We start from the raw sequence: 52,454 nt of genomic DNA, 5'->3' as shown, positions 1-52,454 counted from the left end.
TATATATATATATATATATATATATATATATATCAAACGATGATATATTAGTAATATTTTAGTTTATGTTTCTTCTTGTCACATCTTGTTCTACCTATTTTTGTGGAACAAAAAAAAGCTTTTTTTGTCTCACGTTGTCTCACTTCTTGTATCTGTCTTATATCGCATCAAGCATGAAATAGTGAGCTTTTGTCATGTCTCATATCACGTCAAACATAGGACATTGAATTTTGTCTTGTCCTGTCGTATTCAGTTAAGACAAAAGTATCAAATACAATGGTTATGTCGCAGTTGGTTTTAAATGTTATCTATACTATATTATAAAACATTTGACAAAAACACTTAAAAACCATTTTTATGCATGAAGTACTGTTTATTGATGCATATTATTTAAAATTCATTATTACAAATAAATTGTGTGTAAATACAACTTATTAAAGCTTCATGTTTGAATTCGTGTAACTAACTGCAGATAAATATAGTCAAATACAAGATAAACTTTTCATTTTAAATATAAAAAATCCGAAATATAGTAAAAATAATCATTAAGTTCTAACATAATACTTAATTATTATCCTTATAAAAAATTATATTATTAAATCAAAAATAAATTACTTCGTTATTAAATCGAAATTAAATTATAATAAGAATTTGAATTAAAAAAATTACACAAAAAAACAAAAACTTTTAAATAGTCAATTTGATACTAATATTTTTAAACTATAAATTTTCAACTAAATATTTTTAAACTATAAACTAGTAAATGTATTTTTTATATTCATTAAAATAAAATAAAATGTTTATATTGTATATAAATCAGTTATTTTAATTTAGAGGTCGTTTTTAAAAAACTTTGTATTTTGTGAGATTTGTGAGATCCAATTTAGATCACAAAAATTAATTTATAATAATAAAATCACCCCCACAGAGGCGATTTGCATGGTTATTTTCTTAAAATAAACTCTGAAAACTTATCATTTTATTAATGTAAAATGTATAAAATGATTATTTTTTGGTTAATATCCCTTTCTGAAAATATATGCATTGCTTTTTATTAAATAAATAATAATTATTATCTCATTAATTAATAATATGAATTATTTTATAAATCTCATAAATCTAGTAAGAGTTCAGAAATGATTAAGCCAAATATCGTATTAAGAGGCTGTTTGGCAGTTGCTGAATAGTTTGGTGTAAAATGATTAAGTGGTCAAAATGATTAAGAGGTTTTCATAATATAGTGCAAAATGAAATATAATTATTTGGTAATTATTTACAACAAAATTAGGGCGTTGAATGATTAAGAGAGACTCATGATACAAAACCATTAAGAGGGTTTTAAAATCATTAAGAAACACTTTTTCTTCGCCAAACAAGATTCATCTCTTAACGATTCAGACGTTGTCTCTTAATAGAATTATTAAAACATAATTATGAAAAACTTCCTTCTTTTTTAATATTGTTTTAATATAAAAAATTGAATAAACAATTTCTACCACATTCCCCATAAATACTATTTTATATAAGTTTTTTTTTTATTTAAGATTTATTGCCCACAAGCTAGGAATCTTCCAAATGAATGGCACAAATTTTAATGTCCCATAGATTTAAGAAGTCGGTTTGATCATTGTATTTAATTTTTCAATAAATTCCACTTTTGGTCCATGTGGTTTCAACGAAAATTCAAAAGTCATCCTTCTACTTTAACAAATATAAAAACAGTTCACATATTATCTACTGGTTTTAAAAGACTGAAACGAGCCTTTTATTTTAACTGAGAGTTTGTTAAGTGTATCGGGTCCCCCTTGCATGAGGGGCATTTCTGTCATTTTAAAGATTTTTGATAAATAAAAAAACCCTTTCTACCTGCATCCTCCCTTTCTTACTGGATTAAAGATCTAGCGGCAATACCATCCGTGACCAGCTATGTTGCCCTCTATCTCGACGTCCCTTCACTGTTGATTACTACCTCCACTTTCCTCCTTCACTCAAACTACTGTTAAATTGAGAATAACCACTAGATATGATCTGATCTGATCTGACGTACTCCTTTGTCTCTGGTGTTTCTCTTGTCTACCTCTCTTCTCTTTCAAACAACCACGACACATTGATGGCACGTATTTTTTTGCCGCCACTGTCCTTCTCAACTCCTATAAGTTCATTAAGGTAAAAACTTATAATGGCAAAGAAGATATGGTAAATTCCGAGTAATATCAAAACCAACAAAATCATAAACAAATTACGATTTAACAGTAAAAATTAAAGAGTGAAGATGGCGTGGTAAAACCAAATAAAAAGGCAAGAAAATTAGCAACCTGTATTTGATATTCAACAAAATTATAAACAAATCTTAAACCCCTTCACGATTTAGCAGTAGTTTGAAAACTCTCTCTCGTCGCCTCTGAAACCAGTTGGTTTAATGTTGCTATTATAACTTATCTACTGGTAACTCAAACCTTTCGAGAGGTCAATGATTTAAACATCACAAAAGACAGAATATTTTTGAGCGTTATTTACTATATATAAATATTATATACTTCAAAAACTTTTTTTGCAGTTAAAAATTTTCGATAACTTTGAAACAACAAATTAGAGGAGGGTACTTTACAAAAATTCCAGATAAATGAATATAAATCATTTATGTTTATAAAAAAAAGTTAATTATAAATGCTAATTGTTACAAAAAGCCATTAAATTTTTTTTGGATTGAATAATATTTATAATAATAGATATGTATTTAAAAAATTAATTGAAAAACTAACATAGTTGAAACAAATAAATCATTTCACATATCAACATGTATGAATGGGTGGATCCACGTGAGACCAGTCTGTTCTTGTGAGACTATTTTTTTACATTTGAAATTTCACAGCAAAACGTTGTAAAGGTAAAAAAAAGCCGAACATTCACAACGTTTTGTTGTGAAGTTTCAAGTGTAAAAAATGGTCCCACAAAAACATGTTGGTCTCATGTGATCACAAGTCTGTTCATATCTTCATTTGTTTTCAAATCCTTTATTCTTTTTGTCAATTTAACTTTGCGGGTGATATTATATACACCTTCTTTAATGTCAGAATTAGGTCAAATCATGCATCAAAAATGTAAAAAGTAAGTCTTGAATTTGATGTGTATGAAAAAAAAATTAGTAGATATTAATACATTTAACAATGTATAGGGTGCATTTAGCTAGATGACATTCTTTTGAGAATTCTCTAAATTGTAAGATTTTTTATAATTAGTGCATCATATGCTATTTTATATATATAAAAAAATCATCAATGACTAGAATTTAATGTAGTGATTAACATACATTTGTTTTAAAATATGTTTGTTTCACATAAACTCAGTTCATAATATGAACCTTTTTGCATGTTCGTGAAACAAAAAATACATGTAAATTTTTTAAATTGTAAACCAAATACATATGAAATAAACATGTTACAAAACAAATATATGTTAATCACTACATTAAATACTATACTTAAATAATAAAAAAATCACATCATACAAAATCTTAAAATATAATTTCTCAAATGATTAAACTCTATATTTAACCCACCCCTTAACTTTTTCGTCAACTTAAATAAGTTAAGGGGGTGTTTGGGATTGCTTATTTAAAACAACTTATGTTTTTTTTTTTTTTTGTAAAAGTGCTTATTAACTTATGTGGTATTAAACCGGAGTTAAATAAAACAAAGTTAAAATTGTAAACTACTAATAAGCAATTTTTCATAAGTCAGGAAGGATTAACTTATCAAAAACAACTTATTACCGGTTTGGCACCGGTATAAGCAGTTTTTTACTTCTTATCCAAACACTAGAAAACAACTTATCACCAGTATCAGACTGAAATAAGTTAAAAAGCAGCTTTTATAAGCAATCTCAAACACCCCCTAAATACACTAATTATGGAATATATTATTTTCGAAAATCATTATGAATAATCCACTAATTTACATCTGGCAAGCAAGAAACCGTGGAGTAGATAAGCCAGCATGAAGCCGCCTCATCATTTTTTTTCTTCTAGAAGCAGCCATTTTTTTTAAGAAAAACTTTTATTATTGCTATTTAAAATTAGTAAATTACAATTTTAGTCCCTGTGATTTAGAAAATGCTATTTCGGTTCGTATTGTTTGCAATTTTTTTTATTTTCATTCTTGGAGTAATTTCCACCTTTAAATACAAGGGATTAAAAAAGTAAAGTATCGTAAACTATAAGGATGGAATTGTAATTTTTAACAAACCGTAGGAACCAAAAAGGTAATTTACTCTTAAAACAAGTTTGAGATTGATTATTGATTAATGCGACATAAAAAAAATTAAGGAAAAAAATCGTATCTGATTATTTATAATGATTAATGATAAATTAAAGTGTAAATTGTATTTAAATAAAATATTTTTTTATATTTATAGTTTAGAAAAATATATGTTGTAAGTAAAATTGAAGCATTTTAAATATTTTTAAATTTAGATCTTTAAATTAATATTTTTAAACAATAAAACTCTAAATATATGTTTTAAATGCCGTAAACTCGTCCATGTGATATTGGTAAACTCTGGATATCGTTGCTACAGTTTTGAAGTTACACTCATGTTATTGTGGTTTGTGTTTCATTACAGATTGGGTCCCTTGCCCCGACGTTCGTTAGGAGGTGTCATTTAATGCTTTCCAAACATGCAATGCAAGTCAAGTCAAGGTATTTTAGTCATTTTACATGTTTTTAATTTAAAAAAAAAAAGATTAAGTGTACAAGTGTCTAAAACATAAATTCAAATATGTTTTAGACATTTGTACATGTAATCTTTTTTTAATCTTAAGTGTACAAGTGCACCACCCTTGTGGTTATTTTTTTTTCAAATGGATGTAGGTTTCATTTTCAAATCCAATAAGGAATAAAAATCTCTTTGTGGCCAGGAGGTTCAAATGCGGTGACTCCAGGCTACCGGCAAAATATGTGGTCGTTTTGAATTTAGTCGGCTCACATAGCAGGTCGGATATTCACGTTAATCCAAAAATAAAAATAATTAATCTATCAAAATTTAAAAGAAAATGAAAAAAAATACAATAATACCCCCATCAAAGCAATTTCTTAAGGACAACCGAAACAAATTGCAAACCACAATGGCCATCATTGTTAATAAATGAAAACCAAAAACTAAAACTAAAAAATGAAACAAACTATAGGGACTAAAATCGTAAATTACTCCAAAATCCAATCATTTTGTTAACCGTTGAAGCCGATGTTTTCAGGCCTCGTCTCCACGAGCCACGACCCTATATATATTCTCACATCTCACCCGCCTCCACTTGAAACATTTACAATTCATATCTCAACCACTCTCCCACTTTTTCTCTCTTTAAAATATCACCCATAAACTGAACATAGACTTCATCTCCGGTCGCCGGCACCGGCAGCAGCAAACATGAGCTCAATAGTATCTGTATCACCGAGTTTCGGCAGCAATTCATTCAACAACCTTGTGGATATTGCCGATAGGGTTGTTCAAGAACTTCGCACCGAAAATGGCTTCGACGACGACGATTTCTTCGACTTCAGTAGTGACGATAATCGGCCTGATATTGGCGGTGACGACGACGATGTAAACAGTAATACTCGTACGGAAAAGGTGGAGGAAAATGATCCTTATGAAGATGAACAAGAGTTTGAGTTTCCTGTTGTCTGTGGAGAATCTGATTCGTCTCCGATTTCAATGGATCATGAGGTAATATCCGAGAGTCAGATCTTGCCGCGGTATCCACTATTCGATAGAAGTTTGTTGTTAGACGTTGATCCTGATTTCAGTAACGCTGTTGGTTGTTCGGAGATTGAGTCGACGCCGTCTCCGGTGGCACGGCTTTCTCTGAAGAAGCTTTTCAGCGAAGAGCGCGATTCTGCGTCGTCTTCGTCGTCGGAGGCGGATGATCTAGACAGAATCACGCCTGGATCGTACTGTGTCTGGAAGCCAAACACCGAATCGCGTGGAAATCATAAAAAGAGCTATTCCATCGGTAATAATATATCGAAGCGATGGAAGGTTCGAGATCTACTCAAGCGAAGCTACAGTGACGACAACTATTCCACCGGCAAGGATACGCCGGTTGTCCTTTTCACTCCTCCTATTACGACGAAGCAGAACACTAACAACGAAAAGGTAAAGAAGATCGAGAAAACTGCTAAAGTTGTCTCTGCAGTCGGTATGATTTCATCATCTACTAAGACGGAAAATAACATTCCGGTTCATAAATCAAAGGCCGGAGGTACTCGTCGGCCGCCGTATTATCCGTACCGGCAAGATCAGGTTGGTGTATTTGCTCATTTCAACGGATCGAGCAGAAATCTCTACCGCTATTAAAACGTATGTTTATTAATTTACATATTAATTTCTTCTCGTGAGAAACTTTATCTCTTTGTTAATTAGGTTTTGCGGTCATGAAATTTTGAGTGTAAATCTTCGGTTGATCAGGTGGTGTGTTTCATTTTGGTTAATTACACTTGTCTTTTTCAACTCTTTGCTTCTTCAAATCTCTAAACCTCTACAAACTTCTTTGAGAAAACCATCTGAGAAATGGATTTTTTATTTACTCCACTACTAAAACTTGATTTAATATTATTTTATGTAATTTTTAAAAAGTATATCAATATCATAAAATTATATAATATTTAAATATTATAATTGATGATGAAATTTGTAAAATAAAAAACCTATTAAATTGATTGTAATTTAATTTTTAAAAAGAGAAAGAAAAAAAAAGACAAAATGGTTAAAATGATCATTGATTTAACGGAGTTAAAGAAGCGTTTCAAAAAAATTGAATACCGCAAGAAGCAAAACCATGATAAACATATCATAGAGATCCTAGTAAAAAATATTAAAATACAGGGACTAAATCCATAATTTACTCTCAGGAAAGTTATAAAAAATCTGTTAAAGATGCTCAATAATTAGCAAATCAAAATTTTAATCAAAATTGAAAAAATTGACTTTAAAAGTCGTGGATTAGGTATACTTATTCCACTGCAACGATTACGTACACAAAAAATTAGTATTTTTTAAGGAAAAATTGAGTTCTTTAAAACGGAAAAAATAAAGAATTTAGAGATTTTGGATGACGTTTTTGTTCTAATAAATCTAATAAAATCTTCAATTATAATTGATTTAAGAGAGAAGATTTGTCCAATTCTTACCATTTTCATTACGACTCTCATTCTGATCAGAACTCAACCCTTATCAAACAACTGTCAAATAGTTATCGATGTATATTCTATAATAACTTGAGATTATAATTTTTCACTTGTAACTCAAATTAAGATGAGTTTTTTTCATTTATATAAAAAGATTTGAAGATGATCAAAGCAGCAATCATTAAATTGTTGTATGAGTATTTGTGGATACATCTAAAATCAAATAGAAAAAAAAATAAAAAATAAAAAATAAAATATGTATTGGATAAGATTATTAATTAGTTCTTGAGTTTGGATTCTCATGTTTAGTTTGAAAATATATTGAAAATGGATGGATATTCTAGAAAGGGAAAAGTGAAAGAAAAATTGAACAATTTTTTTATTTTGAATGGTTTTGGTTTTAAATTACTTTTTTTAATAAAAAAACCATTAAAGTTTTCCATTTTAAATGACCAGGGGCTGTTTAACAAACACTTACTTGGGTAAGTGAACAACAAGTCTCATTACCTTATCGGAAGAATATGGTAAGGATAAAAAATCTTACCCGGTAAGAGCGAGACAAAGACCAAGGGTCTTACCACGGTAAGCGCTTACCGGGTAAATTGTTGCGTACGATATCGTTTTGATGGACTAAAATCTTACATAGTAAGTAAATAATAGTGTTAAATTTACCCGTAAACGCTTACTGGATAAGTGTTTGGTAACGACCCCTAAGATCTTGAATTATTTTTTTAAATGAAAAAAAACATTAAACTTTATCTTTTTAAACGAAAAACCCATTTTTTTTTAATTTTGATTGATTAAGTTCTTGAATATTTTTTAATAGATAAACCATCATACTTTTAAAAATTGGTTACCTACATTTTTCTAACCCGAAAAAAGTTACATTAACCAACTAGTCTAGATTCGGTGGTTTGTTTTTGTATTTAAAAAAATTTAGGATCTTAATCAATCAAAATGTAAAATTTTAATTATTTTTTTATAAAAAAAAATAATCCAGAAATTTAATCATTTAAAATAAAAAAGTTTAATATTTTTTTTTATTTAAAAAATAGAAAATTTATTGGTTTTTAAAAAAAAATTTGCCATTAGAAAAGAGAAACACCATTTTTCTAGAACATATCAATATCAAACATATTTTTAATATAAAAGGTTTCTTGAGCATTAGAACTCTAATTACCCTTTTTCAAATCACCATGTAATCCAATGTTCATGAGACACGTCACATTTTTTTAAAACTAAATTCCACCCAAAAAAATGCTTTATAAACAGCGTTCTAAAAAACTCGTCATATATTTGTCGTAGCGTTCTATAGTTTAAAGTTTGTGTTCGATACAACGTTAAGCATGCGACAACAATTTTGAAAGCACGGGTTTATAAGCATAAAATTGGTTTTTCTTATTTTCCGATGTCTTATTTTGTTAATATATAGTATATAACCTAATTTAAAAATCAAAAGGTCTTTGACTTAGCAGTATATGAGTCATTGGTCTTCTAGGAGGTCAAAAGTTCAAAATCATCAAAGGTAAGGAGGGTGTGCGAGTTTATTTGTTCTATTTATCGTATTAAATATTATATACTTAAAAAAACCTGATTTAAAAGTATTTAATATCATTAACTCATTAAGCTATACTCGAAAACATGTGTATGCATATAATTATACATCTGATATACAGATTTCACATTGTATATCATGCTTTGAAAATCGACGTGGTCTTTTCGTGACTTTTAAAGCTTGAGGCTTGAACTTGTCGCCATGCTACGACTCATATCATCAGGGCCTTGTCGAAGGATGTTCCAATGTGTTATATGTAATAGGCCCCCTGTATTTTAAATCTATCCAATTATACCATCTAGAAGATTGATTTCATTTAATGGGCATGAAGTAGAAGGCACTCTGGTGGGATCCTCACGCACATGTAGTCAGTTTGAACATTTGTCAAATGTGTCGATATCAATGGTGACTCAGTATTTTGATCTCGGACAAAAGATTATGGAATCACTTACTCGAAAATCTCACTTATTGGATTCCAGTGTGGAAGATGTTTAGATATTACTTTGTCATTTTAAAACATTTTTGTTGTTTTCATTTGTAAAACAGTTGATATAATGTAGGGCAAATTGCATGAAAAAATAATATACTTTAACTTGATTCCTATTTTGGGAAACGTACTTTCAAAACTTTTATTTTGGTACCTAAGATGTATAAAGTTTTAAACATTTAAATACCCGGGTAACTAGTTGAAGACTAATTTTATATTAAAGAAAAAAGACTAATTTTAGATTAAAAAACTAACCACGTCAGCAAATGATACTGAGTTGGATACCACATTCACTCATCAGCATGATAACCGATTAATGCTTCGACCGGTTATCCGAGTACTTACACGTTTAAAACTTTACATCTTAGGTACCAAAACGAAAGTTATGAAAATACGTTACCCAAAATAGGAATCAAGTTAAATACGTTATTTTTTCATGCAATTTGCGCTATAATGTATGGTATGAACTTTTTATATTAATACTTCGACCGGTTATCCGAGTACTTACATGCTTAAAACTTTACTTCTTAGGTATCAAAATGAAAGTTTTGAAAATACGTTACTCAAAATAGGAATCAAGTTAAAGTACGTTACTTTTTCATACAATTTGTCATATAATATATGATATAAACTTTTTATTACGTTTAATTTATCGTCAGTCTTTTCGACCTATATTCTGTAATCTTGATACATGTGTAACAGAGTTTCTAAAAAGACTAAGTGTTGGTACACGTTATTTACATCATTGATTATAAAAACAATAAACCTATAAGACTTGTCAGATAAAATTAAAATTATATTATCAGACACTTGCAGTATATTTTTATTTATTAATAATAATAATTATAATTTAAATTAAATAATACAATTTTAGAAAAAACTGAAAAGCGGCAGATTATAAAAATAAAAGGGACAGCGGAATATTTGTTTTTATTTTAAATAATTAATTATTTAATTATCCACGCTGGTAATAAAATATTACTGACGTGGCTATCTTTGCGAGCTAAAAGTACTAGAAGTGATTTGGAGTTTTGTGGCTTAAATATATAAATAAAAAATATATTAAAAAAATAAAATTAGTTAAAATAGTCATTTCTCTTACATAAACTGATTTGTTAATTATTCATTTCTCTGATTTTCTTAAATATTACTATCTTCGTAAGTCACACGTTCGTCACTTGTAGACCTAACCAGAAAATATAAAATTGTAGATCTGACCATCATAATTGCATATTTGACCGTCGTAATTGTGGATCTGGTTGTCGTGATTGTGAACCTGGGTCAAATCTGATATATTTTTTTTGTTTTTTAGTTGAGTCTGCAAGTGGCGTAGAGACTTGCGAACGTAGTGATATTTGGGTAAATGATCGACGGAAATGACTAGAAGACCAATTTATATGAGAGAAATGACTATTTTGACCAATCTCCCTTAAAAAAATATTCGGTGGCTCAGTGGGTAAAAAGGGAGGACGAATTTATCCAAATACAAGACGGATCTTGGGTCACCTTCTTCTATTATCAATGATGGACCTAGGATTTTTGTCTAATCAGTGCATCTTTAAGGTGAATCAAAGGCATGTAAAGTCGTCCGATGTGTTTTCAGTTGGATTCCATCATTTCGAGGGATTTTTAAAGCTGTTTGGTTGAATTCGAGGGTTCTTAAAGTTTTCTTTTTGTTGATTTCGATGAACTTTTTTTGGTTTTTTGGTTGATTTCGAGAGACTTTTTCGGTTTTTCAATTGATGTTTCTTGTATTTTCTAATATCCAAGACCACTCCTCAAAGTTTAGCGAGTGCACCTTTTTATACCAAAAGAAATTCTACTTGCAGAAATCAGTTGAGTGGGTGCATGGAACTCCGCTCAACTCTTCATAGGGCCGCCACTTCCCCTTCTGCTAGTCTCAGGCGTTGAGTGAGCCAAAAAAATGTTCCCTCACATTGGGATACTTGAAGACAGGGTCGTGTGTGACTGCTGGTTGGGGTTGTCAACGACCAAATTTATGCTCAAATAAATAGCAATTACAGAAATGGGACAATATAAAAACCTTTTGGGAAGACAAATAATCGGATTAATACTGATTGTTATAATTTAAAGTCGTAAAATTTAATTAAATCTGATAATAATAAAGAGATAAAAAGTTGTTATAACAAGAATGCTTTATTAATAATTTTAAATCTAAAAGTTTCTTAATTTCTTATTATTAGAAGTTGCAACAGTTATTTTAACTACGTTCTTATCATACCTGATTTAAGACAAAAATTTAATGAAGTTAGTTTTAGAGGTTGTTTGCCAGTTGCTGAATGGTTTGATGTAGAATTATTAAATGGTTAGAATGATTAAGAATCTCTCATGATACAGTGAAAAATGAAATATAATTATTTACAATGAAATTAGGGCGTTGAATGGTTTAGGGAGACCCAAGATACAAAATCATTCAGAGGGTTTTATAACCATTAAGAAACAGACTTTTTTTGTCAAACAAGATTAACATCTTAATGATTCAGAGACTGTCTTTTGATGAAACTATTAAGAGGTAAACAAACAACCCCTTATAGACGAAAACAACACCAAATCATAAACCATAAAAACAAAAATAACAATTCTTAACAGACTGTAGAGACAAGACAAAAAGACTCTTATTTACTCATAATAATATAATAAATATATGCCTCGATTTATTTGTAAAAAGTATAAATTTTCATCAAAAATTTCAAATTTCAAGTTGTCCGGTTTAAATCACGTGAGAGCAGCATATTTTCGTAAGACCATCTTTTTACACTTGAAACTTCACAATAAATAAAACAATGTGAAAGTTCGAATTCCTTTACCTTCACAATATTTTACTGTAAAGTTTCAAATATAAAAAAATAGGTCTTAATGATCTCACGAAAACAAATTAGTCTCACATGAACCAAATCCATGAATCATATATATTTATATATCGAAGATAAGGATCACCTTTGACAAAATATTAGTCAAAGTTTTAATTTAATATATATCAATTTATAAAAAATAAAAATAAAAATGCTTAAATCGTTTTTAATCAGTAAATTATTTTAAATATAATATATTTCCTACATAAATTTTTTCAATGCATGTATGCACATATTTGTGGACCAAAATGCACAAAATAGAATTAAAAATATATATACATGATTGATTTATAGTTAACTTTTAATACCTGTAAATAAAAGAATTTTATCTGATAAATGTTTATCAGGTAAAATACATTTACCAACAAGCCATTTTAATGGACGAGTGCTACATGATAAGGTAGATAAGGGTAGTATATAATATTTATATACGACAAATAAAACAAATAAACTCATATATTTACCTCATCTTTGATGAAGTTTGAATTATTGACCTCCTACGAGGCCAAACACTCACATACCGTTAGGCCAAAGACCTTTTGATAAACAACCCTTAGAGGTAGCAGAATATGACCACTTCACTTATGATCTCCTAATATAAAGTGGTGGAAGAGGTGGAGGAGAAAAAATATTTTCCGGGGCCAACAAGTTTTTCTGACGAAACCCAAATGTATAACAATAACCACAAGGGTGGTGTTCGATTGGTTCGATTTTGGCTCCAAATGTCAAAAGTACCAGGAGGTCCTAAGTTCAAATCCAAGTAAGAATAAAAATCTTCTTGTGGTCACGGAGGTTCAAATGCGATGACTCCGGACCATCTGCAAAGCAGATAATCGCCCTGGGATTAGTTGGCTAGCGGGTTGGATATCCAAGTTAATAAAAAAAAATTATAACAAAAAGTAAAAGAAAATGATTTCCGGCGGAGCCGAAATGTATACAATTAAATAAAGAAATATTTTCCGGCGTAGGCGAGTTTTCCGATGGAGCCGAAATGTGTACAATTAAATAAAGAAATATTTTCCGGCACCGGCAAGTTTTGCGGTGGAGCCGAAATGTATACAAATGAATAGGAAAAAAATGATATGACAGCTGTGGGATTTGAACCCACGCCCTTTCGGACCAGAGCCTAAATCTGGCGCCTTAGACCACTCGGCCAAACTGTCGCTTGTTGATTAAACCTTTCATACATTGTATATAACCACGATTCATATAATTAATGAATAATTTTGAAGACAAATTTAGCGAAAATTACATACACACACAAATATTATATAAAATATATTAATAAAATTATATACCGAATACTGGGGGGTCGAGGGATACACTACCCCAGCCCAAACCTCGGTTTGAGTCTATTGGGATCCCCGTCCCGGGGCCTGTTTTAGCTGGGAATCCCTGTCTCCGTTTTCGGGTCGGGTGAGCCGGGTTCTCCACCGTGTCAAGGCAAATCACCATCCCTAGCCACATCATTTGAACCCGTGAGTGCTACTTTGCACAGGTGTTGTAATATTGGTAGCATAAGTGAGTTTTTCTAGTGGTTAACATAGTTATGAGATATGATCTGTCTTTAATATTAGTTTAAACCCACTTTAGATATGGGTTGATTTAAAAAACACTGAAGTTAAAAGATTATTATTAGTATAAACCAATAGACCCCTGTGTTGGCGTCGTCACCTTCATCGATCTCATCAACATAACGTCATGTAGCTTCCCTTGCATTGCTTCGATTATCAGGGTGGAATGAATGAGCGATATTTAGTATGATAATGAGATAGCTAAGAACAAATCATCTGTGAGATGTGTATTCGGGATGTGGTGAAGAATCTTATCCCAAAATGGATGTAATGTCTATTCGTTGTAGAAAAAATGTCCTTGTACTGATTCGAAATCGAAATTCATGAAATATAAAGATATTATTTATATGATTGATTTAGGGCATGTTCGTTTTTTTTTTTTTTTCAAAATTATCTCTTAATACCTTTGAAGTCTGATTCGTTCAGACATTTGGGTATTAAGAGTGTTTGCTTTTAAAATAAGAGTTTAAAAGCTCTAAATGTCGTTTGAAATTTTAAGTGGTAAACGTGTCTCTTAATACATCTTAATCTTAATCCTTCCTCTACCAAATGGTTCATATTTTGAGGTCTGGAAGAGATTTGTTAGTAAAAACTATTTATCTTTTATACTTTTGCACTAGTTTGACCACTTTAAATTTCAGACTTCAGACGTAAAAACAAACAATTTTACTGATCCAGATTTCAGATTTCAAAACCATCTCTTATAAATTAGAAGTGAAATCATACTTCAGACTTTCGCACATCTTAAAAAACAAACGTCACCTTAATGATTTTATTTTGATATGAATTCACAATACATGTTTGAATTATATATATTTTTGATTTTATGCATGTATTATATTTTGTTTATCAAACTGTAGAAATTACCTGTTTTTTTGCAGGTCAAACCATATATATTAACAAACAAGAAACTACAAGAGTTCGAACAACAACTTTCTACAAGACGTATAAAAAGCGGAACAAAAAACTAAAAAGGACAACAACCATAAATATATTGTCAAATGGATTTTATGGTGGGCAAAATACAACGAAATAAAATACTTTTTCTCTTTAATTTTATTTTGAAGCAGGGACGTTCTAATCTTTTTGGAGGCCTCGTTACATCCAAGTTTTTTTTATTACATTGCATAAATGAGATAACAGAAAATATATGTTAAAAACAAAAATGGGTTAAATCTAAAATGATTAACAATCTGAAACTAAACCTAAACCATTAATAATCTGTACCTAAAACCAAACAGTTAATGGTTTGAACTTAAATAATTTCGGGTATAGTTTGATATAGGTTGATAAAAAAACCCTAAAAACATGTAAATTTGGGCCCCAAAATTTCGGAGGCTCTGTTCAAAATCTCACATCTAACATGTTAAGGGATGTCCTTGTTTTGAAGAACCAACTTTCAAAATTTTCATTTTAAGGAAACTCGAATGGAACCAGAGTTACTTTTCTTCATGTTTTGAGAACATGAATTTGGTTACCCAATTCATGAAATGAGAAAATCTGAAAGTTGATTCTCCAAAAAAAAAAAAAGTAAAATTAGAATCGTATTTTTCATGTTGATGCAATTTCTCTGATATATAATCGTTCCTCTACCGTATCAATTGATGAGATTTCTTCTCGATAGGCGTATTACGCACTCAGACCAATCTACTACACGCTAATAATGGTTTTTTTGGATTTATTTGACAAACATAATCATAAGACTGTTATGTTAACGGTTCTAATGGTACAACTTTATCAATGCCATCAAAACGTCACTTTGAGTGATATTTGTGCATTTACAATAGAACCGTTCATGGACAAAATGATGTACTAGACCCATTCCTTCTGGTCCTCTAGAAAGCAGACTTTGACAACTATTCTTGAAAAACTAGGCGTGCCTAGACCGATCAGTTAAGATCAATAGACGGGTATAAACGATGCAAAAAATATTTTGTGCAAGTCCGCTTGGAACGTTTTTCACGTTCCAAAATACCAAAAACTTGGAAATGAAATTTTCGCTTTGTATTTTGTGAAGCTATTTTTTGTTCTTAAACGTATGTATCCACTAAATTTTCTTGTTTAAGGTAAAAGAGTTTTTACGTTTGTGATTCCGTGTGTAAATCCAAACCGTTTAGAATTAACGGGACAATATGGTCAAGTTATGAAGCTCATAGAAATGATTTGTATTTGTTATATTAAGTCAGTTGGACAAAAAATAAGTTATATATTCAGCCCAATAAATGGTCATCCCTGGTTTATAGTTTCCTATAAGATAAATATTGGTATTTTTAACCACAAGGGTCGTGCCTGATTGGTTTGAGCTTGCCTCCAAATGTCAAAAGTACCAGGAGGTCCCAGGTTCAAATCCAAGGAGAAATAAAAATCCCCTTGTGGTCACGTAGGTTCAAATGCGGTGACTCCGGACTATCTGCAAAGCAGGTGGTCGTCCTGGTATTAGTCTGCTCGCATAACGGGTTGGATATCCAAGTTAATAAAAAAATGGTATTTTTTAAATTACTATAAAATTTATTTTATTTTATTTCTCTACAATTCAAATTGAACTTGTTTTTTCAGAATGCGTTTGATACCCAGATAGAATAGGACAGATTACAGCAAAACATGATAGAACAATTGTTCAGTCTTTAGTAAGACAAAATCGGATATGATAGAACAGTTGTTCAGCTTTTGATATCCACTAATGAATTGTTCATATATTTTATATGTTCCGAATAATTTATGTGATTTATTAAATTATATTAAGATAAATATTTTTTTAACATTAGAAAGTTTTTTTCAAAACAATAAAAATGACACCAAAATAAAAAGTGTATGTAGTTTCCAAATTTATTTTATTTCTTTTCTATATTATTTTTTATTAATATTATTTAATAAATCAAGCAAAATATAAAAACCATATAAAAGTAATATACTGAGGAGAGTCAAATAAAAGTTTAAAGAGTATAAAATACAATAAGTAAAATTTAAAAAATGAATAAGATATAAAGTGGGAGATATATTTGATGTTTTAAAAGCGAATTAAGTTTTATTTTAAGGTTATATTAGTAAAATAAAGGTTTGTTTCACCTTGTTCTAGCATGTTCCATGGGGTGGAGTGGAACAGGTCTGTTCTACTTTGTTCCACATAAAAGTTCTACCGAACGTAAAACAGTGATCCTTGTTCTATCCTGTACAGTGTAGGAAACACAACCTTACCAATCTCCCATCCAAAAGAATAGAACTGTTAGGGGCCGTTTACCTAATCACTTACCTAGTAAGTGCTTAATCGTGAAATTCAACACTATCGCTTACTTACCGGGTAGGATTTTAGTTCACGAAAACAGTATCGTATGCAACAATTTACCCGGTAAGCACTAACTGTGTCTGTGGTAAGAGTTGTCACTCTCACTTACCGGGTAAGACTTTCGGTCCTTGTTTCTCTCTTATCGAGTAAGATTCTTGGTCCTTACCATATTCATCTGATAAAATAACATAACTTGGTAAGTGCTTACTCGAATAAGCGTTCGGTAAACGGTGCCTTAGTGTTACTACTCTCAATAACATGATCTTGAATTTGAATATAATGGAGGGAAGGCATTGTATATCTCCTTGCACATAACAATACTAAGAGAACTTGCAATCATATATATATGATATATAATTATATAATTGGACCAACTGAGTTTATATCAAGCAACAAGATGTTGATGATACCTTGGTAAATAATCCAGCATCATGCATCCATGATCATAACAATTCTTATGATCTTGCCGAAGCCGATTTGCGGCACCCGGGATAGCATCTCAACAAAGTACGATCGTCGCCAGGTTCATATGTTGCAAGAAAGTCGGGATCTTGCTCAACGGAAGCCGCGTATCGTTCCAACACTTTGACGATTTCATTGAAACCAGGCCGCTTACATGGTTTACTAGACCAGCAGCGGTTGATGAGTTCACGGAACGCCTTTGGACATGATGCCGCCAGTGGTGGTCTAGCGTTCTACAAAATGAACCAAGTACGTAAAGAACAGGACATAAATCGATGATTTTACTTTCCGTAAAAGGTAACTTTTAATTCGTTTGATAACCATTTTCTTTCATTCTCTTCCTTCGTTCCGTGGGTTCTGATCAAAATTCTCCTCATATCAAATAAAATTGGACCCGCAGTTAAAGTTTTCATTCTCCTTAAACATATAAACGAGACCGATAAACTAAAAATGTAAAATGGTCTAAACAGGTTCATTTGGTTTGGTTCGGTTCGGTTTGGTGAGAGCACAGCCATCAAGAGTAACGGAACTTGAGTTTTGTAAGTGTGAGAATATGTAAAATCTCATTAGATTATTCTTCAAAAGAACCAATAGGAGAAATGGTCCAAGTCTAGCCGATATGGGACTCCAACATAGGCGTGTAGATGGTACGAGATCAACTCGGTCAAAAGCTCGGTCAATACTTGACTCGAACTCGAGCTCGGCTCGACATATTAACGAGTCGAGTCGAGCTACCCAATACTCGACTCGCAAAGCTCGTGAGATATTCGATCTTTTTATATATAATTAGTTTTAAATTAAATCAGTTTTGTAATATAATTTGTAAAATATAATATAATAAAAAAATGTCTTATATTTTTAGATATTTACACAAAATTATGCATTCTTTAACTATAAAAATTAATCAATTATTTTTTTATTAAAATCATAATTAAAAAGGAGAAAAAAAAACTATAGAAGTGTTGGTGAAGTTGTCCACGTTGGAAGAGAGAAAGTGAAGGAAGGTGAGGAGGAGGAGGTGAATGAAGTTTGTAACTTTGTTTTTTTGATGAAGAAGTTTGAGGTGTATCCCTTATAGTTTTATAAAAATTAAGTGAACACCTTTTAAGTTTTAAAATTTATAAGAGAAGACTCGAAAATTTCAAGCTTGATTCGAGTTTGAGTTTGATTTGAGTTCAAGTTTGAGCTTGGTTCGAGCTTCAAACGAGTTCGAGCTTGGTTCGAGCTTCAAACGAGTTCGAGCTTTATTTGAGCAATAAACAAGTTCGAGCTTGAGTTTGAGGTCAAAAAATTGCGATCGAATTCAAGTCGAGTTTGGTGTTTTACTACTCGTGGTATCAGAGCCAAGATCACAAGGAAATCCTTACATGGTATTAGAGCCAAGATCTACCACTCCAAAGATTCAACACTCTGGGCAATCTTTACTAGTTTAGCCCCTCACATGTCTAGCCCCCTCTCGACACTCTTGGACAATATGTGTCCGTCTAGCCTCCATTCGAGGGGGCATGTTAAAATCCCACATTGGTTAGACTTGGACCATTCTCCTTTGTCTATATTGGAACCTCCCTTCTCTCCTCAAAGGCTCTGTTCGAGAGTATATCAGGGGTTCCACATATTCTCAAACGTATATATGTAGAATTTTAAAATTAACATCGTAGAGTAATATGATTAAAGAAGATACCTTTTGGCATACTGCAAATGCAGCCTGTTCTGGAGTCATATCGTCAAATGGTGTCAACGCAGTTAAAAGCTCCCACAAGACAACCGCGAAACTGTAGACATCAATTTTCTTTGTGTGTTTCTGTTCTTTGATCATTTCTGGTGCCATCCAACGATAAGTACCYGTAAATCCCTTTGCACTRCCACATTGAGATTCYAAACAYGAGATACCAAAATCYGCTACTTTTACACACATATCTTCACCAAGAAGTAGATTTTCGGATTTGAGATCCCTATGAATTATACCTTGAGAGTGGAGATATTGCATTCCTCTTGCAATGTCAATGGCCAACTTTAAAACTAGATTGGGATGCAGTGAATATGGCTCCTGCTGATGAAGAAATGCCCTCAGGGAACCACCAGCCAGATACTCGTTGATTATACAAAACACCGGTGGTTTCTTGCAAGCTGCAAAAAACTGCATGAAAATAGGAAAATGCAGTTGTCACAAACAAATCACAATCTATTTAAGGAAGGCGACTGTAGAGAGTTCAAAACAATACTATATAGGCCATGTTTGGACCAGAAGCGCCGGTTAGTCGATAAACTAATCATCTTTGGTAAAAACTAACAATGTAAAATAATCTAAAAAGACATGCTGAAAAATTTATTTGGAAAAACATCAGGGGAATAATTGAGTGAAAAAAAAGCTTTTGAACACAAGTTGAAGTTGCATATCAAAAAGCTAGCCAACTAACCAAATAGAACTTCTCAATAAACTCAAGAAATAAATTAGGTTATGGTTACCAAACATGGTCTTAATAGATAAGACACAATATGTTGGATTCTTTCTTTCTTCGAAAAATCAAAATAAACAATGAATAAATGCTTGTTAACATTTCCCACCAACCTAAAGCGCACATAAAAGGTACGAAATTTTAGTAAGCAAAATGTTTTTTTGGGTAACTGTGGATATCCGGACCATGTAAATATAAATATAAAAAGATAAAAGCTTTATGTTGGGTTTTAAAGAAATCTCCGAAGGACTTGAGGGCAATGATTAAGCTTTTCACAGATTTTAAATGATCTTCAAGCATGCCACACATAAACAATTGATATGGAATAAGCAGGCCACAAAAAACAAACTATTATTACTCTTGAGAATAGTCATCTTCTCTTTTGACATGAGGGAATAATATCCATGTCAATTGCAGAATCTAAACTTTCTTTGTGATGTAAGCAAATAAAAAAAGTCTGAATTCAAGTTTATTATCGGTCTTTAGACAGATTATTTAGTACAACAAAACAAACAACAATTCAACTTCGTTCTAATCCCTATGTTTGTGGGTCACCCAATGAATTATCATGATATATCAACCGATTGACGGCTAACGTCTCGAATCCTAGTTGTCTCCAACGGGTGATCGAGGTCTTCTGGTCATTATTAATAAAAATGACTCTAAAGAAGCAAGGAAAATTATGTGGACCATCTTATGAGAATAAGCAGCTGGCACTGTCTCAAAGGTCTTAATCTTGCAATCTATCACAATTTAAGAAATGGCAAATGCCAACCACCAAATTCATCATTTTTATTTTATTTTTGTTAGAAAATCATGCATCCTCTTGCCATACACTCTCTTTCACAAAAACTTTTACCATTTTGGAAGTATTGGAAACATTCTCTTTACTCCTCGGGGCATCAGATTTAGGTCGGTTTGGTTTGCTTATTTATTATGTACCCGTTGTACATTTTCCCAGCAATCTTTATTGCTTTGCCAGCTTACAACCACGAAGGACAAATTCATAGCCACCTTAAATTTACCTTCAACTCCACCAAAGTTAGAACTTACTACTTCTTTTTGAAATGCATAATATAGTTAGGTGAAGTTTGAACCTTGACCTCTAGGCAGGTCAGGATTTACCTGGAACCCTGATATCACACCCTTTGGTTGAATATTACTTTTATGTAAAAAAGAATTTGACATATTCTCTCAATATATTACCGGAAATAACAATCTAAAAATGGCGAGTTTGGCTGTGGACATGAACTTAATCACAAAACATGTGAATCTATTGATCGCAAGGTTGAACATAGCAGGTTCTTTGTTTAAACCGTTGATAGATGGCGAATGATTTGGTACAAAATGATTAAAAAATCTGTGTATCATATATATGTGTGTGTGTGTTATATATCATGTACTCATGTGATAATCAAGAGAGGATAATTAAGAAAACAACAAGCTAATATTACTTACAGTGATGATATTGGGATGCTTGAGACGAAAAAGCAAGACGACCTCAGAAGTGAACTGTTTTTCCAACATAGAAGCCAAATCGGGATCTTCTTCAGGCTGACTAATAAGCTTAACAGCAACATCTTTCTGCTTATAAACTCCTCTGTAAATCCTACTGTGTCTTCCCATGGCGAATTTGTTCCCGATAAACAGCTGTGACATATCTGCACTCCATTCCAATTCTTCTTCTTCTTCACCTTTCGCTTTTATCTCACCTCCAGATGACACTAAATACTTCGACCATGAAACAGCTCTCTTGTATTCACCAAGAGATAACCTCCTCTCCAACTTCCCATTGTACGAAATGTGCTTAAGCCAATTCAAATTCTTCATAGGTTCATTAACAACAAATATCAAACACTTTGTATGCACGTAAATGTAACAGAAATAATTCAAGTTTCCTCCAAAAAAAAAAAACTATATCTAACAAGCTACATTTGTAAATCGTAACGTTTTCTGTTGATGATCATCATTAGCCAACGGATTCAGCTCCATTCAGGTGGCTGAAAAGTGATTCGATTCAACAAAAACAATAAAGCAAAAAATCCAAATTCAGATAGGTAAAAGTGAAGAGATTAGATTAGATACGCATCGATATGAGTGCGAGCTTGAAGATACGAAAAATCTCCCTCTTTTTCACGTTGTCTGAATCTGGATCTTCACTATAGACAGAACCTAAGAACACAATGAAATCAACTAGATGGAAAAAGTGTGACTATAGAAACTCTATATATCTAGCATGGGAGACGAACTAACAGATGCAAGCTATACAGCTATTGGAAGAATAAGCGCGTTAAGAAGTACAGATATAAAAGTTGGCGGTGGTGATAGCGGTGGTGATGGCGGTTGTGCCGCCGGAGAGAAAAGTATTCCGGTAGAAGTGTGTCGTTCACTTGGTGTTCAGCAATCATAACGTGCGAAGATCCACTTCAAAGGAGACAAGAGGGGTACTGCCCTTTGATCACGACCTCTAACTTTTTCCTGTGTTTCCTATTTTGCCCTTCTAATTTCTATAATTCCAGATCATGATGTTTTTTTTTTTACAAAATGACCATATTGCCCCTTCATATTTCACTAATTTTTCTCTTAAACAAATACAAATTTTTTGGTTTTTAAATAATTTAATAATTGATTATTTTTAATCAAATTTGTGCAATAATTGTTTTAGAAATTATGTTAATTTATATATTTTTTTTAAATAATTCTGGTTTTTTTATTAATAGATTTATAATTTAAGAATAAGATAAGCAATTTCATATAAGTTGTAACAAAATTATCGTCTATAAAATAAAATTACTTAAATACCTTTTTTATTTGTTATTTTGTTAAATAATTAAAATTTACTAAATATAAAAAATACAATTATTACGACCACAAGTAATAAATATACATTTACTCAATACACAATATTTCATTATATTATTTAAAAAAATAAAAGAAAATGAATGGTTAAAAGTAAACAGATAAAGAAAAAAAGTAGTTTGTAAGACTTAAGGGGCTGTTTGGCAATTGTTGAATGGTTTGATGCAGAATGATTAAGTGATCGGAATGATTAAGAGTCTCTCATGGTATAATGCAAAATGAAATATAATTGTCTGGTAATTGTTTACAAATTAAATTAAGGTGCTGAATGGTTAAGGGAGGCCATGGATACAAAATCATTCAAAGGGTTTTAGAACCATTAAGAGACATATTTTTTTTTTGCCAAACAAAATTCACCTCTTAACGATTCAGATGTTGATTTTTTAATGAAACTATTAAGTAATAAACAAACAACCCCTTAACTTCTGATTGTTAAGAGTTTAATAATATAAAAAATGACTTATTCAGTAAGCTTTAAATGAAGCTTATGTATAAAGTCAAGTTTTTTCAATCATATCTCTATCAATTAAAAACCATGTCCTTACCATTTATAAAAAAAAAAAACCCTGGAAAATACAAACCCTCTTAATCCATACAGATAAATTAATTCATACAATCAACTTTATTCATATAAGATTAATGAAAAATTAATCAAAAAGTCATTTATTTCTAAATATATTTGAAAGTTTAAATTATTTAAATTTATAATTTAAAATTATTTTTAAAAAATTACATCAAAATTTATCTACAGTATATTAATAATCAGAAATTAAAAATAAATATATTTAAAATTATAAAGTTTTAAAATATAATTTTCCCGAAAAATAAATAAAAGGGAAAAAAGAAAAAGGAGGGGTAGAAAGGTAAAAGGAATGGAAAGGCGCGTGGGGTAGAGGGGATGGGTGTCGGACAGTGCCGTATCCTCCTTCCGTATACGGCCTTTCTCTCTCTTACTTTATAGGGGTTGCCGCCAAATCTTGTACTTCTGTCACTCCATTCCTATTCCTATTTATTTTCCTTTTTATTTTTTTATTTTTATTAAAATATATATATTTATATCCATAGTTTTATTAATGGTCTTTTATGAACCGTTTATCAATACTTACCCGGTAAATGATTATCGGTAAATTTAAAATTATTATTTACTTATTGGGTAAGATTTTAATTTGTTAAAACAATATGGTATGCAACAATTTACCCGATAAACCCTCACTTACCGGATAGGACTCTTGGTCTTCGTCTTGCTGTTACCGAAGGATCAAACATTTTGTTTTATCCAAGGACATTAATGTGCACAACCTATTCTAAGGGAAGGCTTGTTTGGTCGTTGCGTATTTTGTATCTGAACTGATCGATATCGATTAAGTTAACATATGTTAACTTATATTGATATTATCGTGTTAAGGTGTTTTAATGAAGGTTATACGTTAACATTTTCTTCTAAACTTATGTGACCACCTCCCCCCTCCCCCTCTCAACTTTGCCACAGAACTTTATTACCAAAATGCCACTGTCATTTTGACATGTCGCATCTGCGGATCCAATTCATCCAAATACTACGGTGTAGGGATGGTGATTTACCCCGACCCCGTGGGGAACCGAGTTCATTGACCCGAACGACGACAGGGATTCTCCGCTAAAATGGGTCCCGGGTCCGGAGACAGGGGATATTACTCAAACCGAGGCCGAGGATCATCGGTAGAATCAAACTAAAGGATACTATTTTTGGGGATTGACCGGGGATTGCTAGAGATTTGACAGGGGACGGGATGATAATCCCCGTATCCACCAAAGAGCGGGGCCGGGGGACGTTACTACAAAGCGGAGCCGAGGACTACAAAACCCGCCCCATCCCCACCCTGTTGCCAGGCCTACTACGGTGGTGTTCCAACGTTTTTCTAGAAAATTTGATGATTGTTTAAAGTTTATGCAATTATTATAGACCACATATTCCTAATAATTCACATATGATTAAAAGCATACTCCCCACCGCATCAACTTGATATGTATTTTACAACACATATTTTATTGTAGATATATGTGTTTAAAATATGTATTATAACATAATTCTTAGGATACTATTACTATTAAAATCCCATCAACTTTACAATCTTTTAAATAATAATTGCATAAAAAAGTAACGTACTTTAATTTGATTTCTATTTTTACTAACGTACTTTCAAAACTTCTTTTTTAACACCTAAGATGTAAAGTTTTAAATATTCAAGTACATGGGTAACCATTGAAGCATTAACTTTTTCTTCTGATAAACCACAATATATATAAAAAAAAACTAATTTTAGATTAAAATATTCATGTCAGCAAATAATACTGAGTTTGATACCACATCACTCGCCACATCAGCATGGTAGCCGGTTAATGCTTCAACCAATTACACGGGTACTTAAATGTTTAAAACTTAACATTTTGGTTACCAAAATGAAAGTTTTGAAAGTACGTTACCAAAAATAGAAATCAAGTCAAAATACGTTATTTTTTCATATAATTTATCCTCTCTCAAAGACACAAGATAACGATATATCAAGCGACAATGTTTCTCAACCGTAAAAATTGGGTTTTTATTTAAATTTATTACACTGATTATATTTTATTAAATAAGGAATAAATAAATTATATTTTTAATAAAAAGGAATAATTGAAATCACATGTAGGTCAAGTACGTACAATATATGGTACAACTCATTATTTACGTCTTTGGTACCAAACAAGAAAAGGACCACGTAAATTAACTATTATTTTAAACGACGACATATTCTGAACTTATTTAATAAGATAAAATAAGTAGGTAAGACAGGATTGATAAAATGTCGAAACTGATAAAAGTTTAATCTGTGTGAAAATGGGTTTGGTTCGAGTGACTTATCTGGTTCGAGTGACTTATCTGGTTCGAGTAACATTTTTATCTGTTTATTTCATCTGTAAAGTAATGGAAAAATATGATAATAAAAATTACAGTATTAAATAATAATTTAAGTCTTTTTAACAACAGAATTAAGAGGTTTTAAGCATGTTAATATCTAGACTTGTGGGTTGTTTGTTTATCTCTTAATAGTTTCATTAAAAGACAGTCTCTGAATCGTTAAGAGACGAATCTTGTTTAGCAAAAAAAAAAAATTATCTCTTAATGGTTATAAAACTCTTTGAATGATTTTATATCACGGGTGGTCTCGCTTAACCATTCAGCTTTCTAATTTCATTGTAAACAGTTATCAAATAGTTATTTCATTTTGCACTATATCATGATAGACTTTTAAGCATTCTAATCACTTAATCATTCTGTATCAAAGCATTCAGCAATTGACAAGTAACTATTTATTTTTATTTTTGATTATTTTCTCTAAATTTTATTCATTTGATCAATCGAAAATAAAAAATAGTCAAGTCAAAAATAATGGTTTAATGTTGTCATTTTTATGACTTTTTAGTTTGGATCTTGAAATGTCATGTCAATTTTAGACGTACGTGATAATTGATTTTTATTTTATTGATCTAATAAATTTTAGAATAGTATAAACCTAACATTTTTTTTGGATTTCAAATCTTTTATAATAAACTAGAAAGGTATTCGTGTAATGCAACGAGATAAATCTTGATTTTAATGTTTAGTTTTTATTATTTATCTCTATTGATATAATACGGTTTTATGTGGTTTTGAGAAAACAATAATATTTTTATTTTTGAATAAAATATAAATTTGAATATAACATAAAAATTTGAAGAATATAAATCGATATTAGTATCAAATTAACTATTTAATAGTTCTTGTTTTTTATGTAACTTCTTTAATTCAATTTTTTATTGTAATTTAATTTATATTTAATAATAAATTAATTTATTTTTGGTTTAACAATATAATTTTTTATAGAGATAATAATTAAACATTCTGTTAGAACTCAACAATTATCTTAATTATATTTTAAATTTTCATATTTAAAATGGAGGTTTATCTTGTATATGATTGTAATATTTGTAGTTAGTTAGGCGAATTTAAAAATAAAGGTTTAATATATTGTACTTACGCGTAATTACTTGTAATCTTGAATTTTAAATAATATGCATCAATAAACAGTACTTTATGCATAAAAAATAGTTTTTAACAGTTTTTATCAAATATTTTGTAATTTAATGTAGATATTATTTTAGTAAGAGAAATAAAAAAAATATACCGATTATATTTAATTTATCACGAATCCGTTGATTCTATATCATTTATTATAATTACTATTGTTGGTATTTTGAACTAATTATTAAATACCTAAAATATCCTTTGTTATAAGAGTAAATTACAAATTTAGTCCCTATAGTTTGTTGAAAATAACATTTCTTTTCGTTTGAGTTTTAAAATTACAAGTTGTTCATTATGGTTTCATGAAGAAGTCCAGATTTGGTTCGTTTTAACGGTTGTTAAACTTTTTCGTTTAATGAGAAACTTCTTTGTGCTTTTATGAAAAAATTTTCTTTTATTTAATCAAAATCGATTTTATGATTTTGGTTATGTAGCTTTTGATCAGATAAAAGACAAAAAAATCAATAAAAGAACGAAAATTTTCATCATTAACGGAAATTATTTGATGACCATTAGTGGGAGGGACCAAATCTGAACATTTTTTTCAAACGACAATGGTCATTCTGTAATTTGAACCTCCAAGAACGAAAAGTGTTATTTTTGACAGACCCAGGTTATAAAGTTTAGAACCAACTATTAGTTCAAACCTTACAAACCAATTTCAATCGTTTATGTAATCTAATAAATATCTAATTCAATGAATATCTGGACTGTTTCTTAATATAAAGAATGATAATCTTACATAAATATTTAAATCATAATAAATAAATTCTCATCATTTTCATAAATATCTTAAATGGATTGGTTTATATGGCTTATACTAATGGTTGAGTCTGTAAAAGATATCTCCTCTATATATCTGTTAATATTTTTTTTAATAAATTAGAATGTAAATTTGAAACACCCGTGTTTCTAAAGAGATTCGAAATTACAATTTAAAAGCAAATGATTGTAGTAGAGATGTGCATTTCGGCCCGAAGCCCGAGCCCAGACCCACTTTGAACCGCATAAAACCTCACGTCAGCTAAGATTTTTGGGTGGGGGACCGGTTCGAGACCAGTTACCATACATAACATAAACATACAAACGTTAATACGTTTAAACGATATTCCAAGAAATCAAATTTGGCCCGATTAGGTACGCCTAATAAGAAATCATATTGTAAATGACTGGTTTTTGGATCAACGACTCTACTTCAATTATGATCTTCAAGTAGATGATGGCGATGGGTGGTGGGTCTAAGGATCGGTTAGATGTCCGGTTCTTGTGCATCTATAATTGGAACCAAGACGAACATTTCGTGCTGACATTAATTATATGTTAAAAAACCCTTCTGTTTTTTTAATATTTCTTTACAAGACTTGTAAATTTTGATCAATAGTCAAATACTGCTATTATGCATCAGTATGATAAGCTATTATTAAATGAAAAATGATATTTCCTTTCGAAAGATAACGTTATACCCTATTTGCATAATGGGTTGAACCTGAACTACCAACCGGTCTCATACCACCCGACCAACACTACATTACAGTAGGCCCGAACCGGTAAGTGGTCTGGTTAGGTACATCGACTACAACCTTGGCCATAAAATGCACAACATTTGCAACAAAAACATTCAACGCAAACAAATACATCTTTAGGACACGTTGGTAAGCAGAGAGAAATGAATAGAACAGGAACAGACATGAATGAAATAGGCATGATTTAGTGTTTTAAACTGACATGAATAGTTTAGTAATTTATCAATCTTGTTTCATTTCTATGATTTTTGTTCCATCAATTTTGATGGAACAGAAGAATGCATTTTTGTCCCACTCACTCACGTTCAAGTTTTTGTCGCGTTTCCTTTAGAGAGAGGGGTATTTTCTTTTATTAACCGTGTAATTAATACAAACTTTGTTAACTGGGATGTTTTTGTCATTTCATATATTGATACCATATTCCTTAATTATCACATACCAATTTTTGGTTTCACCTATGAACTTTGGTAAAAAAATTGGAACAAACAATTTTCATACACGAAACAACATTATGAAATTTAAATAAAAATCATTGTTTCACCTATGAATTATAAACAAAAATCGTTGTTTTACATGTAAATTTTCTGGTTTTACCTCTGAACTTGGGTAAAAATATCGGAACAATCAAAGTTCATAGATGAAACAACACTATGAGTTTTAGACAAACACCAAATAGAACATGATTATCTTGTAAAAATAAAAACAAACACTTAGATCGAACAATTCAAAAGGTAGAGAGAAGAGAGTGTTAAACATATTATCTTCCAAAAATAAAAACAATTTGTTCCAAAACTGCCATCCATTTAATCAATTTAATTTCTTTCCTTTTTTTATCATTTTATAACATCTCATTTAACCATAAATGTTGATAAAAATGAACGTCTCATATCAGTTTGTAAAGTTAATACTATTTACTTGGTTAACAAACGATTGTGCCTCTCTGAAAGCCAGAGGATCAAGGATTCTAACCTCAACAAAGATGAAGAGTATGCATAAATTTGAGCAAAAAGGGTTATTACTAACAATCCTTACCACAGAACCCGCCTCAGGAACCACATATGAGAAGACATTTCAAAACTGACTCATCAAACAAAGGGGCTCAAGCGCGTCTCTCATAGGATTCAAACTTCAACTCATTGTTGTCTATTTGAGCAATTTCATTCTGCCATTTGCCAACTGAGCTATATATATATATATATATATATATATATATATATATATATATATATATAAAAGAAAGAAAGAAAAAGAAAATCTTTGGATACAAATAACAGTGGAATGGTTGTTTTATTTCTCACCTAAATAACCCAATTTTACAACCTCATAAGTTACAAAAGAAACCTAATTTTTTTTTATATGGATTTATGACATTCCCTCTTTGTTGCCTGTACAGCATCTTTACAATTAAATATTGGTGTAAAACCCCTTTGATTGGTTACTTAAAAACCAATTATGGATCAAATATTTAGAGAAATGAAGAATCAAAGGGAATTCTGGTTACAAAGATTGTAACCAGATATTAGAGAACTAAGGGCAAAGGCAACAAAGGCTAAGAAGGACATTCCTATAGATGCAGTTGCCATTTCTGTGAATGCATCTTTTCCCCAATTCGATACCCAATCATCGACCCTCGTGGCTGCCGAAGATGACGCCGAGATCAAGAGATAAGCCAATATCTGTGATTGTAACGACCGAACTTATGTTCTTTTTGTAGATAAAGAATAAGAATATAAAAACTGATGAACCAATCAAACCCAATATATCACATCCAGATGTAGGAATCTAGCAGGTAAGAGCATCTTCAACAGATTCTCCAAAATAAAGATTTTGGAGTTTTTAACGTATTTTTTCTTTTTTGGCTCGCTCAACGGCTAAGACTAGCCGCCCGGGGAGGGCTGGGATCGAACCAGTAACTGTCTTGTGTTTGGGCAAAGAGTCACCCACACTCTTTTGCCAACTGAGCTATAGACTGAGGCGAATCTATTGGATATTTAATAATATAATTAATGTTGAAATCTCCAAACGGATAACCTGTTTGAGTTGAATGTAAGTTTTTAAAGATTTCAACTTCGTTTTTTAAGAAATTATGAAGAATTCTGCTGAAGATGTACACGGATCTTACTTTTGATCCGATCGACGCCCCGTTTGCAAGAAAGGTTAAGTAAAAGAATATAAACTACAAATATAGAATAAAAGATTGTGTGCCTATGGTACTTGCCTGATCCATTAGGAAGTCGAAGTGAGGACGAAGAGAATACGAGATGATGTGTTTTCCGTAGATCAAGTGGTATGCCATGTCAATTGCTTGAAATGCTGCATATGCAAAACCAATAGCATTCACTGCTACCACATACCTATGCCATCAAACAAGGAAGAGAATTGATACGATCAATAATACCATAAAAACATGCTTTCAGTAAAAATACTCTCTTTTTATGAGGAAGAGACGAGACAAGATTGGTAAATTATTGAACTACCCATGTCAAATTAGAACTTGTTATCCAACATTTGGCGAGCATTATATGGAAACAGAACTAAGGAAGATGAGACAAGATTGGTAAATCACTAAACTACCATATCAAATTAGAACTTGTTATCCCACATTTGGTGAGACATTATACTGAGACAGGCAAGGACATTGAAGTGGGACAAAAATGCATTTTTTCTGTCCCACCAAAATAGGTGGAACAGAAATCAAAGAAATAGAACAAGACCGTAAATTACTAAACTACCCATGTCAAATTTAAAGCCTAAAACCTTCCATGATTCTTTTGCAGTTTGGCCTGCCTACCTCACCCTCGCCCTCGCCCTCGCCCTCGCCCTCGCCCTCGCCCTCGCCCTCGCCCTCGCCCTCGCCCATCCAGTCCAGTCCAGTCCAGTCCAGTCCAGTCCAGTCTGTATACCAAACCACCTTCAAGTTGCATCTGAATGTGTTTTCTATTGTGATAAATCCAAGAATTTGCATAAAGAGGACACACGAAATATAGAGGCATACACTCGGTGATAGAATAAGCATCAAAACAAGAAGCTAGTCCAAAGATCAAAGGTACAACCAATGGAGCATGACAACAAAAAGACATCATCTAACCTAGTCAACCCACAAAAAGAAACTTGACATCACGTAAAACAACCGGCAACCCTAAACATATATTGATAAAAAAATGTCATTGCTCTTTTATTGTACTTCTCACCAGCCAGAATCTGCCTGTCGAATCAAATATCTGAAAGCAACGCTATCAAAAGATGTAACTAGGACACTAAATTCCTAAACTGGACATTCTTAATGCACTCTTTAACACCAAAAAACGTAACCAACTAACTAGAAACTAGCTGCTGAGTTGCTTCTGGTTGGGTTCAATCTTCTCAAAAAAAAGCATTATATTAAACTACAATTTGATTTGTTAAGGATGACAGGTAGTGTACTCATTTATATATGAAGAAAAAAGCAAAACTTTGGCCACAAACAAATGTAATAGTGTTGACAAACATTTGAGCGCTACAGTATTTGAACTACTCATCGTGTGAGTCAAGAAAATGTGTACTCAATTTTAATTTCGATTCAGAGGTTTCGTGCATTTGGTACTTGGACGAAATTGGACCGGACTGGACATGATAGAACTTGACGGGCGAGATTGAGTTAAGGGGTGAAAGAATTGCGAAAGGTTTCAGGCTTTTAATTTGACATGGTTAATTCTATAATTTATCAATCTTATCTCATCTCCCAGAGTTTTGTTTCCACCTATTTTTGGTTGCCACTCAATCCCGTTCTATCCCATTCTCATATCACGTCAAACGTGGGACAAAAAGTTTTTGTTCTATCATTGTCCCAAGACATCAAAAACACCACTAATTTCAACACCACCCCATCAATGATCAAACAACTCCTAACTTTACTTATTGGATCCATCTTTATAAAGCATCAAACTCAGACACCACCTTTGTCTGCAATCCTGACCAAGTCCTCTATCCCTCTTATATTATTCCCAGTTTAAGCTGATCTCCAAACCTTAAGAGAAGAACAAAGTACATCCGTAAAGTTGGCTTTTTTACTTGAATTGAAGGTGAAGAAGCTAAATGGAACATAATCAGGCAACAATCTATGTATTATTCTCCTATCTAGGGCAACCATTCAATTGGGTATACTTGCAAAATCCTTTCTGACTTTATTTGTTGAACATAAAAGAACAAATTCCTTCCACTTTTCTAGCAGAATTGTTCGACCTAATGAAGGCAAAAGTCATATTTTCAAATTTAAATATCTTGGAATTGATAGAAATCCTTAAAATTTACCAAATTAAGCAAGAATTTGTCATGTTTGATTGACCTGGATGGTAGTCGATTTTAGTCCACTCTTCATACTAGCCATACTGACTAATTACTTGGATTTTACTTGATGAATGATCAGAAATATGAACTTCCTCCCTAAAGTCGATCCGCAATTTCATCGAAATCTCCGACTGGTATCGAATTCGGATTAATTGGAAGAATCGAATTCTAAAACTACAAATTCATTGAGAAGGTTTGTACCTGTACTCCTTGTATCGATCAAACGAGTCACCGCTCCACCCTTGAGTTTTATCAGACGCCATTACAGAGAAGGCAACCACGCTTAATATCACTTCTAAGATCCTAAACCCTAACGCAGCTCTATCAACCATCACTTCTCTTCTCGACCTCCTCGATCCCGGCGACGCCGTCCTCGGCCTTCTCTCTCCTCCACCACCAACGGTCCCCTCCTCCACACCGCCGGGGCTTACTTTAGTGACACCGGTCACCGACTCCTCTCTCGCCGATCGGTTATAGGCTACCGTAGGCGACTGAGCTTTTGCAGTCGGCGGGAGACTAAAGGTCTGAGGAGGCTTTTGGTGGTTGGAAGTAGGAGATCTGGATGAAGTATAGTATTTGTCGACGGAGACTATGGCTTTAGAAGGAGAAGAGGGGAATTCGTCGAATTGAAGAGGGGAATTCGCGGAGGAATGGAACTCGTCGAATTGGGAGTCGGTGTCGGACATTGATCGGTTGTTGGTGGTGGTGGTGGTGATGGTAGTGGGGGTGGGGATGGTGGCGGTGGCGGTGCCGCGGTGGCGATTGTTGTCTTTGTGACCGTCCATGGCGATTTTTTCCGGTGGTGGGAAGAGAAGTGAAAGGAAGTTCCGAGTTTAAAAGAAGTCGAAGGAGATGAAGAGAGAGGGAAAAAGCAAAAACCTTTTGTGTGGGTTTGGGACCAAAATAAAATATAATCAATATATTCTCCCATAAATAAATAATTTTAATATCGTATATAAAATATTGTTTATTACTTAAAATTTAAAGTATGCAAATAAATTATACGTAAATACAATTTACTAAAGGTTCATGTTTGAATTCATGTAACTAATTGCAGATAAATATAATCAAATATAAGATAAATATTTTATTTTAAATATAAAAAAATTAAAACATAATTAGGATAGTCATTGACTTCTAATAGCACACTTAATTATCATCTTTATGAAAAATTACATTATTAAACCAAAAATAAATTATTTCGTCATTAAACTTAAATTAAATTATAATAAAAAATTACAAAAAAAGAAGTTTTAAATAGTTAATTTGATACTAATATTGATGTATTTTTTTTAAATTTTTAATATCTTCATATTTATATTTTATTCAAAAAATAAAATCGTTATCATTTTCTCAAAAAATCACATAAAACTGTATCATATCGACAGAGACAAATAATAAAACGAAGCATTAAAATCGAGATATATCTCGCTGCATTGTACAAATACCTTTATCGATTGTAATAAAAGTGGTATAAGAATCGATATTTGGATATTACTCCTTAAAATTAAAACAATCATTCTTAATGGTGTTGAATTTTTACTAATTATACAAAAAAAAATACGGTTATCTTCGGTTGCGAACATAATTTTCGTTACAAACAGGGGGACCAACAAGACTACACACGATGTCTCCAGGACATTCACCATAAATAGTGTATTATTCATCATGAATGTTGTTAAAAATCCACGTCCATTATTCATGATGAATATGAACATATGTCATGCTCCCTGGTTCTCAATGAAAATCAGGTTCGTAATTGTACTTTCCTCTAAAAAAAAAGTAATCAACAATCAAATCATTCTATTAAATAATACATTAAGCCAACGTTATATTTATTATACACGAAATATTCAGTTTTTCTCAACCGTAAATAATTTCCTCTTATAGTACATTTGGAGGGGATCCGAACTAGTATCATAGTATTTCCTTTCTCAGTCTTTCGTCAATAAACAACGATCAACGTGACCAGAACAAAGAAAGGATAAAAAAAAAAAACGAGCCAACACATGACCATGAGCGAAGCCATCTTAATCATTTAATCATTAGCAGAAACATACAACAGTTAACATGGTTCACGTCTGCTAGATCCCATATCTGATGTTGAACAAGAAGTTCATCTCACTTACGAAGTCCTACATACCAGTCACTGGCACATAATCCCTTTTTCTGTTTTCAAGTTTAACGTATTTTTTTTTAAAATATGTTGTTGACACAAAAAACTTATCAGGTGTGATGAGGATGTGTGCGTTTATTTATTGCATTTGTCGTATATAAATATTATATATTAAAGAAAACGATTTAAAATTAATTAGAAAAAGAATAGATAATAAATATAAAATGGTATAGGTAAGTGATGGCACTACTAAATAAATATGGACTAGTACAAAGTGTTCCAACATTTACTTTGAGAGTAAGCTTTCCCCAACACATGATAAAGCCACACAAACAATGCCTCCCTCCCCCATTTATTCTTTTCCTTTCCTTCAACCAATCATATTCTCTCTCTCTCCCTCACCTTAAAAAGACACCATACCACATCTCTCTCTCCCTCTCTCTCACACACATATAAAAAGAGGGAGGTTAACACGCTAACAATCATTTATCTGGATGGTATGCATATTGATAATTGAAGTTGTTTCTTGGTTTTTATGCACATGTGTGTACTAAACAAATTACTTAAAATTACCAATATGCATATGTACATATCGTCCAGATTAATGGTTACTAAAGTGTTACTTAGTTTTTCATTTTTTTTCCTTGAATCTGACTATATATATATGTATATGTATATATATATATATATGTATATGTATATGTATATATGTATATGTATATGTATATATATATGTATATGTATATGTATATATATATATATGTGTATATATATATATATGTATATGTATATGTATATGTATATATATGTATATATATATATGTATATGTATATGTATATAAAGAAAGATTCATCTAAGAAGTAAAGAAGTGATCATAACCCTTTATCTGGTCAAAATTTGCGGTTTTAACCATGAAACACCAAATAATTCCTCGCATGGGTATGCGAAAAATGGAGGGATAGTTTCGTAACATTTACAATAGACGGCAAACAGGTTCATATGTGAACTCATATGATTCACACATAAACCATAGGTTGATAAATGAACTTGTTTAAATAGTTCACATGTGAACTATTTAACTGATTCATGTTGGTTCATATTTGAATCAGTGAAGATATTTGAATCAATTAATTATTTCATATGTGAATCAATTAATTAGTTCATATAGCCGCAATTTTTGACCAATCAAATCCACAATTATTAACCAGTCAAATCCGATTTAAACCTTACGAAGAGTTATGATCACTTCTTTACTTTTCAAATATTTACCAAATTGGATATATATATATATATATATATATATATATGAATTAGTTAAACATTTCACATGTGAACAAATTAACAAGTTCATATATGAACATATAGTTCATATACATATCACATTGGTTCACATATAAACCCATTCATAATATTGATTATTGTTCAGTGTTATTTATCATAAATAACTAGTTCTGATGCAAAATGAGTAGTAGAGGAAGGCTTTGTTATTCATCATGAATATCTTGTAAGTAGTATGTGTGTGTGTGTGAGAGAGAGATTTAATATACATTAAGATCCCGTTTGGTTTGTGGGATTGAATTAGATTTGGAATTGAATTTCATTTCAATCCCATGTTTGGTTGGAAGAATTTAAAATGAAATCCCACAAACATAAGATTTTGAAGTCCCATGGAGTTGGTTGGTATTTCACAGAATTTCATTGAATTTGTATGTAACAATGGTTCAAATTATGTTAAAACATTTGTTTTGTAATAATCAAATAATAAAAAGACAAAAATTTAATTATTTTTATAAATTTTTAATAATTTTCTTATAAATAATAGAATTCAATTCCATTACAAATCCTACAAACCAAATACACCAAAGATTTCAAATCCCTCAAACCAGACACCCCCTAAGTTTTCAAAACATGCATCATAGACTTCAAATAGAACACCAACATGCATGTAACAAAGTACAATATGTGCACTTGTTGATAAGATCTTTATACAAAATGTGTTATTGTTTATAATCTCATCATCCCGCACCCACATCCGAAAAAAAGGGTATGCAACCGCGTTATGACCATCATTAGGGAGGTAAATCACTTGGAGTCGAACTCCAGATCTTCCACTTATTTTTGCAATAATGCTTACAGTTTTACCCACTAGCCCAATGTTGCAGGGACTATTGATATTTAAACCAAACGAGTCTAGCACATCCTACCCAAAGGTGGGATCTGGAAGTGGAACGTATACAGATACCTTTTAGAGTAGAACAGTTGTTTCTATACAGACCTCTAACTTGTGAAAAGTGTATCAGACAAAAGAAAGTTTGTCCAAAAGGTTCAAAGAATTTGAAAAAAGAGCAAGAAGACGAAAGTGGTGAACTAGAGACAGAGAAAGGAAGAAAAGCAAAATTTTGATAGCTCCTGCTAATCAAAATATTTTGCTTCTATATCAAGTCAATGAAAAAGCACTTGATAAAAATGACACGTTCTTAGCATGAAAGGTATTATAGTCACGTCGTTTACCAAATGTTTATTGGGTAAGCGCTTACCGGATGTCATTTACTTTTGAGATGAGGATGACAAAGACCTAGAATTTTATCTGGTAACAGGGACAGACCCATAAATTTTTCCATATGGAGGCACCATATAAAAAAGTTTCATCATCTAAAACAATACAGTAACACCTTTCACAAACCTACATTTTTTACCTTATTACAGAGGGACAATACGATGGCACGTGCCACTTACCTAGATCCATCCCTGCTCAGTAAGAGGTCCCTACCCAATAAGAGGCACAACAAGGCCCGAGAATCTTACCCAGTAAGTGAGAGAGGACTCTTACCTAGCAAGGATTACTTGGTAAAGGACGCTTATCAACAATCCGTTTTAACGACCAAGAATGTTACCAGATAAGTTAAGTGATGGTGGTGATCTTGCTTGTAAGAGCTTGTTTGGTAAGCGTTTGGTAAACGACCTAAATCTAAGAATATACTTTCTTGTATACACATAATTCTCGCATTTCTATCAAATAAAGGCTATAGGTCATCAATTAGAGTCTCCTCTTTGACTGTTATCTTCAGAGTCACATATGATCAATCGAGGTGTGTGTAAACTCACCCAGACACCCACAGTTTCCAAAAATAATTCTATAACCTAAAGGTTCTGAATATTGTGAAATAAGTACCAAAAGACGGACAGTAAACAAGCAGTAAAAGTCTTAAGAAAAGCATCGGATGCCTTATCGATCTAAGCTTCAATAAGTTTGGGATCTCACTGTAACCATTCTCTGTATTTTCTATATGGCATCTCTCACTGCTCATATTCTGGTTTCTGTGATAAAATCAAGTAGGAAGAAATGCCCGCAGAAAACAGAAGGAAAAGCCATTCTTCACAAAAACTAAACAGTTGTTAAGCAAATCACATTTTAAAAAGAAAACTAAAAAACATAAAAGACACCCCTTTTAAAATGATGTACTCTTCATCTGATAAACATTTCTACATTGTTTTCCGAACCTATTTGACCATTAAAGGATCTAAAATCTTTTTCAAGAGTCTGGTTCCTTCCTTCAGGGTGCATTCGGTACCCGGACAGGATTGGATAAGACTGGACAGGTCCAGAAGGGCTAAAGTGAGGTAGGGAATGGAAGAGTCTTATAAGTTTTTAGGGTTTTAATTTTACATGGGTAGTTTAGTAATTTACCAGGCTAGTTCCATTCCCCTAATTTTTGTTCCACCAACTTATAAAAATCCATTTTTGTCCCACTTCGTACTGTCTAACCCAGTCTAATTGTAGCAACAAACTTGAGACAACAAGTTCTCGTTCCATTCTGTCATGTATTATTCGAAGTACCAAACGCACCCTCAGTAATTTGTAAACAAGACTACAGACCGGGGGTAGCGATAGCATGGATGGGAGGAACGGATATGGATAGACCGAAGGGTTAGCGAGCCGGCAGATAGGTTACAACAGTCCTACTATAATTAGCATGAAACATCTTTCCTTACCCTTCCTTTGTTTCATTGTACCCATTTATATATTATATTGCTTAATATTTTCTTATCTAAGAACAACTCGTGACCTTTATAAAAATAGTCACTCTACTCTTTGAGATAGAAATCACTAGAAATCAAGTATGCATACATCCACCGAAATTATAGCATCTTTTTCAAAGAAAACAAGGAGTAATGATTACAAACACAAGTTTTATGTCATAATCCAAAGGCTATCATGAAAACACAAATTCCCAGAATTTGTTTTGTTTGTGTCAAGTAAAGATACCATCAGCATCCACTTATTCTGCTTTATTATAAAGATCCTTTGTTCAACAAAACCTGCCCCTTTACCTTTAATACTTTAACTCTAAAAAGCAAATCATCTACACTCTACACCTAATTTAATATATATATATATATACATACACACACACATATACCAAGTATGCAGAATTTGGAAATGAAAAGTCGGACTAAAAACCCCACCATCTACCTTTCCTTAAAGCTATTTTTCTCTATGCATTATCAATTTGCATGGCCATTTCCCATCTGGACTTAAGCCTTCAATAATGCAGCACTAATTGTTATTTATATCAATTGGTGGGACCAAGAAATAACCAAATAGACCCATTAATCCCACCCAAAAGTAGGGTTGATGTACATAGACTTGACCTCCACCCCAGTTTCCGTGAAGACTCCAAGTGGGACCAAGAAATCCCACCTACAACTGAACACAAAATGTACTACACAAGTAGTTCAAGTAATGGATTTTTAGGGCAACAGTTATACTGTCTATTTGAAAAATATACATATATGACGATATAGGAACTATTGCTAACATGTATGACTAGAGGAGAAAGGATAAATTTTAATAGTTACATTGTTATTCGGGTGGGGTGGGGTTGGTACCTCTTTGAGAAGAAAGTGATGAACAAAGAAATCCCCTCTCTTCAAAATCTAGCAGCATGTTTTTGGATCTTGGGCTGCTCTTGCTTATTCCGGCAGTCTCAAACGGTTAAATAGCACGAGAAAACTTTGCTCGGGGACAACATAGAGGAAACCAAGGTCGGCACCTTTGACGTATGGTCCCATGCCCTGTAGAACGTTTTACAATAAAAAAATTTGTCGATTTCTGTTGTTATATTTGTTTTATTTTCCTCGTTATAGATAACCAAACTAAATCAAACAAACCCACTATGTCCACTCGGAGAAGGGGCCAAAGAGTAGAGTGACCAATTCCGTGAAGACCCCCGGCTTGTGCAAAGTGTGTGAAAAGAAAGCTTGCCCAAAAAAGTTATGGTGATAGGAAAATAAGAACTTAAAAAAAAAAGAGCTAAAAATTGAAAATGCGAAATAAGCAACAACATTCAAACAGACGAGACACACAACCAGAAGACGGGGGTTGAGGAATTATAGTGTTACCTTGCCATTAAGTTGGAGAAGTTCACCCTCAACCCACTTCGGATTTTTGAAACCAAATTCAGCGATTCTGCCTTGACCTTTGTAACTCGCAACCTAACAAAACAAGTCCTTAAATAAGATGCCAGTTGAATCAACTAAATTAACTTAACTCCGTGTGGTACCCTAACACAATCCCGTAATATAATATTAAGCCCGCAACTGCCTCCAAATTACCAATTAAGAGTATCTCCAGCAATTTCTATGTAACTTTTCCAAAATAGACTGGAAAATACAAAATCTAAAAAAAAGAATTACATTAAACTCCAACAGTTTCTCCATTTTTTGAGATTCTAGCATTAATTATATTAAAATATATACGTTTAATACCCCCAACAATCTTTTTTATAAAATTGTAACTTTATGTTCTCTCTCATATATAAGAAGTAAAAAAATAATTAATTTACCTTCTCCCTCCTCCAAATTTAGCTTTGGAGATTTCTTCTCCTCCCCCAAATATGGAAAAACTCTCTCATATTAAAGATCCTATTTGAGCAAGAAAAACTCCATAATCTCCATTTTCTCTATTTTTTAGATTATGTTGGAGAAATGCTCTAACCACCCAAGAGAATTGTAAGAAAGATCAAAAGGGACTGTCCTAACTTATACCCATAACCATGGGTTTAAAATAGGACTATGGAGGTCCGATGAGAATGGAAGTTACGGTGAGAAGGGTAAGAAGGGTCTTCACCGGTTGGATCGATCCTAATTGAAGATCAACATTAATGAGATACACCGGATCAATTCCCGTATCAAGTGCAATTCATGGAGTGGGGGTGAGATTAATTGTGATCAAGGGTCCAGATCCCTTCTTATGCTTCTCAGCTTAACTCCTATTCTCACACGATCCTTCATCGGACTATGGAAGGTTCAAAATTCAGAGACATTTGCAAAGAGAAGTATGCACAATTACCACTCCCAATTCATCTGGATACATCCCACGGTTCGAGAAGTGGCTCCCTTTTGCAAGTTTAGCACGGAATGTCACCTAAAGATAAAAAAAGACCGGTTAGACAACAAATATGCAATTTGTAGATAAAAACAGAGAATTTCAAAAGCCGTTAACCTGGCCAGCGGGAACGTTTAGATCTCCTGTCACCTTCACAGCTTCAACATACTCAAAGAACTCAACATCATTCGCACCACTCCAGTTGCCATATTTACGCCTTAACTGTACCACCTCAGTACCATATGGGCCAAATGCACCAACATAAAGACCTATATAGGAAGCAATTGGTCATCCTAATGGAGAGTCTTATCTAGTTTGGGAGAACAAAGACAGAAATAGAAAGGGACTCACCGTCAAACGGATCTAAATCCCCTCTGGATGTGGTGATCCGACTAAAATTTGTATACTCCGACAATTTCTCCCGCTTCTTCGCCTGACTAACTGCAAACTTGACAATTTCACGAACATCCCTTGAGACCTACAGATTTATGACAATGGACTTTTCTTTGTTAATAACCCACACATACAAGTTCTGAAGCATATGAATATACATTGTTGTAACGCCTGCTGACCCAATAACTTCTAATTGAACTTAAGACCATGGTGGAAGTAATTGGTAGCCCACAACTTTAAGCTAACAAGAAGCTCATGAATCTAATTTTCTATCCATCGGGAATGGGCTGTTACATTTGCAAGGATATATATATATATATATATATGTATGTATGTGTGTACAAAGTACATTTGTACACTGTTTGGATATAAATATCATGCAACACGACAGAAAACATGAAAGAAGGCATTTAAATTTTGTGAACCTGTTTCTCTGTTCCCAAAATCAAGTGCGTTGTGAACAGAACAGCAGAAAAGCATGATGAAACCGAATGTTATAATTCTATTTCATCCTTACCTTTCGAGAAACTTTATCAGAACTCCATAATGCCTTTGCTACATCAGGAGGCATCAGTTCAGAAACACCTTGACTGGCGATAGCAGCTATTTTCACCTTCGATGCAATGCTTTCCTCGCTATCATGATCATGACTTTTAATGGGAACATGTAGCACAAAAGAGTCTTTCTCCATTTCTTCAATTTCAGCAGGAACACGCACTAATTCGTCCTTGGAAGGAGTATCCTCCCTATTGTGTAAAACCCCGCCAACAAAAAGCTTCATTTCTAAATTTTTGGTGTCGTCTGATGCATCACTGTTTGGTCCCACAACAATTCGGTCAGGCTGAGGGTCATCCAGATCAGTAGTTTCATCTTCGGAGTCCTCATCCGAAGTTGTTTTCTCATCATCTTCTTGCATCAGCTGATTCACAGTATCACTATCCTCGATTACTTCTTCAACATCGACTTTCATAACCTTCAGGTCTTTTATTTTTAGTTCAGGAATTTTGTCTTTAAGAAAATTTATCACGCTTCTTATCCCGTCCTCAGTGGCTCCCTCAAAATTTATGCTTTTCTCATCATTTTTACCAGGTTTATCTTCATTCACTTTCACATCAATTACAGATGCATTCTCAATATCTGCAACTGATGTCCCTTTTGTGGATGAGGAAGTGGATGGAGATGCGGCTTTTGAGTTGCTTGTTTTAGCTCGTTGCATGAACACTACCTATCAAAACAGATCGATGATTAGCTTTCACAGTCAGAAAGGGGAAGATGAACGCTACAGACAGAACCAGAAGGAATTAACCAAACGACTTGCAACCACATAGGAATAAAAGTTATTCTTTTGGCCTTTTTTCAATAAAAGTTGGTGGTAGCTGGTGTTTAAAACACAGGGCCTATTTGTTAGCAGCTTAATAAGCCTAATGGGACTCGCAGCTTATTCAGTCAGCTTTAAATAACTGTTTGGTAGTGGCTTGATGATATAGAAAGTGGCTTACTCAGTAAGCTTCTAGGGGGGAGCTTTATACAGAAAACCAAGTTTTTTCCAAACTTGTCCCTCCCAATGAAAAAAAAGGCTCCTTTCATCTATGAAAAAACCCTCCCAAACACAAACTTTCTCAATCTATACAGACAGCTTTATCCATACATGACTTGATGAAAAACAACCAAACAGCCCCTAAAGATGAAAAAAGGAAATAGGAATTAGCTATGCATGTTCTTACACGAAAAGCTCAGGAAGTAAACAGTGTGACCTATGTTTGAATCACTGCTAGCTCCTTAAATTGGATTCAGCATTGGTGTAGGAGTTGGATGTAGTAAGGCTAGAAACTATGCATGCCGGGGCCAAATAGGATAGGATGAACTGAGAAAGCTGGAAAGTTGGTAAACAAATAGTGCTTAAGAAAGGTAACATGGGTGAGAACAAGCCTAGTTAATTCAATACAATCAGAATTCCTGAATTGGTGTGAAAATTTTAAAGCTCAAGTTATGTATACTTTCGCTTCTCACATTCATAAAATAAAAAGATCCTCTTCAGACTGCAAAAAGTTTCCTTTGTTATATACTCTCCAAGTACCAAAATTGGCAAAAATCAATATTCCATAAATGGTAAACCTAATTGTGAAGAAAAAATATTCACAAAGTGGACTCCAATTGTGGAGCAGATGAAACAGTGATATCCATAATATTACTATCATCAGGACCAGAATCAATTAAACTGGCATTTACTGAATTAACAGGAAGATATGCCACCAGAAACAACTGTCAGCCTAACACATGAGAGCATAATAATGCCAAGAAAATCAACATGCTGGTAAAGTAGACACCCTTCCTGTTAATTTAGTAATCAGTATAAGCCAAGGTGTTATCTGATTTGATCCGTGATAATAGTAACATATCATAAGCATCTGAGAAAGAGAGGTTATCCTACTTGAGGACCCCACCAGGATTGTAAAAAGCTACTTCATGGTCTGACCAACCTCTATAATACAAATGAGAAGTGAAGAAACTTTAATCGAAATTCCAAAAAAGGGCACATTTGATGTGAAATGAGAGCGTATATCTGAAAGCAAGCATCATATAAAATCCATAAATTCTGAAAATTCTAACATGTGCCATAAAAGATCACAAATCTAGCATAGCACATATCAAGTTGGCTTGTTTTTTTGACAACCATTGATGGTGAAATGTCTTCAAGAGGAAAAATCAATTCTCAAATTGAGATGAAGGGCAGTGTCCTATGGTTTCCAAACCCTCCTCTCACCCTAACCCTAAACAGATTATATGTAGCTTGTCGAAAAACATGCATGACTCACATCAACCTCAGAGGCCTTGAGCCGGGTTTGAACATGTGTAACAAGCTCGGTCCAACTACACACATCGACTCTATGCCAACACTTAACGGACCTGGAAATTTTCACCAACATTTTTCTCAAACCAGTGTCATCAGTTCAATTAATAAACAGAAATGATAAATCACATATGCAAGTTTGTTAGATCAAGTCCTTCAATTTGCAAGATCATTTGTCCAAGGCCCATCTTAACAATCAAGATAAAATAATGATTTGTAAGTTACCTGCATAGTGTACGTTTCATCAGTCTCTTTGACCACAAAGATTTCAAACAATGGAGTTCCAGGAGATGCAGACACCAATTGCCTGTAATAAACAAACATCACAACTGTCGTTTGTAGATATTTAAGTGAACCAAATGCAGATAATATATGGTGTTTTCCTTTCTCATTCTTACAACCATACCTTGGGTTGTAACTTCTGCCAATAAATCTGCCTACGCCTGGTGTTATGCGTATAAGTCTTCCAAACGGATCATCAGAATCTTTTGAGTAACCCACCCACCAACCAACCTGAAAGTATTAGAGTGATCATTCATTAATGATGATAATTTCAAATAATTTTTTCACATCAATGACTCACGACATCATAGATACAGCATAATGCAAGATACTCGTATCATTTTTTAACTTGCATTGCGATGCTTAATATATAATCACATAGAATAACAAGCGACATCATAGATACAGCATAATGCAAGATACTCGTATCATTTTTTAACTTGCATTGGGATGCTTAATATATAATCACATAGAATAACAAGCAGACAAATGGCATTGCGTATTTGAACTGGCAAGCAAGAAATATTAACCAGACGAGTACAGTTCTCATATTATCTAACAAAATAAGCGCTGAAGATTTGGTACTTCTCGACTACTCTAACAAGATCAAACTGCACCAGTTTAATCATTCTTCTGAACTTCTTTTAAACCTGCATTTTTAAGAGCCAATCTCTTCATAATGTGTATCACAAGCATCACAAGATATATCCTTAAATTACACAAACAGCACTAGCTGCAATGAAGAACCCACTTCCTTTGAAAGCAAGATGTGGTGGGTAATAAAGCAAGAGGTACAAACAAGCAATTAAGTAGCATCCAATAGTATTACCAGACCACTTCCTGTATTTTTACACAACTTCGAAGCATCATGATAACGCTCTTCATGTATAGCGTTCTGCAAAGAAATAGACCAGTGAGCCCCAGGATTCGTAGACATTCATAACTTTCTTACTCATTCGACTCTGATCTGACCTTCAACTCAGACATAATCTCAGCAACACTATCCTTTGACGTTGCTTCTGCTATGGCTGTTTTCAACTTTAACGCTTCCTGGAAATCTTCTTTCTCTATTGCTTCTTCTAGTTGAAACTGGAAAGCAAAGTAACTCGTTAAAACAAATGAAAAAGTAAAGACCATACTTTGACCACGCATATTCGTGTAACATATTAAATTCCCAAAGTACCTAGATTTAGATTGGAATGTCAATTTTATAGAGAGTGGGTGGCTACTTCAAAATTACATTATGTATTTACATGTAAATTGATAACCATGGTCCCCTACAGAAACCTCAGGATCAGTCTGACCACATAAGGGTCAGGAAAAATGGTTAATATATACCAATTACCAAGTACCAAGGCATTCATTTGAGTACCTAACAAGGGTACCTTCTGATTATATAGATATATAGAGTTTGGTTCCCGGAAGAACTCAAAATTTTACGAGAACCATAGGAACCACTTTCTTATCGGAGGCTCACATATGCTAACGTACGTTAACATGTATGTTAGCATATGTGAGGATGTTAACTTATGTGAACCTCGGTAACAATGTGGTTCCTATGGTTCCCATGGAAAAGAAAGTTCCTACCCGATTCCATTCTATTATAAGGAGGCAAATCAAATGCGAGCCACAAAAATCTTATAAACCGTGCGAACCAATTTTCATGTGTTGTTTCATATATGAAACAATACATGTGAAACATACAGTACGGTTGATTCGGATGTGAAAAAGTAACATGTAAATACATTTCACACACAAGAACAAACAATGTGAAACAACTTAAATCCTAGTTTAAAGTGAAACTCGTTGAATGTTTGAATTGATGCTCACAGGTTTGTAACATATTTATGGCTCACATTTGATTTTCCCTCTCTCTCTCTCTCTCTCTCTCTCTCTCTCTCTCTCTATATATATATATATATATACATGCATACACATACACAAAACAGGAACAGTAAAATGCTACAAGCAGCACAAGAGAAGTGCAGGACATAGAGGCTCATATGAGTAACTAAAAGGGACAAATCAGCAGATTGGGCTTAAAGAGTATGCTCACTCATCTATCGCACCGTAAGACTTACTCTGTACATTACGTAAAACCGGAAAAAGCAACACAAAACCACAAGGGTGGTGCCCGATTGGTTTGAGTTTGGGCTCCAAAGGTTAAAAGTGTCTGGAAGTCCCCGGTTTGAATCCAAGTAAATCCCCTTGTGGCCATGGAGGTTCAAATGCAGTAACTCCGGGCTACCCACGAAGCGGAGGGTCGCCCTGGGATTAGTCGGCTCGCATAGCAGGTTGGATATCCAGATTAATCAAAAAAAAAGAGCAACACAAACTGTTTTCATCTTTCACTAGCAGAAGACAATGGTAGCTGTCCATCGCCTAGTTATTCATGCATTTATACTAGAAAAAGGACAAGTGTCTCAAGTTGCAGAAATATTGAGCCGTTGCTCACGGCCTTACATTTTACAGGACAAATTCAATGATAGATCAATATGTGAGGTTTTATATGCTTAAAGATGTTGTCTTCATGTTCCATTAGTATAAGTAGTCTAGTACTTCCAATTAAGGAGTTGTTATCGGTGTTCAAGTCTAAGAATATTTTAAGAAAAAGTTGCTAAGTGCATAGATTGGTATGTAGAAAAATAAAAAAAGGTCCCATACAAAATGACGTTGATGATACATTTGTAACAATATCCCAAAAAAATCTTCCATTCACAAAGCACAAGGTTTGACATACAAAAATCAGAGTGTACCATTTTTTTGGTACAAGTGGTTAATAATCGCAGCTCTCGTTGAACACGAGGGAATATAACGCAGAAATGTTGGCCCAAGTTCTTAACCATAGTAGGAGAGATTTTCTTACTCGTTTTCATGCTAATTTCCTAATTTCTAACAAATAGCCAAATATTATATGTAATTGCATTTGATTTGGCTAGAAATGGTAAAACAAGTTGGTGAGTTGATCAACTATGTGTCCCCTTTCTTCACCTTGAGTCCTTGACCCAGAAAAAGCATGCTATAAATATACTCATGCCATTCCATTTGTCCCCCTTCCTCTAATGGTTTCTACTTTACTTTCTTCAACTTTTTCTAGAAGTTCCAGGCAGCAAACCTCATGGGATGAAATTTCTGTCATCTACCCACTGACACACCCTTGGACCCTGGTAATCCACCATGTGTCCAGTTCAAACTCGATACATGTATGCTATCCTAAACAAGTTCCAACCACTTACGCACAATTTGTTTCCCATCAATATTCAAGATTTTCCGTGCAGCCTCTTCTCCCACCTCTGCTTCTCTCTAGATGGTCTAGCTGTGAACACTTAAATTTACAATTAAGAATTTGAAATCATAAGGCGTTTTGGCAATACTAACTGAAGGAAAATGCTAACTCAAAACGGATATTGTTAAGAACCATAAAAGGATTATACAGCACGTAACCTAGTATGCTACTATGGTCTAGGACAATCTCCACAAAGCTTAAATTAACGATATATTTATGCAATTGGCATGCTATATCACACAGACACACCCAAATCGTAAGACTATCAGACTGAATTAAAAAATGACAATGGGAGTTGAGACACAATGACGTATAAATTATAATTTCCAAATCCCTAGCCATATGAGATGATATTTTCAGTAAAATATGATAATTTAACCATAAATTTGTTAAATATCCATAGAATAAAATGTTAGCAATTGAACAACAATCAGCAAGTATAACGGCGTATAACCTACAATAGAAGTATATATATACATATATATATATATATATATATATTAACACACCTGAAGAAGAGAAACAGAACGCTCAGCGAGCTCGATTTCGGAGAAATGGCGAGTCCACCTATTCCAATCCCAATCGGAAGAGGTGTCGTGATCGGAATTAGTGCCGTTGCTGCTGCAACGACAACTGGTATGAATTGGGAACGATTTGAGAGCATTACTCGAACCCGATACCAACCTCAGCCTGAAAGATCTCCTGGCAACAGAAAAATCAAAACCAGAAGACAGAGGATGTCTGATTTGGGGGATATTTGAGAGTGAGGTTCCTGTAACCCAAGAAGCGTTCGCAACCGCCATATCTTCCTCGAATTTCTATGTTACCTATATGTATATGTATATATATAGAGAATCAATCAGTCTCTTCTTCTTCTCCGGTGGTGAAGGATTTCTAGGGTTTGTAGAGAGTGGGATTCATAAATCGTGGTGGGTGTGTGGATAAAATCGCCTGATAATATACAAAGCTCATCACTGTTACAAATCCAACTGGGCTCCTCCTCGATCTTTTTACACTATAGGTCCCTATAGTTTTGTTTATCATAAAATAGACCCCATATGTTTTATAAATCACAATTACTCCTTGATGTCTTTTTACAATAAAGGACCCTCTAGTTTTGTTTTATCACAAAATAACCCCTTATGAATCGAATTAGACCCTCTAGCTTTGTACATAAAAATCTTTTTTTTGATAAATAAAAAATGATTAAAATATTCGGTTAGTTAATGAACTAAGTTGATTATGTTGAAGACATTTAAATAATCAATTTAATTTTTGTGATTTAAAAAATCTTAATTCATGGGGTGTTTGGAATTGCTTATAAAAATAACTTATTGACTTATTTCGGTGTGACACCGGTAATAAGCACTTTTGAGTGTTTGGATAAAGAGCTTATACCGATGTTAAACAGGTAATAAGAAGTTTTTTAAAAAAATTAAACTATTATAACTTATAATAAGTTGATAAGGACTTTTATAGAAGAACATAAGTTATTTCAAATAAGCAATCTCAAACACCCCCCTCAATTCAATCTAACCATGTGTATCGTTTGTGTTAGTTGTGTTGATAGTTTGGTACATCAAAATATTTCTTTAACATTAAATTTGTTATTTTTTTACTCATAATTCATTTCATCATCAATTATTTGGTATAATTTATCCACATGCTCTTCAACAATACGTTTGGTACACAAACCGGATGAGATGAGATCGAACAAATAAAATAAAGTTTTATTAGATTAAAATATTTAATACAATTTATAAAATATTATTTCCGTTTTCTAAAAATTTAATTTGATTTTAAATGTTGAAAAAATAAAAATATTTTCTTTTTAAGCGATATTTTTTAAGAGAATTTGGAGAAGTTGACCATTTATTTTTTTTTTTTTTTTTTTTTCTAGATGATTTGGAAGAATTTGATAGTTGTCGGATAATTTAATTCAGGATGATTAAAAGACTCTCATAATATAATATAAAACGAAATATAATTGTTTTGTTATTGTTTACAATAAAACTAAGACCCTAAATGGGTGTGTTTGGTATGCAGATTACATGGGACGGTACGCGACAAAAAAAAATAGTTTCATGTTTGACATGCCATGGACAAAAGAGCATAGGACAACATGAGACTATTTTTAAATTTTATGGGACAAATCTTGAGATTTTTTGTTCCATCCTTTTTGGTGGAACAACATGGGATAAATTATAAAATTACTTTTATACCCTCGAATAAACCTAAAACAATCCATCGTCTCCTCGACAAGTATGGTTTCAAAGCTTCCGGCCATAACTACCGGCTCCTTGAACCCAACTTCTCGCCGGATTTTGAAAAGTTCGTTGGACTTCACCAGACGACAAACCACTTATTGACAAATGATATTTTTCAGTATTTCGATATGGGAAATCTAACTAAGATCAAACCCTCTAACTCATAATCGAGAGAAGGGATGTAAGTGGAGTAATCTGCATCCTGGGCTTTCTCCGATTCACCGGAAGAGCTGCCGGAGAATCCAAGTTCAAGCTAGTTTTGACAGTCGGTGCATAACAAAATACCACTTTTTTTTGCTCTTCCCGCGGTTGATTGATTGTGGGCTCCCAAAATAGACCCAGTATCCATTTTTGGAACAATCATAAAACCAAAATACCTTTCTAATGATTCGTCACATCTTCACCATCGCTTCTTTATCCTGTTCGTCTGATTCTTCAGTCACCCTCTCCTTTCCTTTCGACATGATTTGATTGCCTTCTTTTATGTCAAATCCTCTATCTCATGATCAAATAATAAATTGATAATAATCACCAATGATTCTTCGATTATCTGCAAGAAATTAAAAGAAAACCTAAAATTTGAGATAAGATCATTAACTAGATTTTGTAACGGTTCATATTTCTTTAGGTTAAATAAAAGAAACGAATAATCAAAAAAACATAAAATACCCATATAAAAGAACTTGATTAAAAGGGCATACAGACCGATTAAAACCTGTGAAGATGAATTTCTTCCTGTTTAGGGACAATTTGATCATTTTAACAGTTTTATCCAGTCTTGTTTCAGTCATACCAAATGTAAGACAACTAATTTAGTCATGTCCTGTCCTGTCCTGTCTTTGTCCCATCATGTCCTGTTATGTCCAGTCCAGTCTACGTACCAAACACTACATTAAAAAAAATTAGAACCATTAAGTGGCAAATTTCTATTCACAATTTTATAATTGTTGCCTCTTAATTGAACTATTAAAAATTAAACAAATCACAATTATTTCAAAGAAAGACGATTGTACTCAATGCTCAAACCCCAAGACCTCAGGCCTGCTTTCCCAATCTCCAAATCGAGTCCATCTCTGATTTTCTGAAGTGGTGTGTACGATTCATCCGATGACAGTTATCAGATCCTTCTGTCCAAATCCGTGGACCATGATTGCCTGATCAGTATTCTTATTTTCTTTTTTCACTTCTAGTTTGGTATTCATTGTTTAGGGTTTACAATTTGATAGGTTTTTTAGTTCATAACTGTTAAAATGCTGCGAATTTGTTCATATATCGTGAAGAATTTTTACGTTGAAATTATTGTGGTATTTGACAATTGACATTGTAGTGAAATTGTTGGGTCTAAACAGAGTCGTGTTGAAATCAACTTACCCGATGATCTATGAAGAGGAGAAAAATCCTTTGCTCTGAGTCCAATTTCAATTTACATTGTGGTTATCAAATATGGTTGTAGAAGAAATCATATAAATTTTGAAGTAAAAAAATGTAGCTCATTTTGACCTTTTGTTCATTGGAACAGAAAGAAGGAATCACTATTTTTTTGAAGTATATAATACTTACATACGAGCAAATAGAATAAATAAACTCACACACCCTCCTTACCTTTGGTGACGTTTGAACCATTGACCTCCTAAGAGGCCAATGACTCAAATACCGTTAGGCCAAAGTCCCTTGGGTAAAGGAATCACTGTTACGTGTTGTATATCTTACTATCGGAAGTTTATGTTTAGTTTTTAGTTTAGACACCGTTTTGAGGGTTCTGATTTTGAATCGAGCTTGAATATTGGAAAATTTTAGTCTTAAATCGTAATTGTAGAACCAGTTCCTTTTCTTCCATCGTTGCTTTCTTATTTTTCTAGGGTGCGTTTGATACAATGGACATGACGGAACAAAACATGTTGTTTCATGTTTGTTTGGTGTGAATCCTCTCTTACTTTGTTTATGTCATGGGATAAAAATAAAATAAATAACACGTGACAAAAAACTAATTTTAATGGGACAAAACTTATTTTTAGGGGGTGTTTGGGTAAGCTTATTTAAAACAACTTATGTTTTTTTGTAAAAGTGCTTATTAACTTATGCGGTATCAAACTGGAGTTTTGTAAAAAGTGTTTGGATTAGCTTATAGCGGTACCAAACTGCAATAAGCTGATAAGTTGTTTTTTAGTGTTTGGCAAATTTTGCTTATAGATGTAAAATTA

General features: G+C 32.8%; 4 protein-coding genes and 1 non-coding gene across 6 annotated transcripts; 1 reads left to right on the top strand and 4 right to left on the bottom strand.

Annotated features, from left to right (window-relative positions):
- Positions 1-5,322: 5,322 nt before the first annotated feature.
- LOC112511319 lies at positions 5,323-6,507 on the top strand. The gene has a single exon (XM_025116902.1). The coding sequence runs from the start codon at positions 5,425-5,427 to the stop codon at positions 6,352-6,354; it is 930 nt and encodes a 309-aa protein (XP_024972670.1). The 5' UTR covers positions 5,323-5,424; the 3' UTR covers positions 6,355-6,507.
- Positions 6,508-13,182: 6,675 nt separating this feature from the next.
- On the bottom strand, positions 13,183-13,262 carry TRNAL-UAG. Its single transcript has one exon. It is a non-coding gene; the product is annotated as a tRNA-Leu (tRNA).
- A 4,029-nt stretch (positions 13,263-17,291) lies between these two features.
- LOC112511410 (serine/threonine-protein kinase HT1-like) lies at positions 17,292-22,254 on the bottom strand. Of its 2 annotated transcripts, none has more exons than XM_025117015.1 (4): positions 21,333-22,254; positions 19,384-19,555; positions 19,100-19,236; positions 17,292-17,651 (listed from the first exon to the last, which is right to left on the bottom strand). In XM_025117015.1, exons 1-4 carry the CDS (start codon positions 21,702-21,704, stop codon positions 17,412-17,414), a joined length of 921 nt encoding a protein of 306 aa, XP_024972783.1. In that variant the 5' UTR covers positions 21,705-22,254; the 3' UTR covers positions 17,292-17,411. The 2 variants fall into 2 exon arrangements, with proteins under 2 accessions (XP_024972783.1, XP_024972782.1); XM_025117014.1 differs by having other exon boundaries at positions 19,100-19,555; positions 21,333-22,046; positions 22,128-22,244.
- A 7,335-nt stretch (positions 22,255-29,589) lies between these two features.
- On the bottom strand, positions 29,590-33,517 carry LOC112511538 (CASP-like protein 4A3). Its single transcript, XM_025117201.1, has 3 exons — positions 32,871-33,517; positions 30,562-30,697; positions 29,590-30,019 (listed from the first exon to the last, which is right to left on the bottom strand). The coding sequence occupies exons 1-3, from the start codon at positions 33,452-33,454 to the stop codon at positions 29,825-29,827; spliced, it is 915 nt and encodes a 304-aa protein (XP_024972969.1). The 5' UTR covers positions 33,455-33,517; the 3' UTR covers positions 29,590-29,824.
- Positions 33,518-39,522: 6,005 nt separating this feature from the next.
- On the bottom strand, positions 39,523-48,917 carry LOC112511042 (protein EXECUTER 2, chloroplastic). The gene is made up of 11 exons (XM_025116411.1): positions 48,496-48,917; positions 45,673-45,789; positions 45,530-45,595; positions 44,825-44,931; positions 44,644-44,725; positions 42,085-42,792; positions 41,526-41,652; positions 41,292-41,443; positions 41,139-41,213; positions 40,190-40,282; positions 39,523-39,862 (listed from the first exon to the last, which is right to left on the bottom strand). The coding sequence occupies exons 1-11, from the start codon at positions 48,787-48,789 to the stop codon at positions 39,761-39,763; spliced, it is 1,923 nt and encodes a 640-aa protein (XP_024972179.1). The 5' UTR covers positions 48,790-48,917; the 3' UTR covers positions 39,523-39,760.
- Positions 48,918-52,454: the final 3,537 nt, after the last annotated feature.

This window comes from Cynara cardunculus (assembly GCF_001531365.2).
Source record: "Cynara cardunculus var. scolymus isolate 2C chromosome LG 4, CcrdV1, whole genome shotgun sequence".
NCBI lineage: Eukaryota > Viridiplantae > Streptophyta > Magnoliopsida > Asterales > Asteraceae > Cynara > Cynara cardunculus.
Note: the sequence above shows the minus strand (reverse complement) of the source record. Positions and strands in the feature narration are given on the sequence as shown.

Excerpts from the sequence above, each read along its gene's own strand:
- LOC112511042 (XM_025116411.1), bottom strand. The coding sequence starts at position 48,789 with ATGGCGGTTGCGAACGCTTCTTGGGTTACAGGAACCTCACTCTCAAAT. Across the intron at positions 40,283-41,138 it reads ATCCAGATGAATTGGGAGTG|GTTGCGAGTTACAAAGGTCA; the intron begins GTAATTGTGCAT and ends TTGTTTTGTTAG. Across the intron at positions 39,863-40,189 it reads TTCTCCAACTTAATGGCAAG|GGCATGGGACCATACGTCAA; the intron begins GTAACACTATAA and ends AACGTTCTACAG.
- LOC112511319 (XM_025116902.1), top strand. The coding sequence starts at position 5,425 with ATGAGCTCAATAGTATCTGTATCACCGAGTTTCGGCAGCAATTCATTC.
- LOC112511538 (XM_025117201.1), bottom strand. The coding sequence starts at position 33,454 with ATGGACGGTCACAAAGACAACAATCGCCACCGCGGCACCGCCACCGCC. Across the intron at positions 30,698-32,870 it reads GATCGATACAAGGAGTACAG|GTATGTGGTAGCAGTGAATG; the intron begins GTACAAACCTTC and ends TTGATGGCATAG. Across the intron at positions 30,020-30,561 it reads TCGACTTCCTAATGGATCAG|ATATTGGCTTATCTCTTGAT; the intron begins GCAAGTACCATA and ends TTACAATCACAG.